Source organism: Mixophyes fleayi, chromosome 2 (genome assembly GCF_038048845.1).
Source record: "Mixophyes fleayi isolate aMixFle1 chromosome 2, aMixFle1.hap1, whole genome shotgun sequence".
Lineage (NCBI taxonomy): Eukaryota > Metazoa > Chordata > Amphibia > Anura > Limnodynastidae > Mixophyes > Mixophyes fleayi.
The window spans coordinates 14,675,760-14,747,848 of record NC_134403.1 but is presented as its reverse complement, the minus strand read 5'-3'; the positions used below and the strand labels follow the sequence as shown (position 1 = coordinate 14,747,848).

At 42.2% G+C, this 72,089-nt stretch overlaps 1 protein-coding gene across 1 annotated transcript; it reads left to right on the top strand.

The window, feature by feature from the left end:
- Nucleotides 1–16,596: 16,596 nt before the first annotated feature.
- LOC142140718 (P2Y purinoceptor 2-like) lies at nucleotides 16,597–54,817 on the top strand. The gene is made up of 2 exons (XM_075198533.1): nucleotides 16,597–16,765; nucleotides 52,335–54,817. The coding sequence occupies exon 2, from the start codon at nucleotides 52,358–52,360 to the stop codon at nucleotides 53,414–53,416; it is 1,059 nt and encodes a 352-aa protein (XP_075054634.1). The 5' UTR covers nucleotides 16,597–16,765; nucleotides 52,335–52,357; the 3' UTR covers nucleotides 53,417–54,817.
- The last annotated feature ends 17,272 nt before the right edge of the window (nucleotides 54,818–72,089 follow it).

Here is a 72,089-nt window from a genome sequence, read left to right as displayed (position 1 = left end):
CCCCCCGATTTTCACTTTACCAGCACTAGGCAAACCAGCCAGGGTTGGCGGCACTATAGCAGGGAGATAGCAGGGAGACACACAGCAGGGATCCCCCTGCCATAATGACTAACCAACCCTAGACTGTTCAGCCCTGGGCTGGATTCCCTAGGGAGTGGGGTCCGCCGAAAAACGTGGAACTACAGGTCCCAGCAAGCCAGGGATGTCAGGGCATGTTGGCACTTGTGGTTCTCCAAGTGCCAACATGCCCTGGCTGCCATGGGTATGCTGGTGCTTGTAGTTATACAAACAGCAGCATGGCCACACTGTTTTTGGCAACCTGGCTGGCTGGGACTTGTAGTTCCACAAAACAAAATGGCGTCCGTTTATTTTTTCACTATTTATCGCCGTATCACCCTACTACCCACAGCCCAGGGGTAGTAGGAAGAGCCCTAGTGCTATCAGCACTGGGCTGGGGGTCTCTAGGGGGGGGGCGCTCATTTTTTTTGGCAGACCCCACTCCCTAGGGAATCCAGTCCAGGGCTGAACAGTCTAGGGTTGGTTAGTCATTATGGCAGGGGGATCCCTGCTGTGTGTCCCCCTGCTATAGTGCCGCCAACCCTGGCTGGTTTGCCTAGTGCTGGTAAAGTGAAAATCGGGGGGACCCCACGCAAAAAATTTTCCCGATTTTCACGGGACCAGCAGTAGTCAGGCAGCACTAGGGTTAAGCATGAATTCACATTTTGACAGCTGCCGGAGCTCAGCTGTATGACAGGTCAGTGTAACAGTGATGTGATGTGTTTACAACTCACTGATACAACACAGGAGAGTTTGCCAAACACAGGAGAGTTAGCTAAACTCTGGAGTGTTTACATCGCAAAAAATTGCCAGAGATGACCAGCGATTTTGAACATCAGTGTCAAAATCGCAGCTTGATACATTTCAGTTTTTTTTTTCAAAACTCGCGATTTGCCGCGATTTAAACACGCTGGCAAACTCGCACTTTGATACATTTACCCCATGGAGTCTTATTTAATAAATGGGTGCTAACTACAACCAATTAGATATTACCTTGCATCACTTGAGTTACGGTTTCTCACTGGCATAGCATATTTTTATTCATTAAGGTGTTCACCCAAGGAATCTCACCCCATCACGTACACCTTGTTATAGTGTTTTCATCCCGTCACCCACATCATCCAGTTATAATATCATCACCCACTTTCATCACAATGATTTCACTCCAGTTCCAGACCATAATATCCACCTGGGGGCTTTCCGTCTCCTGTCCGACCATGATACTCGGAGCTCCAGCATCAGGCAGCGAGGGTTCCTCCATATTGCTCTCTGCCCTATTGCCGGGGGGGAGACAGATGATACAGTAGGCCCTGTGTGATATCTTTGCAGACAGCTACCATCACACTGGAGGGGGCATGGCTTTAGCAATTAATTAGTGATTAACCCCCTCATTCTCCATCATTACCCCATTCATCATCAACCCCTTGTCCTCCATTGATCATAAAACTCTCATCCTCCATCATTAACTCCATTTTATCATCATTCTCCATTAACCCTCTGCATTTGCACGTAAGGGAATTGGTCATACCTCAGTCCCCGTTGAGTATTTCTGTGTAACCGCCTGTGTCCACTCCTGTTTGATCAGAGAGGAACTTATTATAGTTATTTCATCGTTTTCCAATGATCATTGTCTATGCGATTTGTGTGGTTCCAAAGCACAAGCAATTTATTTAGCAAAAGTATAATAGTTCAATAAATAAGTGCAGTCGATGTATACGCTGCGCGGTGCTGCGCACTGCTGGATCCAGCTATACAGTCATTCAGTCCTGAAGTCTGTGGTCAAAGTAACTGAATGCTGGTCCCAGGGATCAATATATATACATTTGGTGTTACAGTAAATACAATACAGATGACTTGGCATGTTTCCATAGGTTCAGGCTTCAGGAAGGTCCAGTATAATGCAGTCCATAGGCCAGTTCAAACAACACCCTCCAGAGGTGGAGGTTAACTTTCCAAGGGTGGGGGTCAGCTCTCCAGAAGATGCATACTTAATCTTCCCGCCAAGAACTAGTTCAAACTGGTCTATTAGCATTACACAGACAATATCATTCTAATCATTTATTCCCTATCATTCATAACTAGCATACGCAAGCAGCGATCCTTTGGCGAACCGGACACATGCGAATAAATAGGGGATTAGAATTATACCAGACATGATATGTTTCCTGTGACCTGAACCTTAGATCTCACTAATGTGTACATATAACCTAATAATATTTAACTATAAACTAAATAACAACTGTTCATAAACGACTGTGGAATGGAACTATTATAAAAATGAACTATATACAAGTGAATGTGTAAGTGGAGTGTTTGCGTGCATTATTTATTGTGCGATTGCGCCATGACACGTGGCGTAATGATCGCAATCGCACGGTAAAACAATATTTATCAATATACTTTCTTTCATCCAATTATTCGACTTTGACAAACTAATCTGTGAAAAATTCTCCTCTGAGCAACTTAAAGTTTGGTGTTCCATAAACCAGGCCTCATATGAAGCATTCTGGGGCCATTTTATGTCATTGGCGCCATAGATCTCTCTGCTGCCACCTAGCCTTCTCATCAGAGCACTGCATGACACCTCCGCCACCCAGTTTACTTCACAAAAGGTAAGAAGAAGGGTTTTACTAATAGCAAAACTGGCCCTGATTCATGTTCAGACCTAAGTCCCTCTGTGTGAAATAGCTCTGCGTATGCTCAGAAACGGCCCTTACGCCAACAAAGACAATTGCATGCAATTCATGTTTCAACACAAATGACACTTATGACTAGCGGAACGGGGAGGGAAGGGATGGATAAACATAGGCAATGTACATTAGGGGCGTGCTGAGAACGTTCCGATGCAGATGTGGCCAGCTCAAGTCTTGGGTTTCTTTAAAGTACGGGTTTTTTTTAGCCGTATCATTTGCGAGCTACAGGGCAGTGTAAGTGCTGACTGATAGTAATGACGGACATGGCATAGTCTTTGTATTACAAACTACACATATATGTGGCACTAGATGGCACACAACATGTGTATGCAAGGAAGATTGACTATATAAACACACTGGGCCTGATTTATTAAGGAAAGTATTAAGGAAAGTAAAGCAAAAAATGGAGTAAATTTACTCCTGGATAAACCGTGTTACAATGCAAGGGGTGCAATTTAGATTTTTATTTTGCAAATATGGATAATACTGGCTGTTTGTTCATGCAGCACACAAATACTTGATCATTTTGTTTTTACACTGACATTTAAAGTTGATCTAGGAACATGCCCTACCCCAATTATAAATCTGTCCCCACATTTTAAATTTACCTGCCCCTCCAATGCAACATGGTTTTACCCAGGTGCAAAGTTACTTTTTTATATGCTCCTTAATGAATCAGGCCCATTGTATATACAGTACGCATTAAAAGCAACTCGATTTATCTGTGTAATGTAAAAAGAAAAAATGTAAACATTTTTTAAATCCATATTCTTATTAATGATTGTTAAGAATTGTTAAAAATTGCTCATCTATTTTATGATTAAAAAAATGTTATGTGAACAGACAGTTGTGCGTACACTGTGTGAGTACAAGTACTGTGTAGGCAGTGCGTACTTAGATTCAAATAAAAAAGTATGCTGAGATACACTGAACTACACTGCTTTTTTTTAAAAAGCAAGTAGCATGCAGGGTGTACGAACATGAATCAGACCCCAAATATTTAGCAATCTAGCCACTTTCTACCGTTGCTTTTTTTGGCAGAAAAATTCACACACTGCAAATGTTAGTGTCGCAATATTTACCCTGCGATAACAGCCTCTCAATAAATAAATGACAGAGTCACCGATGTCAGCCAAAATGCAACAATGACACTCTTTCTGTGTAAAGTGGGAAGTTTAGCAATTACTTTCCATTTGAGATAGGAAATGGTTTCCCACAATAAAAAATAAAGTTGTTAAAGAACAGTAATATTTTTCTAGGGAACAAGGTAAAATATACAAACATAAAATAACATTTTAAGCCTCTGTGTGATTCTATTGAAAACTGTTCAGCCCATGTGTGACATGAATATCTGGTTTTTCGATGATCAACTGAGCTGACCACTGACACCCGTATTGCAGAATGTCTGGTTAGTATTGCACTGCTGAGCTCTTCTTGCAGTGAGGTCATTTATCAAAGTATATTTTGAACTACTTTTGCAGACCTTTCAAACAGGATGATGTCACGATGCCTAGTGCAACCCAGCCATGCCCTCAATCAAGTGTGGCACAACACTTCACACAAATATTTTTGTGTAAAAATTGGGACAGTCACATACGAGAAATAAGACAGACAGTTAGTGCGTCCTCACTGTCTGGCGGGGATATATGGTTTCCTGCGACAACCAAATTTGACAGACTTGTCAGACAGGACTGAATTATTGGAGAGTAAAGAAATTTTTAAAATGTGGAATGCTGCAAAATTAAGGACCCAGACAGAAGGTGTGACTATTGTGAATAGCATTATTTGTGTTGTGAATCTGTCATTAAAATGAGTTAAAAACAAGTTTTACTGAAGGGTTAATTGCTAGTCACAAGTATAGGAAAAATAGTTTAATGGTGGTTAAGTATTTTGAGCATTTGACTTTTAACAAAATTACCTTTCCTGTAACAGGTGCTTTTGATGTTGAAATTCAAAGTCATATAATTTGTGCACTGTAAATGTATGTATATAGGAGAAACATTGTACAGTGTATGTGTTATGCTGTGCAGTTGAGAGAATGGAACCCCCCCCTTATTCTGTGTAAAAGACTTCAGTGTGTGAAGAAAGCAAGGGGGCTGTGGATTTGGTTATCTGACCATGTATGTAAAATTGATAAAAAGATTCTTCGAGTATGGTTCAATAATTCAAAAGTAATTTAAATGTTTCCGGAGCTGGGACTTGTAGTTCCACAACTGTAGGCTGGAAAATATAATTTAATTTTTCTTCCTCTAGTGAGGGAGTGAGTATTGTTTTGTTTTTCTTTTGTTTTAATATCGAAAAAGTTGTACATTTGTAAATGTAATGCCTGTATTGGTTAATTGTAAGCTTTTGAAGGGATGCAAAACGTTTTAAACTCCGTGGTCCGTCACTGCACAAATCAACGGACGGACAGGACTGTAAATAATTTTTAAATAGTGTCAGGAGAAAACAGTTTCTGTTTTTGAAGTAGAGAAAAATAATTATCTCTGTGAAATAGAGTAAGGTAGAAGAGAGCTTTTACATGTAGATATTACAAGCAGTTTTAATCTATGTGAAAATGACGCTAATGAATGTTTCTCAGAAATTAGGGGGGTTTATTATGCCCATAAATAAATGTTACAAGATAAAATCCCATCTGTGAGCGGGACTTGTTCAAGTGAATACATTTGTAATTTCAATAGGGAAATCACAGATTCTGAAAATATGTGTGAATGTTTGGTGATTGGGATATTCTGTTGAGAAATTGCTGAGTGATTTGCAGACACAATGCGAGGTGTCTAACGAGAGTATTCCAATTTGTGAGAGAGACAATTTTGCTTTTAAAATGGCTGAATCTCTGGAACCTTTTGAGAGGATTATGAAATGATTGAGATTCAGGAAGATATATCAGAGTCATTCAAGGGGGCTGTGTTAGGTGATGATGAGATAGGTGTGGCTTTGAGCATGCGCCCAGGTCACGTCACTCTGGCATCCCGTGTTTGTGAGATTAGGCACTGCCCATTTGAGGAAGGCATTTTTTCATAACATGGAACGCATAGCGTCAGAGTTAAGCTACACAGAGAAACACGTAAATAAGTGTTTAATGAGCAGCCACTTACTGTACAAAATGTTCACTGGTTACCTGATGGTTTACAGGAGAGTGAAGAAAACACAGTGATAGGGGGTGGACGCACACTGATGGTCAGAGCTGGCAAAGTAATAAAAGTCAGTATCAGAAAAAGGATTGAAGAACAAAAATGTATATTAATGCCAGTTACTGTAATCCCTAATGGACAAATGTTAATCTCTGCAAAGTTTGTTCATCACAGAAATTCTCCAGGTGGCAAGCAGGGAGGATGTGAACCAGCCCACAAAGGTTTGTGGCGCAGTAATGATTATTATTATTATTATTCATTTTTATTTATAGGGCGCCACAAAGTATCCGTAGCGCCGTACATGGACAAACAATAGCACAGTACAAGGTGAAACAGCACAGTACAAGTAACAGTAAGCACTATAACTCTGGGGGCTCAGGCACAGCATGAAAGAGAGGGAGGGAGGGATAAAGTGAGTATAGGCAGGTAACTATGGCCCAAGAGGGTGGGCACGGATGACAGGTTGAGAGTCACTGAGGGGAGCAGAGAGAAGCGAGAGGAGACAGAGGGCAGAGGGACCGAGAGGAGATGAGCTGAGTAGCTGGAGAGCGCAGTTAAAAGTAATGGAAACAGGAGGTAGGAGAGCCCTGCTCAAAGGAGCAAACAATCTAAAGGGAGGGGAAGACAGACAGAGACATGGATGAGATGGAGAGACGGGAGAACCGGAGACGGAGTCGAGGAAGGGGGAGAAGGGAAGAAAGGATGAGAAAGAGAGGTAGCCGACCAGCGGGAGTTTAGGCATGAGACTGGAAGGCTTTAAGGAAAAGGTGGGTTTTTAATGTTCGTTTGAAAGAGGACAGATTAGGGGAAGCTCTGATGGAGCGGGGGAGCTTGTTCCAATGAAGGGGAGCGGTGCGGGAGAAGTTTTGGATACGTGCGTGAGAGGATGAGAGGAGGTAATCAGAGGGGAAGAGAGGCGACGATCGTTGGACGATCGCAGTGGGTGGGAGGGAGTGTGAATAGAGATAAGGTTAGAGATGTAGGGAGCAGTGGAGTTGGCGAGGGCCTTGAAAGTCAGAGTGAGGAGCTTGAAAAGGATTCTGTAGGGGAAGGAGGTAATGATGGTAAGCTTGTTGCACCAGAAAAAAGATTGTAGCCAGTTTTGGCACAGCTTAGTCGTAGTTTAACACACAAAGACTGCTATGGCTCAATTGATTATGGCCTATTGGTATGCTCCGAGATTCTTTACACTAGCTGTAAATTTCTGCTAGCTGAATAACCTGTTTGCAGGCACATCTTGGATGCACTGTTCTTACATAACCAACGCACCTCCAGCTACAGAGAGAGACCCTTTAGGTAATCCAGATTGAATTTATAGAACTCTCAATGAGTAGAAGGATGCAATATGTTTTGAGTTGTGTGAGTCCACAGCCACAACAAACATAAGTAAACACTAGAAGGATTTACGAGATATAGATTCCGCTGAGTATGACTATTGTGTTTTATAAAAAAAGACTTAAGACTTTATGAGCATAATAGCTGGGCGTAATGAGCATAATAGCTGGGTGGGCGTGACCTCACCACGCCTGCCCGACATCCATTGCGGAGCGCAGCACGGAGGAGCAGACCAGGGAGGGAGCCGGATCGCCAGCTGACCGCAAGGTAAGTATTTTTTTCTTTTTTTTTTCCAGGATTTTTTTTTTGCGCTGCTTCTGACGGGCTCTCTGGGCTGCAGGGCCCATATATATAATCACTTTTTTTTTCTTCTTACGTTTATATATATATATATATAAGGGCCCCGTTGCACTGCTTTGCCCGGGGGCCCATAATGTTGTTAAGAGGGCCCTGTTTTACACAATCCTGGTAAGACTGTAAAAGTCCCATCCAGAAGTACCCCACAGAGTCTGTACCCTTTCCCAAGGCTGCAGATTGACTTCATACAGTTGCCAAAAATAGCTGGCTATGATTATGTCCTCGTGTGCACTACACTTACTTAGTCTCTGAGTGGAGATGTGGCCTTGTAGAACAGCAACCAACAAAGCAAGGGCAAAGAAAAAAATCTAAGTACTATGTCGATATGGGGTTCCAGAAGTGATTGAGAGTGACAGTGGTACCCATTTTATGGGAAGGAACTACAGCAGGTACCAGAAGAAGTGGGTATCACGGCAGCACTACACACACCCAGAGTAGTGGATGGGTAGAAGGGCTGAATGGTACATTAAAATTAAAAATGCAGAAACTAATGGCATAAACAGGAAACATGGGACTAACATCCACCGCTAGGTGTTCTCTTCCATTCCAGATCCAAACCAGGATCCTAACACTCATCTGTAGGAAACTGGAGATTGGGTTGTTATAAAGAAAACATGTGAGAAAAGCTTTTGAACCCAGGTTTGAAGGAACATACCAGATCTTACTGACGACTCCCACGGCAGTGAAGGTGCAAGGAACGGACACCTGGATCATCATCATCATCAACATTTATTTATATAGCGCCAGCAAATTCCGTAGCGCTTTACAATTGGGAACAAACATTAATAAGACAATACTGGGTAATACATACAGACAGAGAGGTAAGAGAACCCTGCTCGCAAGCTTACAATCTATAGGACAATGGGAGTTAGAAACACAAGGGCATGTGCTACATCATATTGCACAATGGACCAGCCAGACTGCAAAGGTAAAAGTACTGAGTGGGCTATGTGTGTTGCAATGTTGGTCAGAAGGTTGTTGTCTTGCGTTAGCAGTGTAGAGGATGGTAATAGGGTAATCTAGGGAAATTAAGATGATCGTTGAGGAATATCATAACCTTGTCTGAAGAGGTGGGTTTTCAGTGAACGCTTGAAGGTTTGAAGACTAGAGGAAAGTCTTACTGTGCGTGGAAGGGAATTCCACAAAGTAGGTGCAGCCCGGAAAAAATCCTGTAACCGAGAATGGGAGGATGTGATGAGAGTGGAGGAGAGACGTAGATCTTGTGCAGAACGGAGGTGTCGAGTAAGGAGATATTTCAAGACAAGTGAGGAAATGTATGTCGGTGCAATTTTGTTGATGGCCTTGTATGCTAGTAGAAGAATTTTATATTGGATTCGTTGAGATACAGGCAGCCAATGTAGAGACTGACAGAGTGGCTCAGCAGAGGAATAACGGTTTGGATACATGCTTCGCAATGCAAGATCTTCAGACATGGGGAGTCTGAGTAAAATGTATAAGTACAAGTTACTTAAAGGTCCAAGGAACACCAGAGAGTGGTGTTCAATGATATTAGCGGGAGGTATATTGATTGCAAGTTATTTTCTTTTTGTTGTAGGCTGTAGGTGCTTATCAGTCTACAAAAGAAAGCCAGGTCTGGAAGAACCAGACTCACGCCAACAGTAGTGTAGAGATTATTATACATAATGAGAAAAATTCCAATATGAAAGTTCAACTCAAACACATAAAGGAAAGAGCAACCCATGACTGTAGGTACCCACAATACAGAAATGTATTTCTTTAATGACACAAATGACCCAGAGTAAATAATTGGTGAACACTTACAAGAAATGAGAAACATGAAATATATATTTTTAAAGGAGCACACTGGAGATGCTTACCTAGAAGGATGGTTTATATGGCTGAACCTGGCCAATTGCTTCAAGGGTATAGGAGTATGGATATATCAGATCTGATACATTTTGTATTTCAAGGACTGTTAACTAATCCTTATTTTATATATATATATATATATATATATATATATATATATATATATATATACACACTAATACAACTGATGATGTGGCTTATCAACTTGTGTATTAAAGCTAGGTGTTTCTCTTCCAGAAAAATTAAAGCTACCACACCTTAACTGCCGTACTGTACAACCCGCTAAAGAAATGCTCTTTGTGTGGAACCCCAAGCACCACTTCTATTTGTGAACAATGCAGATGCCAAGAACCTCTTTCATGGAGTCCACATGAATATTACTGATGATGGAACCTACCCAACTGAAGATATACAGCACAATGGACCATCCCTAATATTGTGAAATAAGTGACATATAACACTTGCCGAGCACACTGTGTATTTTCTCCTTCCCTTTCCTGTCTGCTTTCCCATGAAATCCATAGTTAGGATGAGATTCTATTTGGTACGGCCACTAGGCTTGATGGAATCTATAAGATCCCATTGTATAGGACCCTTAGGGAATTATATCGTGAAGTAGGGTCTATACAGGAGCCAAATAGGACTACAGGCAGGTTATAGTTTAGAGCTTCTAGATTAAAAGGTGAATCAAAAGAAGGGAATGATAATGCATTTTATATTAAATGTAGTGTACCTTTAAGAATTCTTCACATTTTAATATGCTCAGGGATATATGTATATATTTTAGAAATTGTAAGAAGTTTTGCAGAGGATGTTAGAAGCGTACTACCTACAAATAACATACTACCTTAAGGCTTCTTGGAAAATTGCACCATAACGCTAGAACAAGTACAATCGCAGGCTTGTCAGGAAACTGATCTTGTGATTCATCAACTGTTTTTGCACATCAACAAGTTTCTCAAAAGTACTATAAATGTATAACCTGGTATGCATTAAAATAGAGCAGATTCTATACAGAAGAGATGGTGTTGTGTATTTTCTGTTCTCCGATCGATTGAAATGCATGCGTGCAGGAAGATTTCCTTTGATTGTGTATAAGCTCAGCATCAATCCGCGGATAGCATACGTTGGATTTGACAGGATCTAATGTTCTGCCCAATGTCCGCAGAATGAGTCACTAGCGGAGAACTGGCCGCTTTGGTCTTAATACTCTCTTTGACATAATTTCTGAGTTTGATGAAAGTGAGGTGTGGGGCCATTATCTTATCATAAAACTACAAAGAGTATACTCTTTTACTAGCTGACAAGATAGATACCGGAATGATAGTATTACTTTAATTATAAATCCACTACAAAGCTGTGCGAGATTTATACAGAATACATATCATGGTACTGAGGCCTGTAAATGACATTTGTATAATCGCATACCTCCCTACATCCCTGATTTAGGCGGGACGGTCATGGTTTGAGGGCTCTATCCCACCATCCCGATCGTGTCACCTTGTACCACGGGTGAAAATGTTGGATGGTGCTGTGCACTGGGCTGCCATCAGTGGGGTAGGGGGATATGGCGGTAAAAGATCTGGACAGACTAGGGGCCCTGATTGACCAGTCCCCTTGAATTTAACCTTTTTATTTTCTAAAAACTACTATTTTAAATTTGTCTTTCAATTTGGTGGCTCCCAGACACAGATAGGCTAGGACCTCATCACAGCACGCCGTGCAACCCGTCTATCAGTATCTGCGAGTCACCGCGTCACACCAAGAACATCTAGGTAAGATAATTGGGGAGCGGGTTTGTAGAGGCTGTGGACAGGGGTTGTGTTTTTTTCAAATTATTATTTTAAATGTGTAAATATAAAGTAATAAGTGTCCGCTGCGATTTGTGTGGTTCCAACACACAATTAGATTTAATAGCAAAATATAGCAGGATGCAAGAAATAACAATTGAATTAAGTAAAGTACAGCCGATTACATACGCAGGCACTCTGGATCCAGCATAGAGTCATTCAATCCTGAAGTCTGTGGTCAAGAAGACTGTATGATAGTCCCAGAGCCCAGTTTATATACAGTTGGTGTTACATTGAAAACAATACAGATGATTTGTCATTTTTCCATTGGTTCAGGCTTCAGGTCAGTCTGGTATAATGCAGGACATAGGTCAGTTCAAACGATGCCCTCCAAGGGTGGGGGTCAGCTATCCAACAGATGCATACTAATCATCCTGCCGAAAAGTTGGTTCAAACTGGTCTATTTTCATTACACACACAATATCATTCTGATTATTAATTCCCTGTCATCCATAACTCACATACGCAAGGTGCGATCTCTTAGCAGATAGAAACGGATCTCTGAGGATAAATAGCGGACTACAATTATACCAAACATGATATGTTTCTTGTATACTGATCCGTGGATCTCACTAAAGTGCATTTAACATTATTATATTTAACTATAAACTCTATTAAATTTGATTATAAACGACTGTGTGGTGGACCTATTTTAAGGTGAACTATTTACTAGTGAATGTGTAAGTGTACATGTTTGTAGAAGTGTTCGCATGTGTCGTGGTTAAATATGTGTTGTGGTTAAATGCGCCCTTCCACACCGTAGCGAGCTATTTGCATATTTTCAGACAAAGACAACCAGATTGATGGATGTTAATTTGAAACGACTACATCCAATTATTTGACGTCGACAGAGGGGGGCTCCAACCCTGCTAGGTAACTAATGAGCGACAAATGCCCAAGGCGCCTGAAAATAGGAAGCTAGGAAGTAAATTTAATGTATATATAAAATGTGAGTTCTCTGTACAGCGCTGCAGAATTAGTGGCGCTATATAAATAGCTGATGATGATGCACATATGTAAAACCAAGAGCATATAATGAATAGAAAGAACATGCAACATAACATTTGCAGTTACTAATAATAACTGATGCATCAACCCTAAAATTGTGAGTGATCACTATTGATTTTGATTATCACGAGTAGGCTATTCTATATATCTGGAGAACATTTTGGTTTTTTTCTATCATGAGTGATCACTCACAATTTGACGCACCATTTGCCAGGTACATATGGGAGTCCTAGTGCATGTGGAGCTATTTTGGATCATGCGGGAGGTCTAGGTGGCATGTGTGGGCATTTGCGGATGAGTGAAGTGGACGTTTTCAGGTTATTATTTCATTCTCAAAAATAAGGTTAATGTTCATCCCTTTTGAAGGTAGGATGTATGTATTATACACTGTGTTATGTATTGTCTTCACTTATTGCTCGGCTTTCCATATTTCATTAACTTACACATTTTCCAAACAGGCCCCAACATGCCAGGATCCAGACAAGAAGCCAGCACCCGTAAGGCACAGCCGACCAGCAGCCGTATGACACTCCGTGCTACACCTCTGCACCCAGCGGGTCGGGGAGGGAGAGATCGATGGCTATTTCCTTGTACTAGGCTCTGCCAGTGGCAGCCCTGGCGGTGCACTCTGGTGTACGTGGCAATTATGATGTTTGAAGGGGTGGGGAGGAGAGAATGGGGCAGCATAGCGCCTTAAAACCACAAGACACGCTCCCGGGGGAGAGGTCACACCTCAATCGAAACATGGCCACACCGCGGTGACCATGCTCCTTGTCCTGATGACGCCTACCCAAATATTGAGAAGTATGTAATCGTCACTTTGTGATATTAGAACATACTGGTTATACAGTAAGTACTCTTCACTTGTTTTTTCCCGACATGAGGGACCCACACTCCGGTCATGGCCACAGCACCTCCCTGTAGTCAGGGGCGGACCTATACTTTATTTTTAGCAGGGACGGTTTAGCACAGTCACGCCCCTCCTCCATTCTGATTGGCTGGCCGCGGATGTACACACCATCACCCACGGTTGGCCACGCCCCCTGATCAGCGTCTTGGAGCAATTTTAAGGTAAGTTTGTGTTGCTAGGGGGGGCAATTGCCCTGATTGCCCCCCCTGGATCCGCCACTGCCTGTAGGCCACATCCTGGGGCTAAAGTACTGCTACTGCCACACCAGGAGCACAGGGCTGGGGTCTATCAATGACTATGAGATTGGGTGTCAGTCATTTTGTGCAGCGCTGGTACCCCCCTGCACTGAGTTGGCGCATGCGCTGCCCCACCATACCTCCACACCTGCTTTGTTTACAGCGGGGACTCTGAACATAAGAGGACCGGTTATCGACACCGAAAAGCATATGTTTACGTCCAAGTGTGTCCAAGTAAGTGTATCATAGTTGCCTACTCTCCTTCTTGAAGGAGCTCATCTCGAGTTACAAGGGTATTTTTATGCCTAAATTGTGCATTTTTTTCATACTGAGCATGTGCACCAAAAGAAATGTACCCGTAGGTTCGTATAAAGATCTGTTGCGTATCTTCGACTTATAACTCTTTATGCCTGAGGGGGTAGTATGGGGGAGGGCGAGTGTAGGACAAGTAGAGTAAAGGTGTCTTCACGTAACTGCTACTGAATTAGACGTGGAGGCAGATACGCCAGGCTAGAGGCGTATCTCTTGCAAGTGCTGCTTCAATGATACGCGATGATGAAAATTCGCAGCACTATCTAGCAACCTCTGATTGGCTGTTTGCAAATTAACATCAAAGCAGCACACCTACACAATTTACCTTCAGATCTATGATCTTCATCTCTTATAACCATCTGCTAAAATGATGGTGACTATGTACACTCTACAGATATCTGCCTATGCTGCTGGTCGTGAGTGTGTACACACTGCCACATTTACCAGACATCATTCCATCGTTAATCGCGATTTAAGTCAAACGATACAATGCGCTCTGCTACGATAAAACGTGATTGTGGGAGCGTACACACACTAACGAGATATCTGACCAAACGGTTGTTTATCGAGTGATTGGCGTGACAGTTGGCTGAAAAACCTGCAGTGTGTACCTAGCTGTATCCTGAGCCACACCAGCATCAATTTGTTTTTTTATTTCAGAACTATTGCGTTTTTCTGCAGTCTCATCAATGTATAATTGAGGGACATGAATTACGATTTGATGGATCTAAAGCTGTATATTTTAAATCAGATTCACAAGTTACAGTTTTGATGGAATAGAGCGTTTTCTCGCACGTGTCGATTCTTTAACAGTTGGATAAGTAATGACTGCATTGTAATGTATGTAATCAGCTTTAATTCATACATGACCAGATAAGTACAAGATTCCTGGGCACCATGCTTGTGAGCAAACACCATTCACAAAGATGAAAGTGTGTTGGTGGCTCCGCTCCCTTGTGTCTGATACAACTTATTCGTATTGACTTAATGATAGAGGTCCAATATACAGCAAAGAGCAAACAACCCCCCTGGCTGGCCAGAGTCTTTATAAAAGAGGCAGCAACTACCAAGATAAAAGCAATATTATATCCTGGAAATGATTTCTCGCCACATAGTAAGAACATATCAACAGAGGTCCACAGAGCACATGATGCATTGTAATATCATACGTCCATTTGTGCGCAAATGTGTCGCTTATATACAATGGTGCATTCAAAGAGTTATCATTTTTTTTAAATGCTTTTTGCCCTCTTTTTATCCCCCCATACAATCTTAACGCTGGCAGGGTTATCAATGTTGTCTACGGCGCTATGGGGTCTATTTATGACCCTTCGTTTCTTTGACTTGATACTTTTCAATCCTTATCTCCTTGATAAGTAACGGCTATGTATTAAAAAACAGGGACGATAACCTGCTGTCCCTGAGAAGTGACTCACCTGATCATCGCAGTCTTTTCTCATTTTTCAAGGCTGCGATGATCTTCTCTTTTTTTTTCTTTTCTTTTTTTGTTAGTGCGCATGCACCGACTGAATAGTTGGTGCATGCGCAGTAACATCCTTGCCGGCAAACTGCAGGATGATTGACAGGAAGGGATCACATGATCTCTCCACACATGCGCTGTCCAGCTCTGCTCTTCAGAGCAGAGCTGGACAGCGCGAAAGTTTTCAGATGTGTTAATGTACGCCAGCTGCAGATGGCGCCAGCTTCAGATGGCGTACATTAACATGTAAAAAAAGAGAATTTTTTCTCTAGTTAGCCTTTAATACATAGCGGTTCTGAGCACTTCCCATACACTGTTATGGGGAGTGCTCAGAAAAAGGATAGGAAATGCAAAGCAGCAGATATCTGAGATATCTGCTGCGATGCTTCAATAGTACATAGTGATTTCACGGTAAACCACCCGAAAACTGTTGTTTTCGGGGGTTTACCACAGGAAAAATGCTTGGTAAATAGACCCCTAAGCCCTTTGTGGAACAAAATTTATTGACACAAAAATAAGACCTATCGTTTGTTTTGTGGCAATGGGGATCTTCCCCACTTCAGAAATATGCCCCTAAGATAAATATATAATTATAAATATTCAGAGAATCATAAAAATATGGAAAATACCTTACATGATATTAAACTATGCTGTGGAAGCAGCTATTTTGTGAGTTGAATCATTTTATTTGTGAAGTTTAATGTACGAAGCTTCGTTGTGGCATCACTGACGCACTGAGATATATAACTTACATTTTCATCGTCATCATCATCATTTATTTATATATCGTAACACATTACAATTGGGGTTAAACACAGTAATAGACAATACTGGGTAAAACAGACAAGAGGTAAAGGGGCCCTGTTATTCAGACCCACTGTGGATCACTGTGAAGGGTCATTAAGCTGAAAAGGGACATTTTTAAATCTAACAGGAGAGCCCTTTTTAAAGTGGCCACACCTGGCTGTTTTATCATTTTTGGTGCAAACTGTAGCAGAATGTCACCTTGTCAATCAATCCCCAGATCCAATAAAACTCCAATCTGAGCTCTTGTGACCACTAATATGCACAATAACCAATTTCTATTTTTTAGTTACTATTGGCAATGTCTTCACATGAATGCAAAATATTAATAGAGGAAATACCACTACAAAACAGCACATTCCAGTGGACTCCTACTGGTGTTTTGGAACTTGACATTAATCTGTTTACCAACTAAAAGTGAATCCAAACTTGCATTTCACTTTGGATTTGGGACAGGACAGACCTGTTACCCTAGCTGAGGCTCCTTAGTCCCCTGTGCAGAATGACAGCAGTATATGACAGCAGGGAGGTCAATGTGCTGTTCATGTGCAGTCTCACCCAGCAGTCACTCCCTCCTGCTCCCACCCACTGACTGTCTCTCCTCAGTCTCGCACAGAGGAGGGGACGCGCCCGGGACAGCAGTATAACCAATGCGTCTCTCTAGACTTTGGATCCAAGGCAGAGTCGCGCTTCTATGGGAGGACATGTAGTCGGCTGCAGGCTGCGAGAGACTGCGTGATCCTGGCTGCACCTTCCCTGGTGAGACTGTGTACCTTGTAGGGTCTCTGGGGGGCTCACCTAATGTGCTGTATATAACCTATATATAGAGCTACAGGTCCATGCTGGGGCTTGTAGTGCCACAAAACCTGGACTGCAGCAGATTGCCCCTACTACTTGTAGTTCTACATTATAAGTCGCATTACAGTCTGTTATTCCTTGCAGCAATTCCAGGGGTCTAGATAGACTTTCGCATAAATCTACCTGTGCAACTTTATCTGCATTGTATGGGGGATAGGGATCAACATCAACATGAAAGCTTACAAATCTAATATTGCTACTGTTTCTTACTGGAATGGATGTGTTACCTGGAATTCAATGGAAAGCTTTTTAAGCTATTCAGGTGCCCATAGTGGCTGCAATTTGCACTCAAAAAGACCACCGATTTCGATCTGATTGGTAGAATCGAATTGTGTCGTTTTCATTTTGTTTACAGCAGCTTTGATTTACCTGTGGATATCTTGCAGTTAGTGATACTGTAGTGTGCTGTATGTGTTACATTGTACTGTGGGTGATGTAGTGTGTTTATATGTGTGTGGAGAGGGGTCACTTTCTTGTGAAAAAGATCAGTTACCTGGGAGAAGAGAGTGGATTCCAGCACACCCTAGTAATGAGTGTGCCCACCTCCCCTGTCCTCCTTGTAATGAGTGTGCCCAGCTCCCCCACACCCCCTTGTAATGTGTGTGTCAACCTCCCCCCCTTGTAATGAGTGTGCCCAGCTCCCCCACCCCCCCTTGTAATGAGTGTGCCCACCTCCCCCCCTTGTAATGAGTGTGCCCACCTCTCCCGCCCCCCCCCCCCATACCTCATTGTCCTGTGTTAATTTACATTGAAATGACAACAGACCTGAGAGATATCTGAGGTGATGTCACAATAGCAGATAACCAAGGTGCTTCAGTTATACTCTGGGCTGGCACTAGGGGGCGCACCAGAGTGACTGGAGGGAAATCACAATGGGGTGTGCACAAGCATGCACAACTGTCCCTCACCATGGGGGTAATAGATAATAGTGCATCCGGCTGCTGATAACATGTTTTTGCACAAACTACACATTGTTTTGTGTTGCTGGGCATGACGTAATGGTGGTGGGCCAGCAGGACAGGTGCATATGTATTAATATCTAGTCACGGTTATTATCATTATTGTTTATTGTCAGTCACACACACACACACACACACACACACCATGCACACACGTGTTTGCACATTGAGAACATACAATCTCCACACAGATAGGAATTGAACTCATGAACTCAGCGCTGTGCGACAGAAATACTAACCACTGTGCCACCATGCTGCCTAGTACTGGGTGTGTAATTTGCTAAAGCAAGGTGTCTTTATGTACATTCAATATTAAAATGACCGACAAGGGTGCAGTAAGTAGGCCTTCTTCGACCTTACAGAAGACCTTCTTTCTACACCTATCGCTCCTTTCAATGGCGCTCTGATCGGTTAACTGCGGCATGTAACGTGACAGCCAATAGTAAGGCGCAAACATACCTCATGGTGCCTCATACCTCATGGTGCCTCATTTTGTCTAAGTGACCAGTACACTATAAAATACCCAAACTCCAGTGGCAGGCGCCATATTGCTTTTTAAACCACATGAATTATACACTGCGTAGTTCGCCTCCATTTCACTCGCGCAGAATGTCGGAGAGCGGACGGATGAAATGGATAAGAACGGAAAATCAGGCATTATTGTAACAAATAGGTGTTATAATTTCTGTGTAATGTAAAAACAGAAATTGTCACGTGAGGATGGGCAGGTTATACAGTGACATTCCTGTCCATTATAACATCAGGAATTAGGAGAATTATTATCAACATTTATTTATATAGCGCCACTAATTCTGCAGCGCTGTACAGAGAACTCATTCACATCAGTCCCTGCCCCATTGGAGCTTACAGTCTAAATTCCATAACATACACACACACAGACTAGGGTCAATTTGTTAGCAGCCAATTAACCTACCAGTATGTTTTTTGGAGTGTGGGAGGAAACCCACGCAAACACAGGGAGAACATACAAACTCCACACAGATAAGGCCATGGTCGGAAATTGAACTCATGACCCCAGTGCTGTGAGGCAGAAGTGCTAACCACTTAGCCACCGTGCTGCCCATATGAGGATTACCTTTGGTCAGAACTAGGTGACGTCATTGTTGTGCTCATACAACAAAGCGCAGCTATATTTCTGGGACACTCGATAACAAATTCCTGAATATCTTGTAATTCAGTGTTTGAGAACCTGATGTCCATTCATTCTATATACAATATATATGTTGGTTCTATGATCATGGTTGATGCTCATTGAGAAACGATTTGTAGGTGGTCATTTAAATAAAAAAAAGCGGAGCGCAGGACCGTACAACAAAAAACGTCATTTTCACCTTTTTGTGATGTCATGAACCGGATTTAGTGCCGCTGCTCCAGTGAAAATTGGCGCAATTCAAGTTTAGCGGTAGGACATTAGTTTTGCAAGGGTGTCGAAATACAACCTGGAACGTCGCCATCCTTCACTTTTATTGTACATTTGCATTTTGCGCTATTTATAGGACACTCGAACATTTAAGGCCAAATTCCGCTGGCAGAAAGTGCGCAATTTCAAGCCCAAATCCCGAAGCAGGCGAATATTTTGTGGAACATTTTTGTAAATCTCATTAATTTTCTTAGCTGGTCGTTTTGCATACTCCATGATCTAGTAGCAGTTGTACACATACGCAAAAACTTATTTAATTTTCCCCATTTGCCTCCACAGTTTATTGATGTCACGCGGCTCTTTGCGTACACAACGTGTTACTCCTATGTTAATCTGCACTAACTGAGTCATCTAATAGTGTTACTTGTGTCCTGATACAGTGGTTGGATGTCTGTCATTTCCTTACAATAACCTTTGGTCGGAACGGTAGTTTTCCCCAGGATATTATGCAGACAGCATTTTGTATAGTAAAAAAGACAAGGAAATGCAGTATCTGACATTCATATATGCCAAAATCTGTGTATTGCTGAGCAGAATAATACACACAAGATCACTGGAGTGTTTATATAACTAAATCTCTCCCCCCTCTGTCACGCCTGGGCAGCAGGTTGCTGTGACAGGACGGAGGAGCAGACTGAGCGTGACTGACAGATTGACAGACTTGCTTTACAGAAAAGTCCTCTATGGACTGGTTGATTCATTCATAATCTGTTTTTGATTAACATTTGTAACAGTGTCCATTCCCATGAAATCTCTGTGCGCTGTATTGTTACATACGGCATTAACTGAGTTCCCACAGAGACAATATGTCTGGTCATTGTGCTACCCAGAATGCCTCACTGTGGGCAGAATTAAGGTGATAATCTCCGCACAGCGCGCAGTGGGACTGGTACAGGGCATTATGGTGATACTTTATGTAAAACATGTAAATGATTAGTGTCACGCAGTGATTTCAGGGAGGTGTAAGGGGCTATATATTTAGGGGATGTGGGAGGTATCTAAGTCTTTTCTGCTACCAGTCTCCTGCGGTTACACAGACTATAGAGGCTCGTCAACTAGAGGTAACAAAGCTATCTGTGTATCATGTGTGTCTGTATATCATGTATGTGTATATCATGTATGTGTATATCATGTATGTGTATATCATGTGTGCCTGTATATCATGTATGTATATATCATGTGTGTCTGTATATCATGTATGTGTATATCATGTATGGCTGTATATCATGTGCCTGTATATCATGTATGTGTATATCATGTGTGTCTGGAATGTATCTATCTACGTGATATCTCTCATATATATCTACCTCATATCTCTATGTGAACATCTGTAATTTCTGTCTCTCTTATATCTCTGTATCTGTCTATCTATCTATCTATCTATCTATCTATCTCTCTATCTATCTATCTTTCTATCTATCTCAGATCTATCTATCTATCTATCTTTCTATCTGTCTATCTATCTATCTATCTATCTATCTCAGATCTATCAATCTATCTATCTATCTATCTATCTAATTATCTCTGTCTCTCTCACATCTATCATCTCTATTTATTTACAGTTCTGTATTACATATATTAGTCTCTTCTTGTCTCTGTATAATGATATATTCCTGTACTATATCTTTATATTATGGTGACGCTGTTTATACAGTTTTCTACCATTGTGATAGCGTCACACAAAAAATGCATTGAAATTAGAAAGTAGCCCTGGAAGAGATGATATGTAATAGATGTTTGGCAATAGATTACTGTTGCGAGCTGCAGATCTAAAGATAGGGATCACAGACCATTCCATCCAATACATTGTGTCCCTGTATCAGTTCTTACACTACCCTTCTGTCTTGTGATGTACCAGAGGGGGGGGATGCTCCTGTCTTACCTCTATGTATGTAGACGATCAGCCCAATACAAGGGTTATAATAATACAGTTCAGGGAATAATATACAGTAGGGTCGCAGCGCACAGCAGCCGTCATAACTTTCCTGACAAATTATCTCTTGCCCAGAAATTCTGTGTTGACTCATAAACTGGATGTTTGTATCAGGACAGGCTCTGGCTTCAGTTGCCGTGTCGGCAATGTGATATAGTTTCAGGGACAAGTGACACACGATACTGTCTCTGTGGACCTTGGTGCACTACAATCCCCAGCATGTCGTGTTTACTGAATGTGATTGTTAAAGATTTTTTTTTAATTCTTCAATAAATATTCTCTTTTAAAGCCAGAAAATAATAATGGTAATAATGTCCTCTAACTGGCACCAAAAGAGTTATTGTGCAGTGAAAAATAGAGGATCTCTATGGACAAGTGTTTAAGAATGAGGGATTAGAGAACAGCTACGCTTCAGTCTGTAATGTTACATTCCAGGAGATTAGGCTTTCTCATTAACTTGTATTACGCAGTATAATGTGTAATACACAGGATCTGGGGGAACACATTTTCTTATATTATCATGTAATAGAGACTTTAAATTAATTCTAATAATCCTTATCATAATCTGATTATCTATAGTGTTTGATTACCCAGCGCTTTTCTCACAATAATTAGTTTGGCACTAGATACAATGTCATTATTATTATAACGAAGTATCTCTTAGGCAGCCTCTTTGGAACAAATTAAAAAAAAAACACATTAAAATTGCATGTAAAAATAATTTCTGTATATGTATCTAGGTGGAAACTATCCAGCTGTTACTTTGTATACAGCACTATGTAAGATTTACAGTAATACATGAAAATAAATATAATATGTTTAAATAAATACAAGTGCGTCTCTCATCCACCCTCATTACATCCTCCCATTCCCAGTCACAGGACTTTTTTCGGGCTGCTCCCACTCTATGGAATTCTCTCCCTCGCACAATAAGACTTTCCTCTGGTCTACAAACTTTCAAGCGTTCTCTGAAAACCTACCTCTTCAGACAAGCTTATAATATTCCTCAACCACCCTCTTAACCTCACTAGATTACCCTATTACCCGTACACAATTTCACACAAGACAACTACCTCCTGACCAACATTGTTGTGTGACGGGATCATTTAGCTTATGAATCACTTTTACCTCTGCAGTCTGGCTGGGCCAAAATGCGAAATGTAGACTTAACCTCATGTGTCACTCTCCCATTGTCCCATAGACTGTAAGCTTGTGAGCAGCCTTCTCACCTCTTTGTCTGTTTTACCCAGTTTGTTTAGTAGTTTACTGTGTTTGTCCCCAATTGTAAAGCGCTACGGAATATGTTTGCGCTATATAAATAAATAAATCATGATGACACATAAATTAGACATCCCTGCTCCAGTCTAATAACCTAAATGCAGCGCAACACAGACTGTCAGTATTAATGGCAGCAACCTAGACCAGAGAGGTGAGAGTACAAAGCAGGTGTGACAACATTCCCGACAATTCCCCTTATATGCAAAAATGCAATTATTTTGTCACTTAAAAGCTGAAATGTTAATCCCTGTCTTCAGTATCTTGTTGCCTCCGAGATGCTGAGTGTTCCCAATCTTCCTTTCTGTGTGTTCTGACATATGTTATGCAACAGAACAGTTGTATTTCCCAGGCTCTGCTCTGTCGTGGATTCCCAAGCGTTGGTTTCAGGGGAAATATTTTATGGTGCTATTCTTGTTAATATAAACCTTAATTCAGTCGGCTTCATTGTAGCCGTACTTATGTCTAAAGATGGCCGTAATCAGGGCATTCTGGGTATTCAGGTTCTGTGCACGCAGCGATATGAGGCCAGTTGTCCGATATCGGCTGCGTATGTGGTCGGCAGATTCAGCACAAAGTGTTTCCATGCAGAATCCCGGCAATTATGGAACAGAAATCTTCACTCCTTTCAAAATGAGCAAAGGTTTTAGTCATAAACCTCTATTGTGAGATTCCTCGCAGCCCCTGGGGCTCTATTTTCTGTGTTACATGTGTACTTGGCTTTATCACATCGTTATTTCTGCATCTTCAAATGTGTTTGGAGATGCAGAAATAAAGGGTCACATTCAATACAGCGCAAGGTGTTGCTGAACCTGAAATGAGGCGGTAATAATTGTCCTATGCGTTCGCGGACACAGGGCCTTATTCACCCGGTTCTGGGCATGCTCAGAGTGATTTTGCGGACGTTACGCACAAATTCAGCAGATACCTGCCTTGATGACTCTAGTTGTCCCCGAGGACTGCTCCGGAGACACAGCGCTGAATTAAATCTCCCGTAAAGAGCTCCTGTACAGTGCAGAGAGATGACTGTGCCGGCTGGTGGCCGATCGGCAGCACCGCGGAGGACAAGGAAAGATCAAGTCGCTTTGCTGAGCGACAATGACAATTTCCTTTCGTTAAATCTGTGAGCTAAACATCTCACAAAACATGAACAGGTAACGCGCTGATCCGTGTGAATACTGTACAGACGGGCGCAACTGCGCATGCGGTGCGTGACCTCAAGGAAGGGAAACAAAACGCATATGAGACAAACTGACTCTGACTAGGAGGTATTTTTACTAAACGGCGCGTTTGAAAAAGTGGAGATGTTGCCTATAGCAACCAATCAGATTCTAGCTGTCATTTTGTAGAATGTACTAAATAAATGACAGCTAGAATCTGATTGGTTGCTATAGGCAACATCTCCACTTTTTTATACCTGCAGTTTAGCAAATATACCCCAGGAGTTTTATATTTTCAATGACTGTAGATGTGGGATTTAGAAAACTACGTCACCATCTAATGAGCTCCTTATAAGTGATATTCTGGGTACAGTGTCCAAGGAAAACTAAGCAGAACCTACATATGTTTTTATTGTATTTAATTTTTTTTCCATTTTTACGTTTTTACAGCAAATTGATTTACAAGGCGGTAAATAAATAATGTACTAAAACTTTCAACTGGAAACATTGCAAACAACAGATTCCATTAAGGACTACAGTTCCGTAAGAGACATCTGTATTTCTAATGAGTAAATGCAGTAGGATCCCGCTGGAATTGTATTAATGAGCGGAGATTGTATTACAGAAATCACGCTGCGCTCGGCTCTGGGCCTAACGATATCCCGGGGAAACCACAGAGCTGCTCTGATTGGTGATTCATCCATCAGGAATGCGGTTCTCGGATTATCTGCCTCTACATTTGTGGGGAAATGAATTTATCCTCGGCACAGAAGGGATTAGCCATTGTAAACACGCAGACAATTGTGCAGAGTGAGGCGTACAAATCTAATGCTGTCAGATCAGAGGCTAATAATGTAATGACTCATTATCGTATATGTAGCACCAACATAGTCTGTCACGTAGTAGAGTTGATAAAACATGCCGGTGCTTTGGTGTGTATTTGTCCAGTCTGAATGTCTGTACATATGTACGCCTTAAGACAACTTCAGCTTACTGGCTTGTACATGTCCTCCTGCCACCTTCACCAAATATATTGCTTTAGCGCTTGGCTTCTGTCTGTGCTTCTCAGCCACGTTTGTGTAGCATCTGGCATAGCTTTTTGCTCAGAGATGAGGGTGGGCCGGCAATGTGCCGGACCCTTGTACGCTCAGCGGAAGCCCCGAGCGGGGCGATGCTGCCTTCTTCTCTTGTATACAATGACATCTGGCACGTGACGTCCACAGTTCTCGATACAGAACACCGATCCGATGTGGAATTATAATTATTCCAGCCTGACGGCACTACCGGTCATTTCAGGCACCTGCTAGGCTGTCATATAAGGTAGCGGCATGGAGACCTCCACCTGACTGCTATATATGGGGGGTGGCACTAGTTGTAGTGGGCAAGGAAGCTTCTAAAACACCAGAATAATCTATTCTCATGTGACTGCTCGGAAATATGGCAGTGAGCACTGCACAACATGATTTTCTGAACAAACAGAGCTTTATGATATTCAAGGAATGACAACATAATACAGCCCCCCCCCTTCCCTCTCCACAAAATATCCCCATTTGTATAGAAAGTGGATTCCAGCCCTCAGCAGAGCTCCAAAATACTTTCCCTTACGGAAGATTGCCTAGAATTATCGTGGTGCCACATCTCAGTCCTGTAGCCTCTTCTTCCCGATCCCACGCTCTACACAGACCTTACATGTGTTCCCTTATAATGCTCAAACCACCCCCTGACCCCCAAACCAATATTGCGTTGTGACTGGATTACATAGCCCCACTAAGATCTCTTTCATCATCATCATCATTTATTTATATAGCGCCACTAATTCCGTAGCGCTGTACAGAGAACTCACTTACATCAGTCCCTGGAGCTTACAGTCTAATTCCCTAACGCACACCCTAAGGAGATTTTTGTCAGCAGCCAATTAACCTACTAGTATGTATTTGGAGTGTGGGAGCAAACCCACGGAGAACATACAAACTACACACAGATGAGGCCCTGTCTTCGGAAATCGAACTTATGACCCCAGCGCTGTGAGAACAATCTGCTAACCACATGTATCCTAACTCCTGATTTACCACAGATTGTAAGCCATACTGACAACATGCAGGGGGGGTCAGGTGAAAGGGTTGGGGCAGACAATGCCCGATCGTGTCATCTGGGGAGGGGGCTATGGTGCTGCAAACTGCGTAATAATGCCCTGCCTCCGCCCACTTAAATAATGATGTGGGAGGGAGCTTGTGGACAGGACCCTCTTACAATTTGTCTTATTTCATTGCTATGTTTGCATGCTGGTGCTATATACATAATTATTAATAATTGTTTTATAACCAAAGACACATTTACTGCAGTTTCTGGTTCCTAGCTGGCTCGGGGTGAATGACACAACCTGCAGCATGACATGTAGTCAGATAACGCCCCCACTGACAGCTGTCTCTGAGATCAGGGATAAAAGTAACGTGTGCTCAGCGTCACACTGATGAGACGTATTAAACAGCTCTCACGGGAGCTGCCAACGCACGGGATGAATCTATTTATTTCATAAGGGAAAAGTCTTAATTGTAACTATAAGTCATTTGCCTTTTATGTCATAGCAGCGCTGCATTGTGGGAGATTTTGTTCTCTTCCAGATTATAAACTTGTTTTAAACATGTCTCAAGTCGCAGTATGAACTGGGATCCCGCCAGTACCTGAGCTCTCGTTAATATTCATAGCTGACCATGATTACACCATACAGCTGTAACATGCAGTGCATATAACACGGTTATTTATATGCTGTCTGTCCGGGGCGCAGTTGTGTGTAGGGGACAATTGCTAATTAGCGAATTAACCCGAGCGTTTCCAGAATTCTTATCTGTATCATAAAGAGTGACTATATATTGGGTTCTCGGATGTCCAGGGATTCAGTGCACTCAAAACACATTAACCACTTAATCGTACCTCCCATTTCAACAGGACAGTCCTGATTGGGCAGCATGGTGGCCTAGTGGTTAGCACTTCTGCCTTACAGCACTGGGGTCATGAGTTCAATGCCCGACCATGGTCTTATCTGTGAGGAGTTTGTATGTTCTACCTGTGTTTGCGTGGGTTTCCTCCAGGTGCTCTGGTTTCCTCCCACACTCCAAAAACATACTGTTAGGTTAATTGGCTGCTATTAAATTGACCTTAGTCTCTATCGGTCTGTGTGTGGGTGTTAGGGAATTTAGACTGTAAGCTCCTATGGGGTAGGGACTGACGTTCTGAGTTCTCTGTACAGCGCTGCGGAATCATCATCATCAGTTATTTATATAGCATAAATAACTGATGATGATGATTGGTCCACCTCGAAAGGGGTAAAGTGTACACAAAAGTGCACTGTGTTTTGACAGAAAGTGGGCATTGAGGTGGATCGCTGTGGGGTTTCGGTGAATTGAGGATGGGACTTATTTTGTCCCAATTTATCTTAATGTTGGGACGTACGATTTAATAACCGTCAGGTTTCCCCCTCAGGGCCGAGCCAATTTTCACATATTCATGTTGTGCCCGTATCTGCCATTTTTTTGTATAGACAAGATAATTTTATCAAGTTTTTTTGCAACCGACGAAGCCTCCTCTTGGTAGAAGACAAAAAAGAACATTTTAAATGTCCATGATCACACAATTAGGGCTACGCCTCATATTTACCCCACATTGTAATTAACTAGTTCTCCTGAGTATAGGAATAGCAACGACACAAGGTCTTACACTGCTACAAAACGGATTTCTGTGCCAAATAATTAGACATATTATATAATATATAACCAGTAATGGAAAATCATTGTATATTGTGTAAATTCAATGAGTGTTTTTTGATATTTATATTACATTTACAATTTTACATAGAATATATTTTTCAGGCAGTTTTGTTGCCTAATACATGAAGCCTTTTATCCAAAAGGTGTTTTTATAAAGTCACCCAGAGAGGAGACCATGTTCTCCTGTATTATCCCAACGTTCTCAGGTATTATCCCAACGTTCTCAGGTATTATCCCAATGTTCTCAGGTATTATCCCAACTGACTCTGCAACTTAATTCATTCTAGGCTTGTTTATGATCTTTTACATAAACTAATATTGTAAGTCCTGCTCTACTAATTGACTTATCATATAACCGCCGGACCTTGGTTCCGGCTCCCCTTCCCTTAATGATCTCTCCATCTCCTCCTGGTGACGTCTGTTATCTGCTATCATCTATTCTTTGTATTCCTGTCACCTGCTTATCACTAGCTGCCATATGTCATAAAGCTGGGGACACGCTATAGGTTTTTCACACGATTATCATGCCAATCGCACAATAAATGGCTGTTAGTTCCGATAACGCAAACCCAGGGGGGTTTCCTAGTGCCTGGAAACCCCCTTCCAAACCTGGAGCACTATATCATTGAGGTGGCTGGACCCTGTCCACGCTTCACACAGCTCTGCTTGAAAAGGGAGAGCTGCACCTAACAGTAGTGCACGCAGCATTGCCCATGTATATTATGGGGATAGGAAGAGATGGAGAGCAGCCAAACACTGTCTAAAATTATAGCCACGCCCCCATGCATGATTGTCACGCCCACTGGCGGCGCGGTGTGGAAACCCCCCTCTACAAATCCTGCGTTTGCCCCTGCATTATTGTGCACGCTCCCACGAGAAATTTTCTGTACCCAGCTTAACACAGCTTGGTATACACTGTACCTTTCTTTATCCAAACGGAAAACCTAAACAGAGCTCTGAAACCTATCACTGTTGTACTCATCAATTAAACACAAATGGCAGAAAAACCGGCAAAAATGCAAACGGTATTGCAATCATAAGGAAATGTAACTACACCTGATACGCTTTTCAGCAAAGAAATAAGTAAAAATGCATAGAAAACAACATATAATAGCCATACAAATATAAAAGACTTTGGTTGGGAGCGGAAGGTGAAATACAATCACCTCTTATGTCTTCTTAAAACAGAGTTCAGCGTCTAGTATTAATAAAGGATCTGAGGAGAAGCCTCAAATTTCAAGTCAGTTCCTTTTTAGCTTCAGACAACATATTCCATTTACAGGTATCAAATGTTCTGTATTAATTACCCATAAACAGGGATATTTGCATATATTAATACCAATTTCCTCCCTGGAGCAAAATATAAGAGGTAAACTTTAACGTGGACATGTGCATAAGATATGTTTTAAGGAAACAAACTACTCTCCAGTTATCTACACACTGGGACCCTTGTACAAGCGAGATCGTAGTAAAGGTTCTCCAATCGATAATGTCATTTGACCACCTGTGAAACGTTCTTCCACGTCTGTAATGCAAACTCTCAACCACTGAAAACAAGCCCCCGGTCACCGATCCACACTCCAAAGTCTGGCTCCACTACAGGTAAGTACGATACATCGTTTTCCCCAGCGGTCTCGATAATAGCGCCTTCCTCCTCTCTCTTGTTCTTACTGTTGTCGCGTTTCGTTCATACTGAACTGTATCAAAAAAGACATTCTGGGAATTCTATCAATAATCCGGGAGTTTCATGGGTAGTCGGCAACTATTATGTGTATACAGTATATATACATATTGTATATTATGTACAGGGGCCGTCTCCTGGGGTAGACTGGGCACTTGTCCACACTGCAGCCATATTGAGTCACAGCGGTCCAATGTTCTGGTATAACAAGCCTCCGTTAGTTTTATTATAGAGGAAAAACAAAATAAAACAACAAAGTAAATCCTGAGCAAACTGACACCTTGTAGGTGCAGAACACCCGAAATGGGCAGAATGAATGGAACCCCTCCCTCTCTCTCCATTCACTCCAGGGGACCCGTGACCCAGCTCTTAACTGAGCCCAAAGCTCTTGGAAAGCTATCCTTCTAATGTTAACTATTTCCCTCAAGTTCAAAACACATAGAGCAGAAATCTGGGACTCACATACAGCCCATCAATGATTTTGCCTGCGATGCTGTCACAATGAATAAATATATATATATATATATATATATATATATATATATATATATATATATATATAAAATAAACCACAGCTTGCCTGATTAATTATGCACTTAACAGTGTGTCCTGCTAACAAGGTGCTGTTTAGCTTTAACATTCCTCTTGTGTGGGTATACGATACAGCACCTGTCAGTGATTACATAAACACACGTCCACCGTGGTCCCGCTGCACAGAGAGCCGGCCCGTGTTTGGTAGAGGCTAGTATTAATGTGGAATCTCCAAGCACAATGTATAACCGATTGGGCTTCTTTCCGAGGGGCCGATTCAATCCCTAGAATAACGCGATCTGCGCGTTATTACCGTTAGTACAGTCATTTTAATATTGATTTTTGCTCGTAGCCCTCGGGGCTGTTAGCAAAAGTATTAACGGTAATACAATCAGCGCCGCGTTATTACTACAGTAACGTGTGAATCGGCCCCTATGAGTGAGAAAAAAACTTAATAGAATCCTCAGAATAAAACATTTATTTTCCTGTAACTGAATGAAAATGTTACTTTTGAACAGTTTAAATATAGTAATGGTACTGACCCCCCCTCTGTTTTTACACAGTAGTTTGTTCTAGATTCTTTCCAAAAAAGTTCACGATCTTTGACTCCTAACATGCCAGTAATACACAACATTAACTCCTAACATGCCAGTAGTACACAACATTAACGCCTAACATGCCTGTAATACACAACATTAACTCCTAACATGCCAGTAGTACACAACATTAACTCCTAACATGCCAGTAGTACACAACATTAACGCCTAACATGCCTGTAATACACAACATTAACTCCTAACATGCCAGTAATACACAACATTAACTCCTAACATGCCAGTAATACACAACATTAACTCCTAACATGCCAGTAATACACAACATTAACTCCTAACATGCCAGTAATACACAACATTAACTCCTAACATGCCAGTAATACACAACATTAACTCCTAACATGCCAGTAATACACAACATTAACGCCTAACATGCCAGTAATACACAACATTAACTCCTAACATGCCAGTAATACACAACATTAACTCCTAACATGCCAGTAATACACAACATTAACTCCTAACATGCCAGTAATACACAACATTAACTCCTAACATGCCAGTAGTACACAACATTAACTCCTAACATGCCAGTAATACACAACATTAACTCCTAACATGCCAGTAATACACAACATTAACTCCTAACATGCCAGTAATACACAACATTAACTCCTAACATGCCAGTAATACACAACATTAACGCCTAACATGCCAGTAATACACAACATTAACTCCTAACATGCCAGTAATACACAACATTAACTCCTAACATGCCAGTAATACACAACATTAACTCCTAACATGCCAGTAATACACAACATTAACTCCTAACATGCCAGTAATACACAACATTAACTCCTAACATGCCAGTAGTACACAACATTAACTCCTAACATGCCAGTAATACACAACATTAACGCCTAACATGCCAGTAATACACAACATTAACTCCTAACATGCCAGTAATACACAACATTAACTCCTAACATGCCAGTAATACACAACATTAACGCCTAACATGCTAGTAGTACACAACATTAACTCCTAACATGCCAGTAATGCACAACATTAACGCCTAACATGCCAGTAGTACACAACATTAACTCCTAACATGCCAGTAATACACAACATTAACGCCTAACATGCCAGTAGTACACAACATTAACTCCTAACATGCCAGTAGTACACACCATTAACTCCTAACATGCCAGTAGTACAGAGCTTCATGGAACTCTGCTAAACTCTTATGTACCCTTCATTACATCCCAATTGTAAAGCACTTTGGAATTTGCTGACGCTATATAAATACATATTGACGATGATCTGACTGCCCATTAATGTCTAGTCACTTCCAGTACATGTAATGGGAAAGACTTTAAATCTCAGGAGAGTTCTAAATAGATGTCAGAACTAGTTTCATCTTGGAAATACGTTTCCCCTGTACTTACTGACTGAACCTGGACGCAGTTATTTAAGTTACCCATATTCAGACAGATCTGTTCTCATCCACCCAGATCAGCAACCAAATTGGGCAGATCTCATTGCTCAGAACTTTTGTAAAAGGTCCTCTATGGGGCTGTCATTTTCAAACAAACATCCAAGAAAACCACAAGTGTAACTAGACCCATAATTGTTGATACACATAACTAGCTGTAGTGTCTGATATAGAGAGTGGTGGAGATCTTCAGTTTGAAGTGGAACAGAGTCCCCAATCTGGCACATACTGATACATACTGATTATGTTATCTGTATTTAATGACATTGTGTTCTGCTATAACCTGGGAAAATTTGAGATAAGTAGGAAAGATACAATCCAATTAATTGTTGTTTTTATAGTCTTCAGATACAGTTCTGTTGTCTTATTTGTAAAAAAAAAAATATGTAAATGGTTATAGAACAAAGTGCAAAGTAAATATCACAGCTGCTAAAGTCAGGAGTATAAAAGAAAAATGTATTAGTCTCAATAGTGTATATGGCTAATAATTGTATAATATGGTCGGTGCCGTACCCTAAAATGTTAGCGCCTGGGGCAAGTAAGAATATTGTTGCCCCCCCTCTTGCCCTCAGTTTTAACCAAACGAACCTAAAATATTCATAATCTGCACCCCTTTTAGCGTTGCACCCTGGACGGACGCCCCTATCGCACAGCACTAGTTACGGCCCTGAATACGGGAACAGAAAAGAAATAGGTCCATTACAAGGCATTTGAAAATGAGGGATTGTAGGGGGAAAAATCCAGGAAAATGTAAAATCAGGAAATATAAAATTAGTGTTTGTATTACAAATGTGTATTATATTCTTTTATATCCAGTTGGGAGTAAGTAGAGTTACGGCAATGAAGGGAAGAGTGAGGTTATGGGGGAAAAAGAGCTTTAAGGGAGAGAGGATATCGCCCCGTTTTACCAGTTGATATTGGCTTTATTAGAAAGGGAAGAGTATTTATCAGGGTAAACACCTGATTTATTATGGAATGTCTGCTCTATATTGTGTTTTATTGTTTCCTCATATAACCCTCAGATATGACAAGTTACCACACAATCCGTTCAGGGATTCGTAGTACTCATCCTGTAGTGAATGAATAGCAGAAGTTTCCCACAACCAGGAAAGAGATCGAGTGTTACTTCCTTCTTTCCTTCTGTACAAATTCAGATCATATCATCATTACCACGTTTTTATTAATGGACAAAGAATATGTAAAGGAAAATACATATTCACACTATTCTCAAAAGTTTTATAACATAAATAGAACATGATTGTTTTATAAAGGATAACAGATGTAAAAATAAATATGATCATAATAACAATAATTGTTATTAAAACAGCAATCCAATAACAAATAACAGGTTAACAGCCTTTTAAGCATGCTTCTGCATTTTCTTAGCTATCCTCCTACAAATCATTATCTCCTTTTCAAAATCTCTCTGTTTGCAGGACACAGTCAGTCTGCTAAACAGGTTGACTGTGCTCTCCCTCTGCCATCACATGACAAGCTCTCAGCATGTCATGTGATGGCAGAGGGGGGAGAAGGAGAATGGCACAGTACAGACAGAGCTCAGAGGGGCATTCCAAAGCCTCTCTGCTCACTACATCATGTGCCATGTAACTGTGGTTGTCATAAAATATGAAAAGAGGGGAAATGGTAAATACCAACATTATTTTTATAGCCTGCCTTTGATATATTTTAAATAAAAAATGCAATTGATCTTTTCATCGGATCTCTACTTTAGCTATTGTGCCTAAATGTCAGCACGAATGCCGCCACAATGTGCCAGCAACAGTGGCCTTACAGCGTGTTAGGAGCCAGACCCCCTTCCCCCAAGGTACTAGAGCCAGTACGACCCCCCCAATGTTTCAGTGACCACTTAGTTGCCAAATTTCCAGAGGCAGAACCAGGTGTTAAAGAATTGTCCCTCAACATGCTTGTCCCTATTTTTCCATTTTGAGCTACTGCACAATAAAATCCCTCTTTCCCTTTGGAATCTATTTTAAAATGTTGGCAACTCTGCATCTGAGCCTTCTTGTTTCAGCCAGTACACTTACAGTATACTAATCAACGACCAAATAGTACCGCAGCCATCGTCCCCAAATACATGACGGTTTCTTTCACATATATGTACAGCATGTGACATGCACGGATATCATCCGCTAGTCAATACTGCGCGGTAAAGTCACAGCGTGGTTTGTAGCGCTGATGACACATCTGTTGGTCTGACCAGCTCTTCTTATGCACCGGTAACGGCTATGAGTAGTCTGCCAGTTCCATGAACGATAGCATCCAATTATGTGACCTGGTACTCACATAACTCCCCACAACACATATTTGAGTCACCATCGCAGCCTGGAGACCAGTATATGTCCATCCCGCACTAAGTAAATGGAAACGCTCAGTTTCCCACGCTATGAGTTTGGAAAATCCGTGAGTGTAATGTAAAGAGCGCAGCGTGGTCGCCTGCACTGAGATTCTCACCCTATGACTCTACTGTAGGTTAGCTGACTTCCAGTAAATAAACAAAATAATCTATATTTTTTTTGACATAAATACCTTTGATAAGGCTATCTATGGTAAACACAGTCATGTAAACATTTACCAGTCTTTAGCAATTGCTGATTTCCATTAATACATCGTGGTCATAATGTCTATAAGTTAATATTTGCTGTTTACTCTCCTTCTTTGTTAGATATTAATAAAAATAAGTGACTGAATAAAGGCGGAGTAACTGGATCTCTGTCGGACTTGGCCACCATAGGCAGTCATGTTGGACAGACCGGACTGGTATGAGCTTGGGTCAAGTGGCAGGAATCAGCAGGGCTCCATTAGCACGGTCGGACTATAACCTCCTCTATGGTCAGTTGTAGGATGCGGTCATCGTCCAACGGGTAACATTGAGGGTACCATTATTTTACATTGTTATTAATAGTATATTTTATTTATGAGTGCCAACATACAGTTGGAGCAGAGATTATTTAGTCTAATGGCGTGATCTGGCGTGATGACACCCACGACTGTCCCTTGCCCACTCCATTGTGTCGTTGGCACGTCTAGTGTCAGAAGTGCGATCCTGCCATTAGTATAAGTAAAATATGTTCCATGTGTATCGAGCCTGTGATGATTATGTAGTATGTCTAATGACTGATTGTTATTTTCTGTTGAATTCATGTGTGACCATGTGAATATTTTATGTAACCTCTCAAAGTATCCTTTGCTGACTGACCTAAGTGACCTGTGCAATTTACAAAGGGTCTTTTGACACTAGCCAGATATATAAGGAACTTGGAGGAGTTTGAAGCCCAAAGTTGTAAACCATCTAGTCACTCAAAGCAGATAAGAGGTGAGAGATTCTCTGAGGTGCCCAAACATATATCTTAGTGATAAATAATTCACTTTGGAAAGCACTGTGTCATTTTGGGAATCAATCTGACTTAACTGAAAATGTAATTCCTAAGGTGGGAGTGAACAGCCTGTAAGAAGGGTTTAAAATCTTCTGCTTTAGACATTACTGTGTGCATTTTTATGAGGGGGTCTATCAAGACTGAAATGTCCCATATTCTTCCTTGTGTTCCCTCACACACATCAAGTCTACCTAGTAAGTAGTACTCTGATTTTTTTCCCTATTTTATTTTCTGAAACTCATTTGTGTAAACATATTGTATGTCTTGTTATTATTTTTTTTTAAATAAGCCTTGGAAATATTTTTCAGTTTTCTCCGTGATTCTTTGTGAACTTACGAAGCCCAGGGAGTCTCATGCTACATGTGTATGTGATTTAAGTGTGAAACATTAATAAGTGGTTTTGGTGAACATAAGGATACCATAATAAATCCTTTGTGGTGGCAGAAAAGGTGTATTCATCGTGACGCTAGTCACGGCCAGCTGTTTAGATTGCTGCATCTGGGACAGGCTGGGCGTTCGTGACAGGGCCATACATGATAAATATAGTAACAGGACATATAAATAAGCAGGCAAAAATACACTAGTCTAGTAGGTGATACAAACTGTGCCCTGGAGGGAGGTTACTGTGTGAAAGGAATGAAGGAATTCACACGCTCATAAAGTATGTGAGGACAAAGGTGACTGAGAATGAGGAAATAAAGGTCTCTCAAATAAAGTTTCTCTGTAAAATCCACAGAAGTTATTGAGAGATCTCGGGAAAGTTTGGAGGCTGATAGACATTACAGAAGAGGTCTTAAAAAACCTAAGATCATTGACCAAGTAGAGCTCTCACGAGACAGAAATAGATGTGCCCAGCTCATGGTAGCTTACCGCTGCCCTCTGTACATCGATCTTTATGTACAGCTGCAAACAACATGATCTACTACTACTCAATGCCAGGCTGCAGGTGGCAAAGCTGACCTTGTTTGTCCTCTGCTAAAACATATTTCTACCGCTATATATTTATATGCAAAAGTTGTCTTTTGGGTCTTTTTATAAGCTTTTGTTTAACCTTTTTCAATACCAAGGGAAGAGAAATCTTAAAACTGGGATCCAAGTTACACGCAAGCGCCGGACGCCGTAGAGCAGAGCAATAAGTCTCTCTTATTGCTCCATATAACTTTCGCTGTATGGCAACTGAGTTCCGCTCAGCTGCCAAAGCAATAAAATATTGGTGAACATGATCTTTCATTGCCGCGATAAACGGCAGAAAAACAATTACCTTTGTTGCCTTGAAGAGGTGAATAATTATAATTAGATTGCCACCAGTTATAATAATGAAATGATTGTGACATAAAATGTAACATATCATATGATAAAAGTTAAAACTATTGTAACAAAACTATTATTCAAAACTTTTGCAAAGCACCCGGTGTGTTTATATGTGATTATTTATTAGTAATGTAAGGCGGGTATTTAAACTCTTATCCATTGTGCATTGTTATACATTATGTGACGTACGTGCTGTTTGTAGTGAAATCTCTTTTTGCTGCACGGTAATTATCGTAATTCTTACAGTTTGTGAGGAGAGAATTAGGCTGAATACGGGGGTTCGGAGAGTAATGGAATGTAATCTCGGATCTAAGGCTTGCCCATAGACGGGCAGACGCTCATAGCACCCAACCATATCACATGATGACGATGATTGGCTGACCAGATTTTCGGTAATACCCGATAAACGTCCGATTTATCTTTGAAAAAATGTTGATAAGGATTGTTAGCCGTTTTGGGACCAGTTTGGTTTGAAATATTTTTTTGATTTTGTGGGGTTGTAGCACGTCTTAAGCTAGGTACAAACTTCTTAAGCTAGGTACACACTAACTATCATGCCAATCACATGATAAATGACCGTTAGGTCCGATATCACATTAGTGTGTACTCTCCCACGATCATGTTTTATCGTACCAACGCACATTGTATCGTTTCATTTGATTTTATAACCGGACTGCTATGAAAGCAGGCATTTCAGTAACGGCGGAGGAGCGGCCCAGGGGCCATTGCCCCCTCTTGCTAGCCTTCCTCTGCCTGAACACTGCAGCCAGCCATTGTTAACCCACCTTTTGCAGAAAATAGCTGATAACAGCGAACAATAGATTGATCTCAATGGCACGCTCTCAGCCATAAGCTCTGACATGGTTGTCTAAACTATAAGACTTTTGTTTATTTCACCATTTCCTTCTTGTTATTAGGAATGTCTCCAATCTTACTCTACGTATGCCGATTCTTCAAGCGTCAGCTCTTATGACAAGTGCCCTCATTTTTCATGTGGACTTGGCAACAATAAAATATTTACTCCGTATAGCCCTTGGTTACATCCCCAAACATTATCCCCAATTCACAAACTCAGACAAGAATGTATATATAATTAGAAATTTAATATACTGAACTAGTGTTCACTCATTTTTTTCTTTTCATGGGGAATATTTACCTTTATAACGATAGACTTTCTTATCGTGAGTCATGTGAGGTCAATTGATAAGGCAGATTAATAAACCCATTTGAGACACAATGAAAATAATAAGCTTGCCAACTCAGAGCAGTTAATCCTTCCCCAGCGAGAAACATGTTGATCTAAGATGGCCGCCTGTCAGAAAGTAGTATCTGTACCGGTCGTATGGTTTCATGTGCTAGATTATTCCGGAACCCTTTCGAATGTAGGCCATCCATCACTTGTCAACATTGTAAACGAATGTTGAAACCGCACAACTTAAACATACACAGCACAAAGCCTCACAATGTAAATATATACATACATACATATATAACATATCAAATACCTTCCTTGTTACCTACCTAAAAAACAAATACATGTAATAAAATACAAGATAGTCATTAATATTTTTGTGTAATTCCCAATAATCCCACTGCTAGTTACCTCAGATAAACCAATATGGCTGCATAACCCAATATGGCTGTCAATGGTTGTCTAAACCAATATGGCTGCCTTCTGTACCACACAGAAATAGGACTTTATTATACTTGGAGCACAATATTAAGCTGTTCTTTGACCTCCTTTATTGATATGTATCACACAAAGCGCACAGTCGATCTGCCATCGTCAGTACACTGCCCACAGCCGTCAGTCACTCCAGTGTGCCATTTTTTTCAGTCAGCAAAAACAGTCAATGCAACAAAAACGATAAAATAAAATTCAAGTAGCAAATAAAAAGCATTTATGCAAAAATAAATAAATAAAAAATTGTAAACCTGTGAATAACCTCTTACAGTTATGGATGCACTCATGCTATATGTCCTATATTATACACCCATCCTGTCCCCAGTGAGGCCTCTACACCATATGACAGCAGTCATTGTAGCGGATGTCTTATAAGTGATGTGTCGCTCACACGGGATCCTAGAACCTCACAATACATCACCGCACTGGGTCACTCTGGCTCTCGGACATAATCCCTGACATGGTTGTCTAAACTGCAAGTCTGTTTATTTCAGCATTTCCTCTTTGCCAGAATCCATACTTGTTTGTAAGAATTCCTGGAATCTTACCGTAAGAATGTCATTTCTGAAAGCGTCAGCTCCTATAAGGAGAACCCTCATTTGTCATGTATATATATATACTGTATATATATTATTTTTGTGCTAAATTTAGCAGGGCTAAAATTTGAGCATTCTGCGCACATTTGATGGTGGACAACAGGCGGAGGAGGTAGCGCGGTATCAAACATTGCTGCTAACAGGGCAGTTTATACATTGATCCAAGTCTGTGACCTGGAATGTGCGTCAGACTGAAGAAAGATGGCAGCCATCGCTAACAATCTTAGTGATTCTGTGTGACGGATTGTGTCCCGATCTTCAATGCAAAGGGGCATATTCAATTGTTGTCGGGAAAGTAACATGGTGTGCGCACTATTACCATCATTACGGTAATAGTGCGCGTAATTACCGTTATTACGGTACCTTTAACGCTAGATTTCAGCTTGCAGCTCAGAGAGCTGCGAGCTGAAATCCGGCTTAGAATTATCGTAATAGCGGTAATATTTTTAATGCCAACAATTGAATATGCCCCAAAATGTGAGAGTACAGTCTACATCCTGCTGCAACGTATCAAACATTTCATTTTTCTGTCTTGTTTCCACTTTTAAATGACACTTCGGCGTATCTGCTCCTACTTAGTCTGGCATTTACAAGCGGCATAGTTAGCATATCTGCACATACGCTCGCTCCTGTCTGCCAGGGACGAAGGACAATTGACATGATTGTAATCTTACTTTATGAGCTTAGTACAAATGTCAAGGGTTACGAGATTAATCATTTATTGGATTTACAGTTATTTGTTCTTTGTTTGTGTCTTAGACGTTTTCCTCACTGCACCGTGGTACAGGCGCGGGCTGGGAGAGGCGTGGCCGGGGGGCACACAGGCGGACGCATCACATGAAAAGGGATGCGGCGCCGCATCCCCTGTCATGTGATGCGGCCGCCTGTGCGCTGACATGGCCGCATCTGATGTTATCAGATGCGGCCGCGGGGGTAAACATAGTATTTTGCAGCCAGGGGGGGGGGCGGCCGGCCGGCCTACCCCCCGGCCCTAATAGCGGCCTGACCGAGCGGGCCGGGTCAGCCCTCCCCTGCCGTGGTAGAATGTAACTAACACAATCGTGCAACAAGGCCCGTATGTGGTCAGTCTAACGTAGGGCGAGTACAGAGAGGGGGCGTGCGCCCAAATCTGGCTGAGAAAGATAAATTACACCCAAAATGCGTCCAACTTGGACTCAAAATGTTTTTTGCAAACTATTTTATGCAAGTTTAAGCTGAACACACGAGTATATCAGTCAGTTTTTTTCCTATGTTTTTTCACAATTAAAATGTGAATAATGCAAATGAAGAAAAGAAGGAGATACAAGAAATCTTCATTATTATCCACATTGTAACTGGTATCACAGTGAGAGTTTTGTGTTGCTCAGAGCCAACAGACCCAATGAAGCTTCTCAGAGCGAAACATTGTATTAGAGTAATAATGGAAAGTTCATACCAAAAGAAACAAGACAGTTAAAAGATGTAAACGGTTTTATTTACAGAAAATAAAAGAACACACATGTAACTGATATTTCCTGGGCACATAGTCGGATAATTACTCACTTCCACGCTCCCGTCCCCCCTTACACCACATCCTCTTTCACCTTGTCATGTCAGCTAAGGCTGTGAGTTCTATACCACAATATACAACTTGTGAAAGTACAGTAGGCGTGTCACTATGCAGTTACCCATATATCCTGAGAATTACACCTTCACTGTACAATCTGATTGGCAGATCTGTTGTCAATCACATTGCACCAATTTCCCACCTTGTTGGCCCTTATTTGTTTAATATTGTGTAATTCCCTGCAACATGTCTTGTCCGCTCCTTCCTGCTGAACACCCCACATTACGCCCTTGGTGTAAACCAAGCAAAATCAGCATTGAGTTTGGGTTGGTTGGAAAAATCAATTGATCGGTGACCGAGATCTCTACTGAGTAATGACGAGAGACTTTATCTGTCCAATGTGGTCCACAGACAAGATTGTGTGAGCAGATTTATGCAATGGAGCAGGGGAAGGGATGGCGGCTCTTGGGCCAGTGGCGGGAAGGTAGGGTCAGGTAGACCCATCCTCCCCCTCCAGTGAGCTGCAGCGGGGGATGGTTGGGGTTGGAGGCGGGGGAGGCAGCACGCCAGCTCAGGATTACATTAATGGTCCCAAGCAGCGTGTACGCAAGGCTTCATTACAGTTATAAAACAGGGTGCGCTCAGCATACAGTAACACCTTATCACATCTGTTAAATACAAGTCTTTATCCTTTGTAAATACTGCTCAAATAAACAGCTGCCTAAATGTTTATTTGTGTGCGGGGGAGCAGTGTGCTTCTCAGGCAGATTACACAGCTATAAAGTTTCATGTGCGCTCGGAACGACAGGAATCATGTGCTACGGGGGCTGTTTGTTCAGTGTCTTTATGCAGCTGTTCCCGCCTTCTTCTTTCCATGAAACACTCTGTACAAGACTCAGAAACGTTCCATAGCTCACTTAAACTCTACTTAATTTTTCCTCCTCTCCTCAATTGTAAGCTCTTATGCACAGCCCAGTTTGATAGTATGTATCATAACTCTCTAACGGGAGATGCAGATGGTAGATATACATTTATATTACTTGCTTGGGAATTTAGAAGGTTTACCCATAATTCAATAGTTGAAATGTCTGACCAAACTAGGGGTATATCTAAGGAGAGTACATGCACATAGAGAGCTATAGAGATATTAGATAGATTGAGAGATATGAGATAGATAGATAGATAGATAGATAGATAGATAGATAGATATGAAATAGATAGATATGAGATAGATAGATAGATAGATAGATAGATAGATAGATAGATAGATAGATAGATATGAGATAGATAGATAGATATGAAATAGATAGATATGAGATAGATAGATAGATAGATATGAGATAGATAGATAGATAGATAGATAGATAGATAGATAGATAGATAGATAGATATGAGATAGATAGATAGATAGATAGATATGAGATAGATAGATATGAGATGATAGATAGATAGATAGATAGATAGATAGATATGAGATAGATAGATAGAGAGATAGAACCACAATCCCCTTTCCTTTACCCTCTGTTTACCCCTTGCCCCCCCTCTCCCACCCAAAGTCGCTTGCACACTGCGTCCCATCAACAGCATTGACCCCATTATCTTTGCGTCCTCTCTTGAACCCTTATTTGCTCCCATTTCTTCGCTAACGCTGCTGTCTCTGTTTACAACACCATACTCTGTTGTCCTTGATACTGCAGCCCCAGCCACCCCCCTTCATCCCGCCAATCTAAACCCCAACCGCGACACTGCCCTCTTACTCGTCTCCTCCAACAGTGCTCCTGCTCCTCTGAACGCCAATGGAGGAAATTTTCCATTGCTGACTTCATCCACTTTAAATGTATCCTTTCCTACTACTATTCTGCCCTCCTTCTTGCCAAACAAACCTATTTCACATCCCTCATCTCCTCCCTGTCCGATAAACCCCGACACCTCTTTGCTACCATTAATTCTCTACTGTGTGCTCCCCCACCTCCTCCTCCTTTGTCCATCACCGTTCTTGACTTTGCCACCTACTTCAAAAACAATCTATCCTCATTGATATATGTTCTCGCCAGACTCGCCTCCACCCACCTGTCCTCTCTATCACTCACTCTACCACCCTTGGCTCTTACTCTCTTGTAACTGTGCCTGAGATCCTCTCTCTTCTCTCCTCCTCTTCTTCTACAACCTGTCCTCTTGATCCTGTCCACTCCAAGTTCCTCGGACCATTTCTTCCAACGCCTATTGTCACCTTGCTCACCTCTTTAACCTCTCTCTCTCCACTGGTATCTTCCTTTTGGCCTTCAAGCATGCTCTCATCTCTCCTATTCTAAGGAACCTTCCCTTGACCCATCCTCTCTCCAAGTATCGCTTCCCTTTGCTTCTAAAATTCTCGAACGACTTTCTTCAATTGTCTGACCCACTTTCTCTCTTCCCACTCTCTTATTGAACCTCTCCAGTCTGGCTTCAGTCACCTTCACTCAACTGAAACTGCCTTCACTAAAGTAACAAATGACCTACTCTCAGCTAAGTCCAATGGTCACTTCTCCCTTCTTGTACTCCTCAACCTCTCTGCTGCTTTTAACACCATCGATCATTCTCTCCTCACCACCCTTCACTCCCTTCGAGAAACAGCTCTCTCCAGGTTTGCCTCCTACCTCTCTGGCCACTTTTTTAGTGTGTCTGTTTCCTACTCCCCCCCCCCCCCAACTTCCTCTTTCTATTGGAGTCCCACAAGGCTCTGTCCTTGGCCCTATGCTCTTATCTCTCTACACCACCTGTCTCGGTGAACTCATTCAATCTTTTGGCCTCCAATACCACCTCTATGCTGATGACACGCAAATCTATCTTTCCCCTCCTGACCTCTCTCCCACCTTCCTAACCCAGGTATCTAGCTATGTCTCTGGGCTGTAACTTCCTGGATGGCACAGCGCTTCCTGAAACTCCACATCTCCAAATCCAAGCTCATCATCTTTCCTGTTGCGAATGTTGCGATCCCTCCCAATATCTTCCTCTTGGTTGACAACAACACTCTTTCTCCTGTCATCCAAGCCTGCTGCCTTGCGGCCACTCTTGACTCACTCCTCATATCCAGTCCCTCACCAAATCCCTAACGTCTCCTGGATTTGTCTCTATATTTTGTGCTGTGGTTATTAAGTGTAGTGTCTGTAGTTTCATCCACACGTAATTTACACATATACGGGGGCGGTTAAATGATCGGTATAGCAGACACTTAAATGCAGCTTACATTGAAAAATAACCTAGTCTGAGAACAATGCTCCGGGGGGATTCAATCAGCTGCAAAGTGTCTCACGGACGCATCGGAGACACTTTGTGGTGGAGATTTCAGTAAAATCTCTGCTTATTTTGCCTCGGACCCCATTGAAATGCGAAGTAAAATGAGCAGAGATTTTTTTTACCTTAATTACTGGTCACGTGCATGGCGCAATGTCCGCGCAGCCCACATCACCGGCAATTGAATTCCCCCCTCTCTGGGGCTATTTTTACATTAGAAGATCTCCATCCAATGGGAGTAGGGCTGACAATTGCACTATGGGATATTTTCCTGGGAAGCCAGAGAGTGAACATCCCTATTAAAGGCTAAAGGAACAATATGGGCCTGAGTCATTAAGGCAAAAAAGGAGTAAATGTTCTCTGGGACAAACCATGTTACAATGCAAGGGGTGCAAATTAGTTTATTATTTTGCACATTAGTTAAATACTGGCTGTTTTTTCATGTAGCACACAAATACTTGATCATTTTGTTTTGACACTGACAATTAAAGTTGATCTAGGACATGCCCTACCCCAACTATAAATCTGTCCCCACATTTTAAATTTACCTCCCTCTCCAATGCAACATGGGTTTGCAAATGTTACTCTTTTTTATGCTTTGATCTCCTTAATGACTCAGGCCCTATATGCATACCTCCCAACAATTTAAAAAGCAATATCTGGAAACTATGCGACACACAAACCACACGCAGGTCCACCAAAATCTCGCCCACCATGCCCCTTTTGTAATGTGACACTCTCCAAAATCGGGACTGTGTATATATATATATATATATATATATATATATTATAAATTATAACATCTAGCAGTGTTTAGAGTGCCCTGATTTTATTCTGAAATCTATCCGATTAAAGCTGATTGAAGTATGAAAATTGCAATTGTGAAATTAAGGTCTAATAATACTACAGCTGTCCCTCATTATATATGCATTTAAAATGTTTTTAAGCTCGGTAAGATGGATATCTTACTGATGGATATCAGCTCTGCTCCGAAGAGCAGAGCTGGACAGCGCATGCGTGGAGGGATCACATGATCCCTCCCTGTCACTCACCGCTCGCTCTCTGCAACGAGTTGCAGAGACAGAGATGTTTCTTCGAACGGCACATGCGCAATTGCAATAAGAAGAGAAGCGAAGAGGACAAGGAGGAATTCCGGAGACAGCGCATTACGAAGAGGCGGGGTAAGCTTGTTTTTTTATCAGAGAAACAGCAGTTTATCGGAACTGCTATTTCTGTGTTGGGTACTTTGAGAAATAGTTCAATCCTTATCAATGCGATAAGGATTGAAAACCATTTTTCAATTTATGCGAACATTGATAAATGTGCCCCAAAATGAGTCAGTCACACGTATGGCCAAATCAGACGAAATCCAACCTCTCGTCTCTCAGAACGTGTTACTGCGTTTGGAAGATCACACAGGTCGATCACGGTCATCTTACGACCACAATTTTCCAAAGATAACAATCCTAAATATTTCGATGCTTATCTGATTCAGATCATAATATGGGGCCATACTTTCTGCGATATCAGGCCAGTTGCCCAAAGTCGGCAGTAATATGCCTGGGCAGCTATACGCGATCTGTCTTCCTGATGGATAATAAGAGTAGAACCTAACATTGTGCCTCAGTGTAATATTGATGACATTGTACAGAATTGTGATTGTTCCTACAGAAAGAAGTGATGGATGTGGACAGCGTTAGTGAATAGCTCAGATATAGGGAAAAGCGATGAGATGTGAAACCCTTTACTAATGTCTACTAGATTTTACTTAAGTACATAATAAGGCAACAGAAAAAGTAACAGTGATTTTCTATTGGCTAGGACACAAATTAAAATCTGGAGGAACTGCCCAGTATGTATACTATACGCAACGCATGTTATATTATCCCTGCATACAATAAAATGCATGTACACCCTTTGCATCGCTGCACGGTCTATCCAACTGTAAATTTGTAGCCTGGAGCTGTGTATAGAGGGTGTTCCGAAAACTAGGACTGTGCAATAGGGCCGACTGCCTAGGGTGAAACACTGAAGGCGGGAGGGGGCGCAGTTTATGAACATTTTAGGTTTCATTTGGCTAAAATTGAGAGCTGGGGGGGGGGGTCGGCATTTTTCTTTCTCGCCCCAGGCGGTAAAATTTGTAGTTACGGCTCTGTTACCTCTGCAGCGCTGTTTCCAAATATTTGAATCATTTCAAATATGCAGCGAAATAATGTTACCTTTGCAAACTGACTTCTTTAGGCTTAAATTAACACATTACAGAGTATACAGTGAAAATATGTACAAAGAAAAAAAAAAAAATTTCCCTTTAAAAGATATCATCACTTATCTACAAATAATACATTAAGGAGCTCATGAGCTTACTGCTCATATAAACCTATCACCATGCCAGATACATGGGTTTTTATGATCTATCAATTTCAGTATCTTGTATTGATTAAATCTTCATCTTTACTGAGAATATGAATAAATAGATTTCTTCATAATTCACCTGCAATCTTCTGTAATCTCTCCTTGGCCGGTGCCATATATGAATATCTAAATACCAGAAGGTAGCAGTGTTCAATACTTTGACATTTGCTCATTCTAGGCAAATAATATACAGGGAAACCAATAAATGAAGGTAGACAGTCTAGAAGTAGTTCACTTGCAGTGCATTCATTTACCATCTTGAGTTATTAATACATGAATATATTCCAACCAACTGTCCCGATTTTAGTAGGTCATGCCGTACTTGGGCACAATATGGCAGATCAGGCCATGGTTTGGGTGGAAGGAGGGTGTTACATAATGTGTCCCAATTACCCATTTGAGAATGTTGTGAAGTTTGGTTGAGAGAAGTCTTCAACAATTCAAATAAATAAGGAGGTCTATGATGAAATAGGGATATTGAGGCAGGCCCACTTGGTATAATTCTTTAGCTACAAACTGTTTACTACACCCAATCATTGTTTCTACTCATGCCTTCATTGACAGGTACCCAACACATTGTGATGCACACCTCAACAAAGGATTAATGTCATCCTAAGACGTGCGATTGTTGAATAATTGTGTTATACAAACTCACTCAACTTATTATTCTATGATCAAGATATTGGATAGTTTTGTCATTCAAACTCACACAACCCGATATGCATCAGTTTCCGTTGGAGGGGTGGGGATCCTGGCTTGTGAGGGAGGGATAGGGGGGTGGTGATGGTTGGGACTCTTATAGTATCAGTGGTATTAATCTGTTACGCTGAAGCAGTACATTAAGGTATCAGATGATAGAGACTAGCAGCTTCAGAAGGAGGTCATATTAAAAAGACTTTTGCTGAATGTCCTCCGTTGACCACCCTGACCAAAGTACTAGCATGTGAAACGCGTCACAAGATGAACATCATCTCGACCATTCCACTCCACCTCCTACTTTCAACTCCCTTCTCTCATAACCTCATCCCACTTCCATCTCGGATACTCCAACTCCGCTGCTCCCCACCCATGGAACTTGCATTGCCCTTCCAGATTCCCATCCAATCTGCAATCCTTCAAATGCCCTACACCCTAGTAGACCATCATGTCCACTACCTCGACTCCCCCCTCACCCCTCTCATTACTCCCTCCTTCTAGAATGTAACCTTCACAGACAGGGTCCTCTCTACCTTGTGTCTCATGTCTGTCCAATATCATACGCCCCTGATATCTTCGCCTGGAATTCATACCTTTTGTATGTGCTATCTGTAATTGGTAGCTAGTGACTTTCTAGGCATGTGTTATTATGCTTAAGTGTCTTCATGTTAGCATGTTTATTGTATATGTCATATCTGTAAGGTGATTGTCCGGCATTATGGAATTTGTGATGATGTCAAACTCATTCAGATGTGTCACTGGCGTTTGAAGTTCTGTTGTGCGTACGATATTGGATACCGTGACGGCTCCAATTTTTCATAAATAATTTTAAAGTTGCTCCAGAGAGGCTGTGAATTGCCTGCTGTAAGGTGATATAGACAGAAGGTTACATCAAATAGAGAATGGATGTACTCCAAAATCATACTAGTAGAGTTGACCCTTCATTTTGAAGACCTCTGCAATTCGCCCTGGCATGTTGTCAATCAACTTCTGGGCCACATACTGACCGATGGCCGCCCATTCTTGCATAATCAGTGCTTCGAGTTTGTCAGAAATTGTGGGTTTATGTTTGTCCACCTGCCTCTTGAGGATTCACCACAAGTTCTCAATGGGATTAAGGTCTGGGGAGTTTCCTGGCCGCGGACCCAAAATTTCGATGTTTTGATCCCCGAGACAGTTAGGTCTCAGAATGCTTTACTGCTGGCATGACACAGGACTGATGGTAACGATCACCTTTCCTTCTCCGGACAAGCGTTTTTCCAGATGCCCCAAAACTATCTGAAATGAGATTCATCAGAGAAAATGACTTTACCCCAGTCCTCAGCAGTCCAATCCCTGTACCTTTTGCAGAATATCAGTCTGTCCCTGATGTTTTTCCTGGAGAGAAGTGGCTTCTTTGTTGGCCTTCTTGACACCAGACCATCCTCCAAAAGACTTTGCCTCACTGTGCGTGCAGATGCACTCACACCTGCCTGCTGCCATTCCTGAGCAAGCTCTGCACTGGTGATGCCCCGATCCTGGTGCTGAATCAACTTTAAGATACAGCCCTGGCGTTCGCTTCGCCTGATGTTTCAGGGGCCCTAAGCCTTCTTCACAACTATTGAACCTATTTCCTTGAAGTTCTTGATGATCCGATAAATGGTTCATTTAGGTGCAATCTTAGCAGCAATATCCTGGCCTGTGAAGCCCTTTTTGTGCAAAGCAATGATGACTGCACGTGTTTCCTTGCAGATAACCATGATTGACAGAGGAAGAACAATCATTTCAAGCACCACCCTCCTTTTAAAGCTTCCAGTTTGTTATTCTAACTCAATCAGCATGACAGAGTGATCTCCAGCCTTGTCCTCATCAACACTCTCACCTGTGTTAATGAGAAAATCACTGACCTGATGTCATTGTCATGGCAAAGAGGGACTTGGAAATTAATTGCAATTCATCTGATCACTCTTCATGACATTCTGGAGTATATACAACTTGCCATCATAAAAACTGAGGCAGCAGACTTTGTGAAAAATAATATTTGTGTCATTCTCAAAACTTTTGCCCATGACTGTAAGCTCTATGAGGGCAGGGACTGATGTAAGCGAGTTCTCTGTACAGCGCTGTGGAATTAGTGGCGCTATATAAATAAATGATACGATGGTGATGATGATGATGGTGATGATGATGGTGATGATGATGATGAAGAAGTCTTCCTAGCACATGTCCTTCATGTGAACGAATGGAGCTTGTTGGATATAAAGAAAGGTTGAAGGGAGCTTTAGGCACCTAGTACAGATTGATGACTGTGATGAAAGGAATATACATGGCATCCTCTCTGGGGTTTGTCTTATACCAGTGATGCTGCAGATTGCACGTTACCCTTTCTCTCAGTAATAAGATAAAACAATACGAGACGCCCATCTGTAATAACATATCAGCAGCATTTTATACAAGTGTTACATACCACAGCAGACAAATCTGATAATGATGCAGGAAGGAGCTGGGGGCCACAGGTGAAGACACGAAGGGCCAGCATGCTACACTAGGGCTGGCTGCTGCCTATCTCTGGATAACGCGGATAACAGCTAGCATGGACAGATGTACACGCGTGTTATATGACATGTCATCAGGGACGTATTATTCTACTGTATGAACAAATGTTTTACTACCCCCCCATCTTTATAACGCAGCCCCCCCCGTATACACCCTGACACCACATCCCTGCTGTCCCGCATTCCAGGTCACCAAACTCCTCCGTAGCAGCAGCAGCATTTATGACCTTTTTATTTATTTTATCTGTTTGCATCTCAGGCTCTTGTTCCTTTTTCTGTTTGCTTTACTTGATAGATAATTACAGCAGGGCACTGCCCGTTATAATAGAATTCTGCTGGCTGCTTGTCAGAAGAACATACTACCGCCCACTCTGACAGACGTTATGGCCGCCCCCAGTCAGCAAAGACCCATCCGATCTGTCCATCCATGTGAATGGCCAAATTAATGATCCAGTTACTGGGCTCCCGGCCAGGCGTGGGTTACCAGCTTTAACTGAGTTGTGATGTTAGCATTTGACATTTATATGTTTAGACCATACTTGTGAACTTCCAGGAGGGGGGCGTGGTTGGAGGGTGGGAGTGGCAGGTCAAAGTAATTAGCTTAATTTGTGCCTCCCCCCTCCCGAGACGGAAGCAGCATTTTGTCATGGGGCGGGGCCAAAATGACATGAGTCACCGCGAATCGCGTCATTGAGTCTCCCAACCTGCCCACTTCACTAGGAGTTGGGCAGGATGCAGGAGAATTGCTTACTCTCCTGTGGGCCCGGGAGACTCCCGAATTCTGCGTAGGTCTCCCGGGACATTCCAGGAGAATGGGCAAATATGGTTTAGACAGAATTGAGTAGAGAGACAGACAAATGTTTAATGGCCACACCCTGATAGCGGAGAACCTGGATCTCTGTCCTATTGGTAAAACGCGTGGGTAGGACCACTAAACAGACCTGGAGGACTTATGTGGAGCCTGTATGTTCTCAAAGGTTTCTTGACTTCTGACTAATTAGGTCCTTGTGTATGGTTTTATTTAATATAGTTGGGAAAATGTAAGCTCTGTACAGTACACTGTAGAATATGTTGGTGCCATACACTGCTTAATTTGTGAGTTAAAGAAAAAAGTGGAACTCCTAACTACTCTTCCCCAGGGCAAATAAAGATCTCCACTGGAAGGGGCGTGGTCAGCTCATGGAGGGGGAGTGGCCAGTCCACACTGGTTGGGGCTAGCGCTTGCTGAGCATTATCTATAATCTATTATATGTCTATGTATGATTTAAATATATTATTTGAAACTTTGCTTTAAGAGAGCACGCATTCTGTTTTATTGGACAACATTTATATAGACAGAATGTGGCGCTTCTTAGCTGTGGTAGTCATTTTTTATGAACACGACAATTGCGACTTTAATTACCCCGACAGTAATATGCCGATGACTACAATCCCGGTATGGAGCAAATACAGACTTACCAAAAAAGCGACTGACAACATTTCAGACACGCAGCATATAAATTCCGATAGCACACAATGCCGGCAGAGTGATTCTCGCGACATTGCCGGTTTTAAGGGGGCAACGCCAGGACCTGGTTCCTAAAAAGGGTTAGGTCGGCGGGTCCTGGAACGATAATACTAATTAAATGAACATATAAAACTATTGACAGGAACTATACATGTATATATTTGGTAAAATTCAGCCAGTTATACAATGATAGCAGATATCGGTGCCAATTGGGTTAGCTCACTAACTGGTAGAAATACACAGCAGTAGATTTGGGTGCGCGCACCTGAGGGCGTTGGGAGTGTGTGGGCCGGAATTATGAATAAACAGAGATCAGTTCATCTTGTGCAACACGTACAGGTATCAGAGTTCGTACCTTAGATAAGGTGAACTGATGACATGTGAGGCCGCAGCGTCACCAGGTTATTGTGGAGCGATATATTCCTCTGTGGTGGGGAAAAAACAGATTACTACAATAACAATTATCTTATCTATGAAGAATTTTTGGACTAAGCTCTGTGTGAAGTTGTAAAATCCCCACACCAGCTCAGTCCTGTGTTTCATGCACAACGTAGGTCAAATGAAATATCCATAGACAGACCTGCGGCTTGCCAGCTGTTGTGGAACTACAAGTCCCAGAATGCACTGCTCTCCCCACCTTCCCCTCCGTCTGTGACTTCAACCACAACTCCCATGTGTTCCCATGGCAGGACCAGCTTGGGCAATGTTCACGTGACTGTATAGAGATTGCACTTGCCACTGATAGTGTGAGCGCCTTTTTAGTCAGCTGTCAGAGCACGAGTCATGCTGGGTAACGTAGTCCGCCCCAGTCACAACGTATTCATATCTTCCAACACTGTTGTGCACATCCAGTTTGTGGTGGTGCCACATTGGGTGCATGGCCGTGTCACATGGGTGAGTGTCATGACCACATGTAGGCGTGTCTAGGGCTACGGAACCATTAGTCTCGCCCCCAAACCCTGTCCTCTCTCCTAAGAAGTGATAAGTGCACTCTGAGTCCGCTCACCATGGGTAACAGGACATAACTACCATCATTCCCAGAAGTCGGTGCACAGGTTCCACCATATTTTACAGCAAATCGACTTGTGACAAATTAAATTTGTTCACTTGTCAGATTAGATTTACTTTATGAACACAGAACATTATAATGAACTGCAAGTTCATCTACTGTGTTGGACCGTGGTGACTGAAACACACTGCACATTCTTTTATCACCTTGTCTGATAAGAAGCGGAACATCTATTATCATCTATGGTGATTACAGCTGCCATTCATGTGACATTCTTGTGATAGCGCAAACGCTGTCTGTTGTTGACCTTGTAGCTGAGAAATGATTTATAATTTATCTGAATTTGCTGCCAGACCTGGTTATACTACAGTATGTGTTTCAACATTAAATAGAACGGATGGAACATGGATGCAGCTTGTTACATTACTATCTGTTCTGCGTTTGGTAAAGCTGCCGTGAGTACAGTTAGAGCCGTAGTTATATTCGTCCATCGATCAATACTAAGCATTCTCACTGACTTCTAGCTGAGGGTTGATTACAGAACAGGGCAATGCACCACTGGTGAAATGTCTTGAGCTTTGTCATAGTTTGGAATGTTTACATATTGATAAGTTATACTGATAAGTTGAATGAACTTGTGTTGTTAGTTTACCAGCTTTTTAGTAACGTTTTCTGTTAGCTAAATATTGGTTTTTTTTTTGTTTGTTACAGGAGAACAATCACGCGAATGCATCATGAATAACACAGGAAATGCCGAAAATTCTACGTACAGGTGTAAATTTGATGAAGATTTTAAATACGTCCTTCTTCCGGTGTCATACGGGATTGTATTCTGCGTGGGAATAATACTCAATGTTCTGGCTCTATACATCTTTCTGTTCCGGCTTAGACCCTGGAATGCGTCGACGACATACATGTTTAACTTGGCTATCTCGGACATGATGTATGTCATCTCCTTGCCTCTCCTTGTGTACTACTACTCTCAGGGCGACAACTGGCCGTTCGGAGCAGCTTTGTGCAAAATTGTAAAATTTCTCTTCTACACCAATATGTACTGCAGCATCTTCTTCCTGCTTTGTATCAGCATCCACCGCTTCCTGGGAATCTGCTACCCCATGAAGTCGCTTGGTTGGCTAAAGGTCCGGAACGCCCGGATTATTTCGGTCGGTGTGTGGGTTGTTGTATCCATCTTCCAGAGTCCGATACTCTACTTTGTGACCACGAGCAGCAGTGGGGATAATACCATATGCCATGACACGTCCAGTGTGGATTTGTTTGATAACTTTGTGATTTACAGCTCGGTGAGCTTGTCCTTGCTGTTCTGTGTCCCTTTCATCACCATTATCATCTGTTATGTTTTAATGACTCGGACCCTTTTGCGGCCATCGGCAGCTTCTTCTCAAACATCGAATTCCAAGAGGAAGTCCATTAAAATGATCATCATTGTATTGTTGGTTTTCATAATCTGCTTCTTACCCTTTCATGTGACCCGGACCTTGTACTATTACTTTAGAAAGTTAGACCTTGACTGTGATATTTTAAATGCGATCAACATGGCCTATAAGGTTACAAGACCGTTGGCCAGCGCCAACAGCTGCTTGGATCCAATCTTGTACTTTCTTGCCGGACAAACAATTCGAAGGAATATTATTTCCAGAAGCGAGATCACGAAAGTGAAAAACAAGATTTCCACATATGTACAAGACAATAACTCAAGTTTGGTTACGAATGGAAATGCTACTGAAAACCTCTCAGCCCCCAGTCCTAGTCCAACTGTAATGACCAGCATGTGAATAGCCCACTCACCTTATTTGTAAGATACTGATGTAAGCTGGAATGTCATGCAATGTGACAGTGGTTCATTGGTAATTAATGGACAATCCATTATTTTAGATCATCTTATGTGGACATGTTTTAAGAAGGATGTTAAAAACAATTATGATGGCTTCATCCATAGCACATGTAAATTTACTATTTATTTAGAAAGTGAATGGTTGAATATGATAGACTTATAACATCAGAGATGAATGGTCAAAACTAATGGAAATCTATCTTTGGAGAATGAGTGGTCAAATATGATATCTGTCCTCGGAGAGTAATTAGATGAACTTGATAGAGTTGCGTTTCAGAGAGAGAGAGAAATACAGTGACTGAATGTGCTGTATCTGTGTCCTCAGATTGTGAATGACTTAACTTGACTGACGTGTGCTTTTGGAGAGTGAATGGTTGTCCTTTACTGAATTGTGTCTTCTCATTGTGTATGACTGAACTAGTTGGACTTGTGTCTTCAGACCGTGGATGAATGTGATGGACTTGTGTGTTCAGCTACAGAAAGTGGCTGATCTTAATATATCAGTGTCCTCAGACTGTGAATGGTTGAACTTGATGGCCCTGTGTCTTCAGAGAGAGAAATTAGCCGAACTTGATGAGCTTGTGTCTTCAGAGAAAGAGAGAGAGTAGATGAACGTGATGGATTTGTCTTCAGAGCTTCAGAACTTGATGAGCTTGTTTCTTCAGAAAGAGAAAGTGGCTGAGCCTGGTGGGCTTGTGTCTTCAGAGGGAGAATGTGGCTTAACTCGATATCTTGTGTCTTCAGAGAAAGAGAGAGAGTAGTTGAACATGATGGATTTGTCTTCAGAGCTTCAGAACTTGATGAGCTTGTTTCTTCAGAGAGGGAACGTTTCTGAACTTGATTTATCTGTGAATGGCTGAAGTTGACTGACTTGTGTCTTTGTAGAGTGAGCGGTTGAACTTGCCTGAATTGTGTCTTCTCACTGTGAAGGACTGAACCTGATGGCCTTGGGTCTTTAGACTCTAAATGACTAAACTTAATGCACTTGTGTTTAGAGAGTAAGTGCTTCTACCTCATTGAACGTACATCTTAGACAGCAAATGGTTGGACTTGAGTACTCTTTCCCTTGCTATTAAGAATTTACCAAATCCAGAGTTGGCACAGACCAAGTACCACAATTTTGGAAAGATTCAGAATTATGGATTTGATATATTCCAAAGAGCTTAATAAAGTTATTAGCAAGTGAACAAGTCACAATATCGTCAATACTGCAGAAAAATATACTTAAATATTTGATACTAAACACCTCACCTATTCACGTGGAACACATCCTGTCACAACAAAATGAACCCATATTGTTTAGAATATGAAGTTTGCAATAAATAAACTAATTTTTTTATTACTATGGTTTATAGATTTGTTCCGAATTTCATTTGATATGTTTAGATTACAGTTCTGCTAGTGTTTTCCACCACATCTAATTTTGATATGTCCATTCAAACACAACAATGTCTTATAGCAATAATGAGGAGAATGCACTAGAATGAGCTCGGTGGCTCAGTGGTTAGCATTACTGTCTCGCAGCTCTGGGGTCATGAGTTCAATTCCCAACCAGGGCTTATCTGTGTGGAGTTTCTATGTTCTCCTTGTCTTTCCGTCACACTCCAAAAACATAATGATAGGTTAATTGTCTGCTGGCAAAATTAACCCTAGTGTGTGTGTTAGAGACTGTAAGCTCCGATGGGTAACCTCCAAGTAATTTAATAGGCTGCATTCTGCTACAGATGTTGCTTGTAGCAACCAATCAGATTCTATTTATCATTTATCTAGTGCATTCTACAAAATGACAGCTAGAATCTGATTGGCTGCTATAGGCAACATCTCCACTTTTTCAAACCCTCCGTTTAGTAAATATACCCCCAAGTTGTTTGATTTGAGACCTTACCAAATCGAGCATCTAATTCTCAAATCATTCGAACTGTAAATCCAGTAGAATATGTGATTCCTGTTTCCCCATCTATAGACTTCCATTGTACATATACTTCTCTTAAGAGGCTACTTACAGGAATTAAGCAATTTCTGCTTAGTTATGATTGGTCCGAGTCTCTTAATTCTTTGCTCATACTACAGCTATGGGGAAAACAAGATATATTGACCAGGGTGTATCTTAACATGAACAAAACATGTTGATCTAGAAAAGGTGGCCTTTGTACCTAACAAGGTTGTAAACATTAATTAATGTATGAATATATATATATATATTCTTAATATAATACCAATGTTTTAAAGTGAAATAAACATTACAATATTCACTGCATCATGAGTCTAAACAGGATGTTTTGGAACATCTTGTCACAATTTGGACTCAGGTACGGGTCAGATTGAATTTGTGTAGCTCATTAGTGTACTTCTCTTCTATCTTAGAACGCAGATCCATAAATCCTGCAATATTACATGTGTGTATATTTCCCGTCAATGTCATGTTGTAATGAATTGTACCTGAAATTATTATGTTTCATACATACGGATATTTGACAGATTTACTCCAGAAGATGAAGCTGCAAAGTCTTCTTAGAACTCTAATTTATAATAAACCTTATTTCAGTAGGTAAAACAATTTTTGTGTTCTATTAAATTGAAATAACCGGTTTAAATACATGTTTCTAAACTGTCGTTGACCTCGGTCTTATTTTTTACGTGTAATCCTTTGCTTATAATGAAAGCTCATAAAATCATTGCCAGTCCTACGTGGGGGCTTATGAAGGTGCTCTACACCTCCAGGTGACTTTATTTATTTTCTTGTACATGATATTATTTCTGTGCTTTCCAGCATCGTATATATATATATAATCAGGAAGAGTTGTTGGCTTCTGTTAGCGCTAGATATGGCATAGAGATACCCCCAGCATAGAGTGGGGTTGTATACAGCGCCAACAAATATAAACATTCTACCTGATGATATAAATACGTGGCTGCAGAGCACCGTAGGAAGGTATTGGAGGTCAGTTAACGAGTGCAGCCTTGGATTTGCATGGTTGCGCCTGTGTAATCCTCAGTAAATGGGCAGTAATGGGACCAGCGACAGTTTCGTACTCTCGCCATGTGAGGTCTGAGGGGACATACAGATGAGACAGAGATTGTCCGGATTTTCAAACTCTCTATAGTAGTGCTCAAGGTTAATGAGACAGAGAGCATGTGTCTGAATGTCCTCATTAAACATGATTTAATACACAATGCAGTCTGTGAGGATCTATATACAGCAAACACATATCCCAGTGTTGAAGTCAAATAATTGGATGAAGTAAAGCAAATTGATTAATATTGTTTTACCTTGCGATTAATACACCACGTGTAATGACGCAATCGCACAGATTCATAGCACACATTTACATTCGCTCTCACACTTGTAAATAATACACATTTATTAAGGTTCCAATCCACATTTGATTTATTAGTAAAATGTATTTTACAATCTTTTTCATTATAAATTATAATGTGGGGAAATAGCTAAATAATGATTCTGACATCTGAATTACATCGAGTTTGGTATCAATCTGCTCACAATTTTATGAGAAAGTTTCCGGAGTTACTTGTGTAGCGTTCGCACCTTGCGAGCGCTAGTTATGAATAATATCACTATTTCAAACACCAAATAACCAGTACACAGGGGTCATAAAAACCAGTTATACAGGTCTAGAGGCGGAGCCTGAGGAGAGGACACTTGACGGTTTGAAGAACAATGACCAGAGGAATCCACCAATGCCACGTCGAGTACCTTAGAGTTTGAGAACCTTTGATCTATGAATGAAAACCTTACAACTGTAACTGTATATCTCTGTGATATAACTACTGTTACAACTGTATAGTGTATTAATTGTTGAGCTCTGGTTTTTGGACCCCGGAGCGTTCTCATAGAAGCTTGTGTCAGTGCTGGCAGGTGCATGCTCATGCAAACCAAACTTTGCTTTTTAATATACATTGCGAATAAAACCTATGTGCATTGGAACCACAGTGATCGCAGTGGACGATATTTATTGGTAGCGAAAAGATGAACATAACACCAGGTTACCCTTATAGTTACACCACTCAACTGTGCCGAATCTAGGAGACTATCCCCACTGCAAGGACTTTAGTCCCGGCTGCCGGGACTGTGGTGAGATGAAGGAGTTACAGGTAGCTTAGCAGTTAAGTAGCACGTGCCCACGGTGTACATGCCATCACCAAGCCCTTTTCGGAGGTACCAGTCCACCTAGCAGTATATATGGGGGGGAGACGTTCAGATACTGAACAGCTGTCTGGGATCATTAGGGCTGAGCCACCTTTACCCCCTGTTCTATGTCATTGTATGTTACTTATTTGTGTCATGTCCTAATCATCTCAATGTACAACGCTACGTAATATGTCAGCGCTTTATAAATAAAAGAATATAATAATGTGATGGCACATTCCATAAGAGTGACTTATCTCCTGATCAGCCAGATTTACACTTGAGAAAAAAACTCTTTGTTAAACCCCGATGCTCCACTCGGCACTCTGTACAGTGAGCACCTACCATCCGCTCCTGCCGATACCGAGTGGTGTGACTAGGTGGAGAGATCCCCTATGGTGCAATGTACAAAACTTGATACATCAAATGTCAACCTCCTGTCCCATTAGTTAAGTGCGTTTCTCTGCCATCATGCAAAATGCAGGAGAAAAAGTGGTTCCATTAAAAAGTGTATTACGAGCCCCCCTCTAGTTCAGCTCTGAGCTGTTAGAAGTCCTCAGTTCGGGTTCCTGCTAATAGGGATAGCCTTGGGCTTGTCTGGTGGTCAAATAGAGGTATGTGGGGCCAAAGGCTAATAAGAGAGGTACAAAGAGAGCTGTGGATAAGACACGTTGGGAGATATCATAACAATGCAGCCACTACCACCTGTATGTGCTCTATGACAAGTAGCATAAACACAGTTTGCAGGTAATGTGCGCTCTGCTGATACAGACAGATGGGCACATGTAGAGTTCCCTCCCAAACATATGTAGGAAACGATGCTTGAAATAAAAAGTGTACTTACGTGTATACGTTGAGTCGGAGCTGGTATCTATCACACGTAACAAGTGCGTACTTACGTCTAAGGACAACGCAGAGATGTGAAGTGACAGTGTTAGGAGTTTGCATAGAATATAATAATATAAAGTGTTATACATAAGACAGAATAGAATAGTGTCTTGACAGTTATTAATAAACGTGAAAGCCACATTTTCAAAAAATGTAATCAAATACAGCAACAAAACACATTAAGTTATATACAAATATTTGTTTCTTTCTTTCAGATGAGGATATTCTTTCCTGAAAACATTTCCAAATGGAAATATCGGGTAATGTGAATAGATGGCTGCAAGTTGATATAATGCAGCTGAATGAAGTATTATTAGCTTTAGGGGTCAATACGCTCTCAGCCAATCAGATGCAGTTAGATAGCACTACCTAAAGTCATCATTGTCAGTGCGTATTATTACACCCGCAAAAGATCCGCCTCCGAAAAGGGCGTATAGGTCTAATTGTGACGCCATTATGTAAACGAGTATTTACTGTACTCAGCTTACAGTAGGGGCAAAAACCTATATATATATATATATATATATATATATACACATAGATGTATTCATACACATTTTTGGTGCGCACACATATCTTACATAAACAAAATTGACGTACAACACAATATTGGATGTGTCTATAAAATGTAAGTTATAGATTCACAAAGAATAACGAACAAGTAGGTAAAAATGAATAAGAGACAGATGACGTTGGGCAGACATATCTTTGACATAAGTCTGGATGTAATGCTGTGATAACCTTTCAGTTTCAGTTACAGTTTCATGTCATTGATGGAGTCATGGCTCAGCAAATGCTACACAAACCTGCATAAACAATATATTATAGAAGGACTCACCGCAAATGTAAAAACAAACTAGTAGGTTAATTGGCTACTATTAAATTCACCTTAGTCTCTCGGTCTGTCTGTGTGTGTGTGTTAGGGGATTTAGACTCTAAGCTCCAATGGGGCAGGGACTGATGTGAGTTCTCTGTACAGCACTGAGGAATTAGTGGCGCTATATTAACAAACGGTGATGATGATAACACATGTGCAGGCCCGCCAAGAGGAGTTTTCTGGCCCCCACTATATCAATCTCATGGAGCCCGTTCCATAGGCGCTGAAAGGGGTGTGGTCACACTACACAGGCAGGCATGGGCCCCCAGGTAGGTCCAGGCCCTGGTATTTTGTATCTGCCCCTGCTCCTTCATCTCGGGGCCCCTGCACAGGTGCTCGTCTGGAACATGCTCAGTGAAGGCTCCTGAGTGTGAGTAGAGTGTGGGCCTTCGGGAGGATGACATGACAGTTGTGGGCCCTCTTTTCCTCTGGGCCCCTTAGCGGCTGCGCTCACTGATGTGGAAATAGTTTCTCTATTGGTCAGTTAGGATTCAGTACAGCAGGGACTGAGGAGGTCCCAAACATAGGAACACAGTGGTTATATTGGAGACGGGTGGTCTTATAGGGGGCCCAGTATTTCTGCCTACATCACACAGGGCCCCTCATTTGCAAAGGCGGGCCCTGTGATCATGTCCAGTGATAATGGGACGAGCAACACTTGTGCGATAAGAAGAGCTGCTATAGAGGAGAGTGTAAAGAACAAGAGTGATCCTGATGATCCCCCAGTCATGGAGCTCCCAACATTCAGAATCCAGACAGCGGGACAAAATAAGCTCTTCCTTGTTCCACCCATAAATGGACATATTTGTGTAAGACTCCACCCACTTTCCCACTAAGACCGGCCTCTTGTACAGCCTGCGAATTGTGATGTCCCACCAAAATATGTACAGTTGCGAGGCGTTCCTTATCAGTGTGGACTTTATTTGGACACGGTCTGATGCCCATTTAATATAAATATACGTGATGTGAACTGTAATAAAGATGTTATATCCGACTGGCAGCCTGACATATGCCAAAACCACTTTCCGTATACTGACCCGTACCTCCTGACTGTGCCACCAGTCCAGATCAGATGGGAGATAACTGGTGCCCCTTCAATGCCATGTGTGCCAGCAGCAGGTGGGGGTGGCATTAAAGAGGTGCTTTGAGGCGAGGGACAGGGAGCGAGCGGGCACTTCTGAAGTGCTGGGTACATGGGAGGACATGTAAAAATATTACTTAAAACTTGGAAATTGGATCTGTACAAGGTGACTGGCAATAAAGGTGTAATTCTCAGCCTCTGGGATCTTCGTATACATAGTGCCCCATCTATAGCATGTAACATAACAGTAAAAGAGAGGGGTGTGACAAGGTGGAATAGTGGGTGTGGCACTAAGATTGGGCACGGTGCAAAATATTACAAGGGGGGTTAGGGTACACAAAATCATATAATATAGGCACGACCAGCGAACAAAGCACCAATCAGATTCAGAGGTGAACCCGCAATCAGCCAATCAGGAGTGATTAGCCAGTGCCGGAGGCCGTCGTCATCACCATCATCATCAGTGTGTATTTACACCAGCCCTCCGGCACCCCCTGAGGATATGGATCTTACTGCACTCACCCCCTTCCCTCCCCAGTCCTGACTTACCACACATAAGGAGGAGCAAGTGTCAGATAATCAAACCTGCGTACTAATGTAGGTGTACGTCTTTCTTTGTGGGCATGCCCTGTACAGATTTGCATAATTTACAAAGAACAAACGGGCGTACGCCCAACTTATCATTGACTCCAAAGTGCACCATCTGGAGGTAAATGTATCAAGCTGAGAGTTTTCCGGCGGGTTTGAAAAACCAATCAGATTCTAGTTATCATTTATTTAGTACATTCTACAAAATGACAGCTAGAATCTGATAGCATATTTTAGCATTTTTTCTAAAAAATCCAAAACCAAAACACATGAGGGCGATTTTGCCAAAACCAAAACGAAAACCAAAACACGAAGCTAATCCAGATCCAAAACCTGTTTACGGGGGCCAGTGAGCATCTCTAGTTAAATAACAGATATAATACCTTACCCATAAACTTACCTAAGCAGACAAATATATATTTATGGCCGTTATCTCAAGATATTTTAAACTTTAATGGATTGTACATGTCCTTTATTTTTTACTGTGCCAAAACCCTTTCCATTGAGTTCCTATTGTGTGAGCAGTTTACTTCTTATACTATAGGACAATAGTAGCTATGTTTTGTTTAGTCTGCTTTTTTTTGTAGAAGTGTTTGTGGCTGGAACAACATTTTAATATAGTTAGGATTCCAGCATTATAACACCTTAAAACTGAAAATCCCATGTAGGTTATTTATTTTTATAATAGTCAGTTAAGTACGTTTTAAGCATGCATCTGATACTTAGTTGTCTTCCTACAAATCATTGTCTCCTTTTCAAAATCTCTCTGGAGTGGACGCAAGTATAGCTGCCAGACAGACTCACAGCTCTCAACATGTCATGTGATCTCAGAGTGGGGGGTGGAGAGGAGGAAGGGAAGGGAATTACAGTACACAGGAGCAGACAGAGCTCAGCTGAGGTTCCAAAGACTCTCTGCTCACTGAATAGAGTACCATGTGACTGTGGTTGCTATGGTAGTCATACGTCACAGCGCAAACCCTGCAGAATTATAAATCATTATTTCATGGGATTGCTGCTGTAATTGCTGCAAACAATTTCACTGCATATATACTCACCCCTAACATGTACATACAAAGGGGCTCTTTAAGAATTGAGCGCAATTTGCAACCCAAACCCTCCGGGACCTGTAGTGACACATAGCAAACAGCTAAAAAACATCATACACACTATTTTAAAAGTCCTCTATTTAAAATAAAGACTCAGGGGTAAATGTATCAAGCTGAGAGTTTTCCAGCGGGTTTGAAAAGTTGAGATGTTGCCTATAGCAACCAATCAGATGAAGAGCACAGATCTGAAGGTAAATCTTATAAAACGTGTATAGTGTGTGCACATGAATCAGCTGCTGATCGGGACTTTCAGTAGAATTGTTAATGATATCGCATCTGGAGAAATTTTCTGTAGTATGTACCCAGGTTTATACTCTGATCACCATCATTGACTTACTTGCTGAACTTGGATTCAAAGTATATTTTGGGGGACTTTTATATCATTTTTTCACCAATAAAAAAACCTATAAAGCTCAGAGGGTAAGGATTGATCATGAGAAATTCATCAGTACAAAAATAAAAGTAATTCTTATGTGCATTAAGTAATTCTACAAAACAGCAAGCCTTATTTCTCAGTAATGTTTGTGTTTATCAACCAATATACCAGTATGATGCTTCCTTGGCCAAACGAAGATGAGATATCCGTCGTAAGGGTCTATGTATAAAATCCATGCTGTGTCGATCAATATGCAACTGCTGTTGTCTCTGTTTCAATGGCTGATCGCAGTTTAATACATTGACTCCATAGTCTCCAATAGAATGGCGCCATCTAGTGCCAAAAAGTAATATCCTAAGAAATTATAGAATTTCGACTTGACTTTATCAAGCGAAGATCCCTTCTGCATATATTGTATCAAAGTAAGTAATGTTTCAGTATGATGTACGTTTAAGTCAGAGTTAATCTTAAATAATTATCATACTTATGTATATCCTTGTTTTCCATGTCATAATCTCAGCTAATATGTCTCAGTGTAAGCCCTTTAAATACAGAAAGGTGGGAACCTGCATCAGACATGCAAATGCTAAGTTTGCAAAAGCCATTTTGGGTAGAGGTAGCCTGCAGTGTCTTATGGTCAAAAACTCTAGACAAACAACGTTGTTTAATTTGGTTTGAATGGTAATGGTGACAGAGAAAGAAAACTCTTTTGCATGGCGTTACCCAGAATCCTTTGCGGATTACCAATAGATCACAGCGGACAGGTAGGGATTCGGTGATTGTGAACCTCAAACATATTTTGCAATTCATATATAACAAACATCTCTGATGGGTGATGCATAAGACAATGATTCCCAAGCCAGGAACCCAAAGGTCTTGTGTACACAGGAAATAAACCATTGTGTCTGATGGGGAAGTTACAATGAGTCACTTAATGGTGAAAATAGACAGTTCCATATAGCTCAGTTCTAAAATATTTTGCAGGGGAATCATTAAATTCCATCAGCACGTTGGGGAATGTTCTCAAGAGAAAAATAAACTACTATACGAACAACTTTGGAGCAATCTTTATTCGACCCCACGTTCCTCTACAAGAATTATTATAACTGTACAATTTATTTGTTTACTTTTTTATAGAAAAATATAATTGTCACGTTTGGCTGCAGTAACCTGTGACATCCCATGGACAGTACCAGAATGTTTTGAACATCACAGAAGAAGTTCAGTGTATACCAAAATTTGTAATATTTTTTCTTAAAACTAATGCAAACATTGGAGAAGTAAAATTTGTTACAGATTAAGCGCCACCCCCACCACACCCCCAATCCTTAAAACTACACCCCAATTTAATAAAACTCCACCCACATTTTCAAAAGGGTGGAGTTTGCCGCTTACAGTTCCCCCAATATTGTTTTTTAATTGGTTCCAACTCCCTTTGGAGCCATTCATAGATTTGTTTAGTTAATTTATTTTTGCTTATGAACTTTCCTCATGATTTTTAGTTTTGAAGACCTCTGGGCCTTGGCTATAGTCACAGGAACATTAAAGTACATGAAACAAGCAGCACGTACATCTGGATAGCTTGATGACAAGGAATTATGGTGAATTAATAACATATCGGCCTATTTTTGCTACGTGCAAGAGTAGCCAGTACTTACCCTACATACAAAACAAATAAACCCATTTGTACCCCTTGTACTGAAACTTGGTTTATTCAGGTGCAAATTTGTTCATTTTTTTGCATTAAAAAAAGCAATTAATACAAGCTATTCAACCACTTCCTGTCCCGTTAAATATTCTGTACTGCAACTACTACATAAGATATTTGCCGTACTTGCCAACTATCCCGGAATTTCCAGGAGTGTCCCGAATTTCAGGGAGTTTAAGAAGAGTAGGCATCCTCCTGGATATTTGTGGAGGTGGGGCTTAATGACGCAATCATGTCATTAAGTCCCACCCACCGCCATTCAATTCCGTGAATTTTGACTTTGTCACATGATCTTGTCACATGGTTTTAAAAGTTTTAAAAGATGGCATGTATGATTTATGCTATGAATGAACTGCAAGAGTATAATCTCTAACACCCAAACACCATTTTTAGCGCACACTTAAATAGATATCAACAATGGGAAAGTTGTGTAAAGTTTTTATGCTAGTGTATTGTTCAGATGGCGTAGAGACGATAACTGGATAGTTTTAAAATAGACACAACAATAGATTAGTTGGTAACAGGGCCGGACTGGCCACCTGGCACTTATGGCAAATGACAGAAGGGCCGATGGCTATATGGGCCGGCCCGACTCCTCCTGTCTTCATGGTAGCTGGTTCCTCCCCGGGAACCAGCTACCTCTGTTGCGCTCCCTCCTCTGCATTTACAAGCAATCTGGACAGTTTCCAGATTTTTTTTTTCTGAATGGGTGTCACGGGGGTGCCGCGATTTTCGGGGGGGTCACGGGGGTGCCGCGATTTTAGGGGGGTCACGGGGGTGCCGCGAATCTCGGAGGGGGGGGGTCACGGGGGTGCCGCGAATCTCGGAGGGGGGGTCACGGGGTTGCCGCGATTTTCGGGGGGGGTCACGGGGGTGCCGCGATTTTCGGGGGGTCACGGGGGTGCCGCGAATCTCGGAGGGGGGGGGTCACGGGGGTGCCGCGATTTTCGGGGGGGGGTCGCGATTTGCTCTCGGGGATCACCAGTGTGAGACTGCCAGGGAGTAGTGGCTGCTGGGAGAGTGGGTGAGAGAGCGAGGGGGTGAAGGCCAAAGGGGAAGGAGGGGGTGCTGGGAGAGGGGGTGAAAGCCAAAGGGGAAGGAGGGGGTGCTGGCAGAGGGGGTGAAAGCCAAAGGGGAAGGAGGGGGTGCTGGGAGAGGGGGTGAGAGAGCCAGGGGGTGCTGGGAGAGGGGATGAGAGATCCAAAGGGGAAGGGGGTGCTGGGAGAGGCGATGAGAGATCCAAAGGGGAAGATGGTGCTGGGAGAGGGGATGAGAGTTTCGAAGGGGGTGCTGGGAGAGGGGATGAGAGAGCCAAAGGGGAAGGGGGGTGCTGTGAGAGGGGATGAGAGAGCCGAAGGGGGTGCTGGGAGAGGGGATGAGAGAGCCAAAGGGGAAGGGGGTGCTGTGAGAGGGGTGAGAGAGCTAGGGGGTAGGGGGTGCTGGAAGAGGGGTGAGAAAGTCAGGGGATAGGGAGTGCTGGGAGAGGGGGTGAGAGAGCCAGGGGGTGCTGGGAGAGGGGATGAGAGATCTAAAGGGGAAGGGGTTGCTGGGAGAGGGGATGAGAGATCTAAAGGGGAAGGGGTTGCTGGGAGAGGGGATGAGAGATCCAAAGGGGAAGGGGGTGCTGGGAGAGGGGATGAGAGATCCGAAGGCGGTGCTCTGAGAGGGGATGTGTCACGGGCACTAGGAGTCTTTACCCAGGGATCACCAGGTGATAGGCTTACCAGAGCAGTATAGGTGGTAATATGGTACTCTGGTAGCAGGGTGATCACGGAACAGGAAATAGCAGATGATGAGATGCTCAGGAAAGTCTATGACTAGCAGCACTGGCAATATGGAGGTAGTAATACACGAGGAACTGTATGGACAAAGGACACGTGAAGGTAGTCAGTGGTCTGCGGTAGCAAGTTGTACCACTGCTATAGTGAGGAGGAATGTCCAACAGAAACGAGGAGGTGATGAGAGTCAGCGGTCTGCGGATAGCAAGTTGTACCGCTGTCTGAGTGAAGGAATGGAATCCAAGTGGAGGTATCCGGGGAGTCAGTGGTCTGCGTTAGCAAGTTGTACCACTGCTATGTGAGAGGATACTGGAACAGGTGAAACTGTAAACAGGAGTCAGTGGTCTGCCACTAGCAAGTTGTACTACTGAATATATATGTGAGGAGGTGCACGGGGAGAGACTGCAACACAATATATACACGGGCACCTTGACTTTGATCCACAGTAATATGCACAATATAAATGTATAAATGACTGAACAACACTGCCAATATAGAAAGTCTCTTGAAGTAATCCGGCATAAGATAACACAGTCAATGATGGCAGTAGAGTCAGCAGATAGTACACTCCAGAGGAGAACCAACACAGTCAATGATGGCAATAGACTCAGCGGATAGTACACTCCAGAGGAGAACCAACACAGTCCAGCAAGGTATGCAATACACAGCACAGTCAATGGGAAGTATGCATACCGTGGTTCAGGAGAAGGCAGTCAGACAGGAGTGCAGAGATACCTGAAGGGCAGGAGGCCAGCAGGATACAAGTCCCTGGATGGGTGAAGCAGGGGTCTAGCAGGTGCAGCGCACAGGTAGGTAGACCAGCAGGGAACACAGGAAGGCGTGGAGAGCGGATCAGCAGTAGATGGATGAGTAGCGCTGAGAAGTAACAGCAGCGGGTCTCTGCGGGAACACGGAGGTAACCAATAGCAACCAGCAGGTGCAGTAACGATGGCACACCGGAGCAGAGTTGAACTGGAACAGATGATCACGGAGAGTAGCGGGTAGCAATAGTGGCAGCAGACTCAAGGAAACACGGTAGAGTAGACAAGGACTGAAGACTGAAGCGCACAGAGGCAGCGGATAGGAATCAGCTAAACAGTCACGATGAAACACAGACGGGTTGCAGGTTGAAGACTGTAGTGCACGGAGGCAGCGGATAGGAATCAGCTAAACAGTCACGATGATGAAACACAGACGAGTTGCAGGTTGAAGCCTGTAGTGCACGGAGGCAGCGGATAGGAATCAGCTGGCAGTCACAATCATGAACAGGTGAGTGGATGTGGTTGAAGCCTGTAATGCACGGAGGCAGCGGATAGGCATCAGCTAACAGTCCCAATGATACATGGTAGAGTTGAAGTGATTAGAAGACTGTAGTGCACGGAGGCAGCGGATAGGAATCAGCTCACAGTCACGATGATACAGTAGATGGTAGAAGTGGTATGGGAACCACAGTAGCAGAAGTGGTTTGGAAACCACAGAGGTAGAAGTGGTTTGGAAACCACAGGAATCAGCAGGGCTGAATAAACAAGGAAACACAGGAACACCTTCAGAGACTCATGGGGAATGAGACTCCAAGATCAGGCAACGTGGTGTTGACCACAGGTGCTTAATATAGGGAGGTTGCCTGATCTGCCAATTAAGTTAAAGGAACATACACTGAAGGTATAGAAAGGGCTGCGCATGCGCAGTCCCTCAGGATGGAGGACGGCCACGGTTCCTAAATGTCCGGGAAGAAGCACTCACAGTCCGGTGAGTGACAGTACCCCCCCTTTTAAAGGTGGGCACAGAACGCCTGGAACCGGGCTTGTCCGGATTTTTGGAATAAAACTTCTTCAGAAGGGCAGGAGCATTAAGATCTTCAGCTTTGATCCATGAACGCTCTTCAGGACCAAAGCCCTTCCAATGAACGAGGAAACGGAGGACTCCTCGCGAAATTTTTGCATCCAATACCTCAGTAATCTCGAAATCCTCCTCCTGATGAACTTGAACTGGCTGCGGTGCTGAGGAAGGAGTCGAGAAACGGTTGATGATGAGAGGTTTGAGCAAGGACACATGGAAGGCATTGGAAATCCGAAGATTCTTAGGAAGAAGAAGTTTAACACATACTGGATTGATAACTTGAATGATCCTATATGGACCAATAAAACGAGGGGCGAATTTCATAGATGGAACCTTCAAACGAATATTTTTGGTAGATAACCAGACACGATCTCCAATTTTTAGTGGTGGAATAGCCCGCCTCTTCTTATCTGCGAAAGACTTATATTTGTTAGATGTCTTCTTTAAACAGGTTTTGACCTGAGACCAGATATTTTTGAAGGTCTGACAAGCAGTCTCCACAGCAGGAACTTGGGTGGGCGGGAGGGCAGGAAATTCCGGAAAAGACGGATGGTGACCGTAGACCACAAAGAATGGAGTTTTGGATGATGACTCATGGTACATGTTGTTATGGGCGAATTCAGCCCAAGGGAGCAATTCTACCCAGTTGTCTTGGTTGGCTGAAGAGAACATCCTAATAAAAGTCTCAAGATCTTGATTGACTCGTTCCGTTTGTCCGTTAGATTGCGGATGGTAAGACGATGAGAGTGCTAATCGTATGCCCAAGGTTTTACAAAGGGCCCGCCAGAATCTGGAAACGAATTGTACTCCTCTATCTGACACAATCTCAGACGGACATCCATGGATGCGGAAGATTTCTTTAATGAAATGTTCAGCCAGAGTAGACGAGGAAGGTAAACCGGACAGAGGGACGAAATGAGCCATCTTCGAAAATCTGTCTACCACTACCCAAATAGTATTGTGATTCTTACTTGGTGGCAAATCAGTAACGAAATCCATACTAATATGGGTCCAAGGCTTGGACGGAATGGGTAGTGGTCGCAGCAACCCTGCTGGAGATCTGCGGGAGGATTTGAACTGAGAACATAAATCACAGGAAGCAATAAACTCTTTGACGTCTCTCCTCATTGAAGGCCACCAGTAACTACGAGAGAGAATCTCAAAGGTCTTATGTTCACCGGCGTGTCCAGAAAAACGAGAGGCATGGAACCACGAAAGGATTTTCCTCCTCAGAGTAGGAGGCACGAGGGTCTTCCCAAATGGTAGCATTTTGGTGGATGAAGCAGCCAGAGAAATACATTTGGGGTCTAGAATAGCATGGTTGGGAACCTCTTCTACATCAGAGGACGTCACAAAAGCTCGAGATAGAGCGTCAGCTTTCTTGTTCTTAGCAGCTGGTTTGAAGGTTATAATTAATTCAAAACGGGAAAAGAAAAGAGACCATCTTGCTTGACGAGGGTTCAAGCATTGAGCAGATTGCAAATATGACAAGTTCTTATGATCCGTGAAGATCGTCACCGGATGGCGAGCTCCTTCCAACAAGTATCTCCATTCCTCTAATGCAGCTTTGATGGCCAGCAACTCCTTGTCCCCGATAGTATAGTTTTTCTCTGCGGGCAGAAGACCCCGAGAGTAGAAGGCACAAGGATGTAATTTTTGTTGCTCCGAGCGTTGGGAGAGAATAGCTCCTAAGCCCACATTAGAGGCATCTACTTCTAGGAAGAAGGGGAGTGTCACATCAGGTTGTCGCAGAATGGGAGCAGACGAGAAGGACTCTTTGAGGATTTGAAAGGCTTGGAGAGCCTCAGATGACCATTGCTTAGTATTAGCCCCTTTCCGAGTTAAGGCCACAATGGGAGATGCAATGGATGAGAAGTCTTGAATGAAGCGTCTATAGTAATTGGCAAAACCTAAAAAACGCTGGATGGCACGAAGAGTAGTTGGCTGAGGCCAATGTAGTACAGCATTTACTTTGTCTGGATCCATCTTCAGGCCAACTCCGGAAACTATATACCCCAAGAATGGAATCTGGGGTAACTCGAATGAACATTTTTCCAATTTACAGAACAACGAGTTTTTCCGTAGTCTGGAGAGGACCTCTGCCACATGTTGGTGATGAGAAGGCAGGTCCTGTGAGAAGATCAATATGTCGTCCAGGTAGACAACGACACATACATATAATAAGTCCCGAAAGATCTCATTGATGAAACCCTGGAAAACCGCGGGGGCATTACACAGCCCGAAGGGCATTACTAAATATTCGTAATGCCCATCTCTGGTGTTAAACGCGGTCTTCCATTCGTCACCGGAACGGATTCTAATTAAATTGTAGGCACCACGAAGATCCAACTTAGTAAATATCCGAGCTCCCTTGATGCGATCAAATAGCTCAGTGATCAGCGGAATGGGATACCGATTCTTGATAGTAATGGCGTTGAGTCCACGAAAATCTATACAAGGGCGTAATGATCCATCCTTCTTTTTGACGAAGAAGAACCCAGCTCCAGCGGGAGAGGTGGAAGGTCGAATGAACCCACGCTGGAGATTCTCCTGTATGTACTCAGATGTGGCTTGAGTTTCAGGTAACGAGAGAGGATAGACCCGACCCCTGGGAGGAGTCTTGCCAGGTAGAAGGTCGATCGGACAATCCCAAGAACGATGAGGAGGAAGACGTTCAGACTGAGCTTTATCAAACACATCGGCAAATGAAGCATACTGAGGAGGGAGTCCCGGGGAGGAAGATGAGATGGAAGATTGCTGTACTTTAAGAGGAATAACTTGAGAGAGACAACGATGGTGACATTCAGGCCCCCAAGACGTAACTTGAGGGGTGCGCCAGTCAATCTGGGGAGAGTGACATTGAAGCCATGGAAGGCCTAAGACAATCGGACTTGTCGTAACAGGAAGAATTAAAAACGAAATTTCTTCATGGTGTAGTACACCAATCTGAAGGGTTACTGGAGACGTACTCTGGGTGATGAGACCATTGATGAGACGTGATCCATCTATAGCCGTCACAGTAATGGGTGTTTTTAAAGTGATCACTGGTAGGGACCATTGATTCACTAGTGATTTAGAAATGAAATTTCCTGCTGCTCCGGAATCAATCAATGCCTGTGACTCAAAGGATTTGGTAGCAAAGGAAATCGTAACATCGAAAGCGCAGACTTTAGATTTCATAGACAATGGAGAGGACTCCAGGGACCCTAACTTCACCTCTCCAGAACTAGTTAGGGCCTGGCATTTCCCGATTTCTTAGGGCAAGAACTGAGCATATGTGTGGAATCAGCACAATAGATACAGAGTCTATTCTTTACTCTTCGTTTCCTCTCTTCTAAAGATAATTTGGAACGTCCTATCTCCATGGGAATCACAGAAGGTGAAACTGGACGAAATTGAGGGTTTAAACGAAGAGGTGCTTTAGCAGAAGTTGTTTTCTCAGATTCTCTTTCACGAAATCTCATGTCTACACGATGGCAAAGAGAGATCAAATCTTCTAGTGACGAAGGAAGCTCTTGGGTAGTCAGTGCATCTTTAATTTTATCGGAGAGCCCCTGCCAGAAGGCGGCAACTAATGCTTCAGTGTTCCACTGAAGTTCAGAGGCTAAGATCCTAAATTGAATGACATACTGTCCTACTGTATGGGAGCCTTGTCGCAAACGAAGAATGCTGGAAGCAGCGGAGGTCACACGACCTGGTTCATCGAACACACTTCGGAACGTGGAAATGAATTTGGCACTATCTTGTAGAATTGGATCGTTTCTTTCCCACAGAGGGGAGGCCCAAGCCAGGGCTTGTCCAGAAAACAATGAGATAAGATAGGCCACTCTGGAACGATGGGTAGAAAAATTTTGAGGTTGGAGTTCAAAATGGACTGAACATTGGTTAAGGAAACCTCTACAAGTTTTGGGGTCCCCGTCATATTTTGACGGAGTAGGCAGGTGAAGCGTAGGAGCTGTAGACACCTGGGATGGCACTGGGGAAACGGAGGAAAGCACAGGAGCTTCAATACTAGCTGTAACAGTCTGTCCAGATGTTCCTTGGGAGGTTAACGATTGGTAACATTGAAGTAACAGCTGTTGGCGAGCATCCTGTTGCTCCACACGGCTGACCAGATGCTGCAGCATCTCTTTAGCAGTAGGTTCCGTATCTGGGTCTGTCATGGCCTGATCTTACTGTCACGGGCACTAGGAGTCTTTACCCAGGGATCACCAGGTGATAGGCTT

What these genes read in the sequence shown, in the direction of transcription:
- LOC142140718 (XM_075198533.1), top strand. Translation starts at nt 52,358, where the DNA reads ATGAATAACACAGGAAATGCCGAAAATTCTACGTACAGGTGTAAATTT.